Raw genomic sequence first — 72,089 nt, 5'->3', positions numbered from 1 at the left:
CATTAAATGAATCCACCATGCTTTAAAACATGCCATTTGGTTTGTCCCATCAGTCTTTTCATGAGAGTAGATTTCTCTTTGGAGATATGGTGTGTATCTATTATTAATAAGATAACCCTCAAGCCTCCAACCAATCATGTTGTTACAAGCTGCCCCAGATCTCTCTGGAACTATCACAATTACATTTATTTTTCATTTTTGATTTTAGTAATCTATATGACACATTTTAATGCAATAGCTTTAAAGTATTGTTACCATTCTTTAGCTACTAAGTGTTTTCCTATAGGCTACTGACCTGTAGGGTTATACATTACCACCTAAAACAGATCTACAAGCTCAAACACTATTTGGATAAAAGTGTGGTTGACTTTCTATAAATCCCGACAGACAAACATCCTTTGAATTAACCAGCTAGCCTGCTAGTTGCCATAGTGATGGATAAGGTGTGACGTATGATTTCAAACCACAACCATTTGTGGTTTGAAGAGACGATTAGGCGGAAGACAAAAGAGAAATGATAGCAATGAAAGCTTTAGTTTCACTGCTAAAGAGAAAAACTGTTCTTCCCCACCAGGTGAAGAGGGGGCGACAGAGGACGGCAAGGAGGGTAAATCAACCAAGGCCAAGCGCACCCACTTTAACCGAGCAGTCTCCCTGAAGAACTTCATCCTACGTAAGGGCAAGTCCACCAGCGTTGACATGGGGGAGGGAGCCAAGGAGGATGAGGAGGGCGAGGGGGGGGCAGAGGGGGGAGCCGATGGTGAAGCTCCTGCCGCCGCCGCCACCACCGCCGCCACCACCACCGCCGCCACCACCGCCGCCACCACCGCTGCCACCGCTGCCACCGCTGCCACCGAAAACGAGGTGGCGGAAAACAAGGAGGCGCCAAACCAAGAGGCGCCCGTGACCAATGAGACACCGGCTGAGGCGGCGAAAGAAGCGACGAAAGCGCCTTCAGAAGCCCCGCCCCCCGCTGACGCCCCGGTGACCAACGGCGAGAACGGCTGCTCCAACGGCACGGCAGAGGAGAGCGCCGACACACACAATCACCAGGACGAGGAGAAGGAGGAGGAGGAGGAGAAGGAGAAGGGGGAGAAGAAGAAGGAGAAGAAGGAGAAGAAGAAGAAGTCGTCGGGTAGCAGCCCCTTGAAGAAGGGAAGCAAGGAGGCAGGAGGAGGGAAAGAGGAGGCGAACGCTAAGATCATCAACGCTGTGAACAGCGGTGAGTTAGCCGACGGCGCTGAACTGATGGACCCTGACCAGCCACAAAACAACATCATCAGCAAAGAAGGAGACACTAACACGAGACTAATCACAGCCAATAGCAGTAACCCCACTAAAAATAACTGTCAAGACACACTCGTGTCTGCTAGCTTAACAGAGTTAGCGCTAGACGCAAATAGAGAGGGGGGAAATGTGCAGGGGGAGGAGGAGGAGGAGAATGGGAGGTCTCCACAAAATGGAGGATGTTGCGATGGTTTTGGCAATGCAGAGTTAAGAGATCAGGGAGAGAGGGAAGAGGAGGAGAGGCGGAAGGCAGACCTGAGAGAGGCCGCGGCGGCCATTGTTCAGGACGTAATGTCAGCAGCCGCTGACCAATTAGAGAGGGAGCTGTGTGTGGCTGACATCAATAATTGTTTGAATGGGTGTTCTGGTAGCTAGCATAGAGATCTTGATGTTAGATACTGAAACACACACACACACACACACACACACACACACACACACACACACACACACACACACACACACACACAACACACAAAAAGACAGCCAAATACACTGAGACAGAGCATTTGTAAAGCTGCTAACACATACGTCATACGCATATCCACAAACACACAGGCTGAGTGTTTAAGATTTACACATTAACACGTATTATGCCCATGCAATCCCTGGTGCTAAATGTGTAGTCACACATACTGTATACACAGACCCTAGAGATGATATGCGGGAAACACATGGCAACACAGACATTTCAAGGGCATCTGGTTATGATAAAGGGTGATTCATAGCAATAGCATGATCATTTTAACACAGTATCGATTGATTGAACCCTAACCCTTAAATCCCTGTAAGACAATTATTTGTGTGTGTGTGTGTGTGTGTGTGTGTGTGTGTGTGTGTGTGTGTGTGTGTGTGTGTGTGTGTGTGTGTGTGTGTGTGTGTGTGTGTGTGTGTGTGTGTGTGTGTGTGTGGGGGGGGGGGGGGGTGTTCAACTGTAAATAGCCACAGATGGAGAGAGAGAGAGAGAGAGAGAGAGAGAGAGAAGGAGAGAGGGAGATGGGGGGATGGGGAGGATAGAGCGACAGAGAGACATCAATCTTCCAATGCCTATACAAAATAGCCACTCAATTTGGGGCCCACACTAAGACAAAAACAAAAACGTTAGACCCTGCCCTTTAGCAGTCCTTTTTCCCAGGGGTACATCTTTACTTTCAAGCTTTTAGCATTTAGTGTAGTGTCTAATTATTATATATTAGACTCTAATAGATCATATGAGTAATGAGACAATGTTCTTGATGCGGTGCTCAATAGTCAAGCTCTCAAAGAATACCCATGAGGGAGCCTCAATCATATACAGTGGTGACCAATTCATATGCACTACTGACTAAAATGTTTACACACATAAGCATGAGCATAGGACACATGCTTGTTAAGTTGTTACCACAAGTTAGTAGAGCAACCAATTAGCACAGCCTGTTGTGTTTGATGTGAATTAAGCCCACAACGGCCCATCAGACTGATCACTGAAATGATCCTTTTGTATAACTTGTATATAATGTGTAGCCTACTCACTTTTAGCTCGAACAAACAGTAAGCACCCGACACTGAAACATTCATCAATGCTACAGTGACAACAGATTCCCAAATGAGCTAATGTGGGTGGTTGAACTTTGGAGAGATGCAGATAGAAAAATAAAAATGTTAAGTGAAAAACCAATTTAATTGCTCTCTGGCACGGTCTGTCACTGTGAAAGCCAAAATGCAGTCCACGCGCCAAGTTCTCCCGTCCCATAAAATGTTTAATGCACTCCAATGGGACCCGGACTGATAAGATATTCTACATTAACTTAATTTTCATGCAAATTTAGTATTTTCTTTTCGTCTGTGGCCTTGTAACCGTGCTACATTTTGTGGCCCGTGACTGTGTGTCTTCGTTCTGCACACAGCACTTAAATGATGAGGGAGCAGGGATTCTGAGATAATGAACATTTACTGTCGAATGTTTAATCTGCATTCACCCGGGGGAAGGTTAGCTGACCATGCATGCTGTTTTCGAGCACTGCCCTGCTTCACAGCGATAGCGTCACGCCTGGGAGCTTTCCAGAGCAACACAGTCTTCCACTGTTGGCCACTGAACAGCTCCATTGGAGTGTTTAGTGGTAAAAGTTCCTGAGATTCCATTGTCTGCCTTTCCCAGCATCCATCGTTCATTTAAGTGCTCCACAGAGGTTTCTCCTGAAATGTTTGGCGACCCGCTTGAGGGTTCCAGTGGTGATGAACAGACACCTTTTCTATGGCCTCTTTCTCTCTGAGGATGCAGTGAAAATGGCTTATATTAGAAAAGCAGAATATTATATTGGAAGAGGGATAGAGGCCCCATCAGGCATATCAAATATGCCATTGTATTCCTCTGAATTCCTGATAAACACAAAATGTGTCTTGGGGTAATTGACACCGCTACGTTTTTTGTCTGAAACGTTCTAAATGCTTAATTAATGCTCTGTCGTACGACAGTGTTGCGCGCTATAAGATCAACATTACGGATGTGACGCATTGTGAGCTTGTAGATTTGCTATTTTTGGCATGAGACACCACAAATCTGGTATGACATAGCGTTTAGTGTGAAAGCTGTTAATTTGTTTTCTTAAAAGTACCCTACTCTATCAGCAATAGCCTACTACCTATAACTAGCTATAGAATGCATAGCCTAATTAGCTCTCCATGTGGCTAATTAGCTCTCCGCACTATCAGAAGTAAGCTAGTGACTATAACTAGCTATTGCTTTGGCAATTGGCTCTACTGTATATGTGCAATTGTGCATTAATGGTAAGCTATCAACTATAACTAGCTGTAGCTCAGATAGTTAGCTCGGTCCTCTGCAGAGAAAAGCTGGTTTAACAGACATCAATAGAGTTGAGGCCATCAGCGGATTAGTGGCCATATCAAAGTGTCACAGAGCCTTTTCAAAAAGCCAGATTAAGCAGCCTCTCTCCATCTCTCTCTATTTCCCTCTCCATCCCTCTCCCTGGGGAGGATACAACGTTAGACAGACAAATAGGTAGATGGCCTTCTCTTCAGGTAAAACCTCATCTTGTGAGAACAAAGGGCACATCTGCAATGAGCACAAAGGAAGCCATGATTGGAATAACAAGACAAGTGAGATGTGAGAGACAGGTAGAAGACGGGTGATTAAATAGACATGTAAATAGGTATTTTAGGTCAGTTGTTTAGTTGTTTCTGAGCCTCTCGAGGACATGTTGTTGTTCGTTATGTGATGACGATCTTCCATTTTTCATATTATGTAATAAGGATTGGTAATTGATCATGTATTTATACAGTGTAGACATGTTGTGTTGTTGGCTTTATATATGTGTCCATAAAAACACTAATACTGCACACACTAATGTAACGATAGATCATTCAAATGGTAGGCACATGTCTCCTGCTACTAAAACACTAATCACACATTACACACACACACACTATAACCCCCTTTTATATATGAATGTTTTATTCTTATCAATTTTATCATTTCTGATTCTTAATACTTTTTTCCCCCAAAGGACACATTTTGTTAATATATTTTTTCAATCTCTTCTGTTATTGTCCACCAGACAAAAAGGCGGGAAACGTGTGAGCCCACACAAAGAGGATTAGCACGGCCCTGGATTCGCTGAGCAAGGAGCTCTTGGCCCCACCCCCCCTAGCTCCTCCTCCTCCACCACCACCCCTCCCCCTCTTCCTCCTTCACCTCCTCCCCCCCTCCATCCCTCCTCCCGAATATACGGAGTAATCACGTGTTAACACCACGATTCACCACGGTGAGAGAGCGATGCAATCCCCATAGACGACAGAAGAAAAAGAACAAAAAAGAAAAAAAGATGATTAAGTGAATAATAGTTACTCAAAAAGCAATAAGTCAGTCATCTTTTATCGTTCTGTCTACGACGGGTTCGTCGCCTGTCCGCCGACAACATTCCAGCCATTACCCCCTCCCCGATCCACCCCCCATACCTCCCCCTCGTTCATGCATACATGTACATCCATGTTTTTATTTTTATTTTTGTTTTGCTTGTCTTTGTGAGATTTTATATTGTCTAAGAAATGATGTAAAAAAAAGGTCAAAAAAAAGAAGAAAAAAACAAAAACAGCGGGGGGGAAAATGAGAACCCCGGAGAAAACAAGACATTCCACCCCCCCCTCCCCCCCACCCCCTTCTCTCTCTCTCTCTCTCTCTGTCTCTCTCTCTCTCTCTCTTTTATGTCAAACGTTGCTCTACTTAACTCCGCTCTCTGTCTCTACCCATGATGGATTTAAAGTAAAGAGGATGATGAAAAAAAAGACTGTTAGTTTTCTATCGACCACATTTACGTTTGTTAGTTACCCCAGCCCCTCCAGTAGATATATATGACATGAACCAGTGCCCTATGGACTGCCTACCCCCCCCCCCCCACCCCCCCCCCCACTGACCAGTGTTCTCCGCTCTCTGTGTGTTCAATGTTTTTAGACTGTTATATTGTGCACATGAACAATATACCATAAAATATTAAAGTCCAATTTTTCCCTCCCTTTTTTTCCTCTTGTTTTTTTTTTCTTTTTCTAAAAACATCTTCTCACTGTATCGCAGTCTGATGATCTGCTGTAATTAAAATTAAATAAAAATGTTTTGTTTTTGTTGGTCAAAGTTTTCACATGTTCGCTAGCAAATTGTCAAAAAAACAAAATAGTACAATAAAGACTAAAATCTAACAACTAAACTGCAAGTCATTGTGGGGGTCTATTTTTATCATGTTGATTGGAGTAAGAAAAAACAACAACAGATTTGTGTACCAGCACACGCAGAACCCTGAAACGCCATTGGTGCGCATTAATCTGTGTATCGATAATCTCATCCCTTTACGTAACGGACGGAATATACCAGATTTCTTTGCATTAAACTAGATCTCCTTGTATTATCTTCAGGGGTATATTGACATAACCTCGGCGCTATTGACATTTTCACATAGGGTTAAGCCTGGTTTGTATACATCGACGTACGACGGGAGTCGCTCGCCGGAAATAGCCGATCTACGAGGCGGCTATTTCCGGCGAGCGACAAGCCCTGGGGATCTACAATACAAGCCCACTGGGCTTGTGCGACAGACAGTGGTGGAAAAAGTACTCTTTTACTTGTACATCTTTTACTTAACCCATTGAGACCTGAAGCCGATTCTACATGTCTCCTAAATCCCAACATTATTCTGAAAAACGTATGTTTCTATATCAGTGGTGCTCAATCTTTTTCATGTCAAGGACCCCCAAAATCATATGTATTTGGCCGCGGACCCCCATCAAAATATTTAGTTCCAGGGACCCCCCAGAAGCAAAGATTTGAGTTAAAAATGTTCGCTTTAAAAAAATATATATTCAAAGATTTGCACACATTTTCACGATTTTTCAAAAATAGCAGATCTACAAGCTCGTAGCGCGGCACTCGGTGCCGCGCTATGAGCTTGTATATCTGCTATTTTTGAATAGCCCAAAGTGTAAAATAATGCTTTTTAGCTCAAAACAAAAAATGACACAGTTCCAGGTCTTAATGGGTTAAGTATCAATACTGCAGTGTAGAAACACTGTTACAAGTAAAAGTCCGGTAATCAAAATTTACTTGAGTAAAAGTACAAAAGTATTGACATAAAAATGTACTTAAAGTACCAAAAGTAAAAGTACTCATTATGCAGAATGCCCCATTTCACAAGTCTTCAAATGTATACAAGTCTTTTTGAAAATAGCAGATCTACAAGCTCAGAACGTGTCGCATCGTGACGCATTGTGAGCTTGTTGATCGGCTATTTTCAAACAGCCGGAATATGGACAGGGCTGAAGTGGTTAATGTATGTTTTATAATAAGTGAGAGTAGTAAAAGTAAAATATTTGCCTCTGAGATGTAATGGAATAGAAGTAAAAGTGTTGAAAATTGGAAATACTCAAGTAAAGAAAAAAAAATACCTCACATTTGTGCTTAAGTACAGTACTTGAGTAAATGTACTTACTTACTTAGTTACTTTCCACCACTGCCACTGGGCTTGTGCGACCCTTCCATATGCCACCATGGCCCTTATACTCTCTTATCTCCCTTTCACCCAACTGACCCACATCTAGAAGACATGTTATCACTGGCACGCTTAATCAGAGTGACTTAACGAGCACAACTGTCGGATAAGCCTCAGTTCCTGGACCACCAACATTTACACACAACCAAGAATCAACCAGTGGTGGAAGAAGTAATCAGATTTCCTTTTTTTTGGACTTAAGTAAAAGTAGCAATGCCTCAATGTAGAAATACTCTGTTACAAGTAAAGGTGCTCATTATGCAGTATGTCCCATTTCACACACGTTTTGTGTATAGAAATTGGTATAGTATAGAAATTGGGTTTTAGTGGTTGATGTATGTTTTGTAATAATAATTGCAATCTGCAAAAAAAAATTGCAATCTGCAAAGTAACTGGTGAGTGTACTTAGTTACACTGGAATCAGCCAAAACGAGAATCATTCTCAGAGTGAGGTATTGTGATGGGTGCAGGGGCATTTAAAGCATGTGTATGAGTCTCAGGGTGTGTGTGTGTGTGTGTGTGTGTGTGTGTGTGTGTGTGTGTGTGTGTGTGTGTGTGTGTGTGTGTGTGTGTGTGTGTGTGTGTGTGTGTGTGTGTGTGTGTGCGGGGAGGACATTGTTGACCTTCACAGAGGACATCCGGAATGAACAAGGTTTGATAGGATGACATAGAAATTATCCTTCGCCACCTCTGGGATTGTGACAGATTACACAATGTTTGCATATTAATCCCCGGCACACGTTTACTGTGCGACACAACATGTGTCAGAAACATGACTGAAAGTGAAAATGTTATCTTTCACCCCACATCTTACCTTTTTTTTAAATTATGAAGATAAATATTTAGTTTTAACGATGGCCAGGGAGAATGGACACGTTATTGATCTGACTGTGATACTGATGATACTGACATGATTTAATATCATGCGGCCTCATCCTTTGTCAATACTGTTACCTGAAGTGGCCAGCACCTCATCAACACAGGTGTGCGCTCCCTCCTCTGTGTTTGACTGACATGATACTGACATGATACTGACCATGATACTGACATGATACTGACATGATACTGACCATGATACTGACATGATACTGACCATGATACTGACATGATACTGACAATGATACTGACCATGATACTGACAATGATACTGACAATGATACTGACCATGATACTGACATGATACTGACCATGATACTGACATGATACTGACATGATACTGACCATGATACTGACATGATACTGACCATGATACTGACCATGATACTGACATGATACTGACCATGATACTGACCATGATACTGACAATGATACTGACAATGATACTGACCATGATATTGACATGATACTGACCATGATACTGACCATGATACTGACATGTTACTGACCATGATACTGACCATGATACTGAAATGATACTGACCATGATATTGACATGATACTGACCATGATACTGACCATGATACTGACATGTTACTGACCATGATACTGACATGATACTGACCATGATACTGACCATGATACTGACCATGATACTGACATGATACTGACATGATACTGAAATGATACTGACCATGATATTGTCATGATACTGACATGATACTGACCATGATACTGACATGATACTGACCATGATACTGACATGATACTGACCATGATACTGTACTGACCATGATACTGACATGATACTGACCATGATACTGACATGATACTGACCATGATACTGAAATGATACTGACCATGATACTGACCATGATACTGACATGTTACTGACCATGATACTGACCATGATACTGAAATGATACTGACCATGATATTGACATGATACTGACCATGATACTGACCATGATACTGACCATGATACTGACATGTTACTGACCATGATACCGACATGATACTGACCATGATACTGACCATGATACTGACATGATACTGACCATGATACTGAAATGATACTGACCATGATATTGACATGATACTGACATGATACTGACCATGATACTGACATGATACTGACCATGATACTGTACTGACCATGATACTGACATGATACTGACCATGATACTGACATGATACTGACCATGATACTGAACATGATACTGACCATGATACTGACCATGATACTGACATGTTACTGACCATGATACTGACCATGATACTGAAATGATACTGACCATGATATTGACATGATACTGACCATGATACTGACCATGATACTGACCATGATACTGACATGTTACTGACCATGATACCGACATGATACTGACCATGATACTGAAATGATACTGACCATGATACTGACATGATACTGACCATGATACTGAAATGATACTGACCATGATATTGACATGATACTGACATGATACTGACCATGATACTGACATGATACTGACCATGATACTGTACTGACCATGATACTGACATGATACTGACCATGATACTGACATGATACTGACCATGATACTGAACATGATACTGACCATGATACTGAAATGATACTGACCATGATACTGACATGATACTGACCATGATACTGAAATGATACTGACCATGATATTGACATGATACTGACATGATACTGACCATGATACTGACATGATACTGACCATGATACTGTACTGACCATGATACTGACATGATACTGACCATGATACTGACATGATACTGACCATGATACTGAACATGATACTGCCCCTGATACTGACCATGATACTGAACATGATACTGAACATGATACTGACCATGATACTGACATGATACTGACCATGATACTGTACTGACCATGATACTGACATGATACTGACCATGATACTGACATGATACTGACCATGATACTGAACATGATACTGCCCCTGATACTGACCATGATACTGAACATGATACTGAACATGATACTGACCATGATACTGACATGATACTGACCATGATACTGACCATGATACTGCCCCTGATACTGACCATGATACTGAACATGATACTGAACATGATACTGACATCATACTGACCATGATACTGACATGATACTGACATGATACTGACCATGATACTGACCATGATACTGCCCCTGATACTGACCATGATACTGACCATGATACTGAAATGATACTGACCATGATATTGACATGATACTGACCATGATACTAACATGATACTGTACTGACCATGATACTGACATGATACTGACCATGATACTGACATGATACTGAACATGATACTGCCCCTGATACTGACCATGATACTGACATGATACTGACATGATACTGACCATGATACTGCCCCTGATACTGACCATGATACTGAACATGATACTGAACATGATACTGACATCATACTGACCATGATACTGACCATGATACTGAAATGATACTGACCATGATATTGACATGATACTGACCATGATACTGACATGATACTGTACTGACCATGATACTGACATGATACTGACCATGATACTGACATGATACTGAACATGATACTGCCCCTGATACTGACCATGATACTGAACATGATACTGAACATGATACTGACATCATACTGACCATGATACTGACATGATACTGACATGATACTGACCATGATACTGACATGATACTGACCATGATACTGACCATGATTTTGACATGATACTGACATGATACTGACATGATACAGATATGATAATGTAGTGAACAGTACATGGATTGGGAACAATGGGTAGCGAACCCGGCCTCACAGAGATCTGCGCTGTGAGGAGTGCACTTTCTAGTTTATATTTATTTCAGCATAGTGGAGGCTGCTATCTTTAATGGTCCATTTTGATGCATTAGCAGCCATTTTTTTAGCTGGACAGCACAGAACCCCTTTAATACACCTAAAAACATGCATGTCATAAATTAACATGATTTGCTTTCAGCGTTTTAAATGCACAGTTTCTGAAATTTTGCCTAGACTATATATTATGTTCCCCCCATATTCTGGGAATAGACTGGATGCTAGGGATAAAGTGGTCAAGCACAACCACTGAGCTTCACTGTAAATGGAAGAGCTAGCCGCAGCTGTGTTGATGCTAAGCTTGACCTATTGAGCCTCACAGACCACACTTTGGTACTTAAAATGGGTGATTGGATTGGATCGATATCTCCCCTAAGCTTTGACTCAATAATGGCTGGTGGTTTCAAATACAAATCAACTACATTGATCCCTGAGACCTATATATACTGTAATGTGGACATTGGATCAATAGCAAGGACACAGTCAGTTATGTATACATTGGTGTTGTTGGTGTTTTCTTTCAGTGAAAGCTGTTGCATTGTCCATAGTGATAAACATGATGGATCATATTTGGCAGATGTTCTGTAGATAACATTGAGTTGCACAGGACAACAGAGTATTTCGTTACTGTTGGGCAGAAAATGAATTTGGTAAATGAATGCCTTACTTGATCATACTACAGCGTCACACAAAAGTGTCAAAAGCTACTTTTGATACTTTTGAATTTGGATCCTGAAAAGTAACCGTTTTGGTTTCCACCCGACAGAGACGATCACATCATCAGGGATGATTATGAGATTGATCTGTTTCATAAATGTTTTACTTTTACTTATACATTCATTGAAATTGAATACTTATTTCATAGGTGTATTTTCTGTAATGCATAGTTTATTCAACATTTGTTTAACACCGTTTATTATCTTAAATGGGTCTTTTAGATATTATAAAGGAAATAGTAAGAAATGCACAACAACGGTACAGATTACTTGAAAGGACATACTGTATCTGAGTTTGAGTCACACGATGGAGCAATGGCTCAAATATTTACGTAACAAAAACATCAGGTTCCTGTGTAGCCTATATTGTTTAACACGCTCACATATACAGTGACCATATTCAGTGACATATACAACCTGAACAGGGACATATGCCAGAAACTTGTAGAAACGTGAAATATTACATTTCAACAGCGGTGCATGTTTACCTCCACACAAGTTTTGAAACACGTCTTTGTTTGCTTCTAAATGTACGTATGCCACATTGATCTAGGAGAACTTGAGTTATAATACTTCAAGGGATATTTCACTTTTAAAAAACAATTGTGTCATGTTATCGTCTACTCAGGTTTTTGGGAGCACCCCCGGACAGTTTTTAAGTTGCTTGATTCAGTATTTAGATATTTGATTTTCATTTTATCAGACACGCCCCCCCTCCTATACAAACCCATTGTAACTTCAAACTCCATTTTAAACATGTTAGATTCATCGGAAACACCTGTCCTTGGTTCTGGTGACTGATATTGTACTGAGAGGGCCGTGTTTTTTCAATTACTTTTTTCACAAAAATATTTAAAATAAATGAAAAAATTAATTGAAAAAACACGGCCCTCTCACGTATTAGAAGGGCAGGATGAGTCACCAGAACCAAGGATGGGTGTTTTTGATTCATCTAACATGTTAAAAATTGAGTTTGAAGTTATAATGGGTTTGTATAGGAAGGGGGCGTGTCTGATAAAATAAATATCAAATATCTTAATACTGAATCAAGCAACTTAAAAACTGTCTGGGGGGCTCACAAAATCCTGAGTAGACGATAAAATGACCAAAACATATTTTGAAAGTGAAATATCCATTTAATCCTTTGGATGCATTTGAATCAGAAACAATAGCAGAAAGAGTGTCCAGATTTCCTTAATCTGTCATCCAACAATGACTTTGAAGACAAATCCACTACACTGAGTAGCAATAGTAAATTATAAATAATAAAAAACGTAGTAATAATAACAACAACAAAAACACATCAAAGAATCATTATGAACTAGAAAAAGTGCTCCTCGGAGCACAGGTCTCCGCCAGGTCAGGTACGTTATTGTGGCCTCCTGGTGGTGCTATAACAGGCCAATGTGAAAAGGTTGCCATTTATTCTTAGGTTGTTCACGGCAATCGGACACTGCATTCATGATTTGAGGCATTTTGTTCCAAAAATGTGTTTTGCTAAATTAGACCTGCTGCTGGCGCTATAACAGGCCAATGTGAAAAAGGGTGGCATTTCTTCCTTGGCCTAGTGGGAATGTGTTTGTGAAATTTCACGGAAATCGCAAGCTGCGTTCATGATTTGAGGCATTTTGTTCAAAACGGACCAATCCTCCAAATTTTGGAAGCGAACCTTAGCCAATGAGGATGGAATATGGAAAATCGGACAGATCTGTGTTGATCACATGGCTATAGAGATACTGTGTACCGATTTGCATGACGTTTGGATAAAATCTGTAGGAGTAATGTAAAAAAATGGGTTTTGCACAAATCGGCCTCCAGGTGATGCTATAACAGGCCCATGTGAAAAATTTGAGGCAGAGGTTCTGAATTGGCATCCAGGGAGTGTGTGTGCACAGTTTCGCAGCGACCGGGCCAACGGTGCCAGAGATTGGCTGCTAACACACGGACAGGACACACGGACACACACACGGACACACACACGGACGGACGGAGGGTAAAACATACTCTCTCGCCATGCCTTTCGGCCTGGCGGAGACAACAATACTATCATGTCACTACTTACAATAGTGTAGGCTACATTGTCTCTGTCGGGTGAAAACCTCATATGTCCAAAACTATTACTTTTCAGGATTCAAATTCAAAGGTATCAAAAGTAGCAGATCGACAAGCTCAAAACGTGTCGCTTCGCAGATCTGCTACTTTTGTGTGATGCTGTTGTATGATCAAGTAGGGCGTTAATTTACAAAAAACGCAAAATTTTTAATATGGAGATAAGAGGTTTCTGCCCCACAGCAACGATAATAATATAATTGAATGGCTGTGAGATGTTGACTGGACATACAGTAAAGGGTAACGCCAGCAGTGTCCACACTAATCTGCTCTGATAAAGATGGAATTTCTCATTTCTACATGGAATTATGGAAGGATGTTGTCATGGAAACCAATACTGTTTCAAGCGGTGGGCAACCACAAGAGCATGAGACATGAGAGTTAACCAATCAGGAGCTGGGTTCTAAATTCTGATGAAACATGATCATTTGGAGAAAAGTGACAACATTTGTACTGCTATTACACAATGACATGTTTTGTTACAGTTGTAGAGCTTGTTTTAATAGCATAGTTAGCTAGCAACTTTATTTCTTACGATTGTTACTGATGAGATGACACCCCCAGTGTCCTACAAATACAGATTCCAGGTATTAAATGCACTTAATACTGAACATAATTCACTGCCACTGTTCATCTATATGATTGACAGGATAACTCATGACGTGGTTAAAATGATCATTTCCAGAACATCAACCCCAGCCCCTCAGCTTTCATACACTGTCTCCCTCTCAGTATTTCTACTGCCTGTCTCTCCTACACTGTGCCTGTCTCTCCTACACTGTCTACCCTCCTGTCCTTGAGCTTTCCTACAGCCCGTCTCTCCTACACTGTCTCCCTCTCATAATTTCTACTGCACTGTCTCCCCTCTCATAATTTCTACTGCCTGTCTCTCCTACACTGTCTCCCTCTCATAATTTCTACTGCCTGTCTCCCCTACACTGTCTCCCTCTCATAATTTCTACTGCCTGTCTCTCTTACACTGTCTCCCCTCTCATAATTTCTACTGCCTGTCTCTCCTATAATGTCTCCCTCTCATAATTTCTACTGCCTGTCTCCCCTACACTGTCTCCCCTCTCATAATTTCTACTGCCGGTCTGCCCTGCACTGTCTCCCCTCTCAGCTTTCCTACTGTCTGTGTCTCCTACACTGTCTCCCTCTCTGCTTTCCTACCGCCTATCTCAATAAGGCAATTTCTGTCTTGTTGTTTTGGACACGTTTGTCTAAAAGAAAAGATGTTGTACATTTTTCTTTACTTGTTCAGTTATGAACTAAGCCTGACATGAAAGCTCTTTGAACCTTAACTGCATCATCTTGTATGAATTGTTCAGTGCACTTAAGGTGTAAATGCACTTGAACTGCACTTACGCCTTATGCAATCCAAAATTCAATGCACTTACGCCTTGGGTGCTCTATAGCCTACTCAATTCATGGTTTTCAGCCATTATTTAAAAAATATATTATTTTCAAAATATCTGATAGAGCTCATAGAAATGATATATAAAAGTATTATTCGCCAAAGAATTCACATACGCCCTTGGCGCTCCAAGCCCTGTACATTATAATAATAATAATACATTAAAATACTACATTACTACAAATACTACATTAAAATACAAATCGATCATAATTTGTTCAAATCGATCAGTCTTTTGTACTACAACGGTTTTCAAAACTTAAAAAATATCTGAAATAGCTATTCACTATTCGTAGATGTGGCTGCAGTGGTTAAGTTCCCATGTTCAGTCCCTGCCATGTCAATGTGTCCTTGAGACTAAACCTGCTAAGTTGTAGCCTGCTTCCTAGGTTACTGTGGATGGCCGCTAACTTTGAACCCCATTGTGTCAATCCAACACGCATATGTACTGTTAACTATTATCTCCTGTCAGTCTTTATAATCCCGGCAAAACCCCCACCCCCCCTTAACTCCGTTGCAGCCATTTGTCTTTCGATGACCCCATATGTTTCAATCTTCAAATGCACTTAGCAGCTCCTGCCTGTCTGTCTCGTCTACACTGTGATAATCCACATTATGTCTTACAGTAAATCAGCCATTTGTATAATCTGAGGCTATGACAATCGTATGGATTTACTATGTAGTGTCATGCCTCGATACAGTAGAGTAATCCACACCGTTCAATCTGTCTGCTCTGAGTATTTATATATCGTTGCAGTCCAAAACTGTACATTTTCAGGATTCAAATTAAAAAATAGCAGAAATAGCAGATGTCCAAGCTCAAGACGCGACGTATTTTGAGCTTGTAGATCAGCTATTTTTGCTACTTTTGTATGACATTGTAGTATGACAAAGTAGGACATTAATTTACGAAAAAACATAACATTTTTAAATATAGAGATAAAAGGTTTCTGCCCGACAGCAACACTATGTTTAAGACCATGTACCGTGTTCAATACAGGTTTCAGTGTCTGAGTTCAATATGCTTACTGTCTATTTTATTACTATATTATATATATATATATATATATATATATATATATATATATATATATATATATATATATTACATATATATATTATAAAGTTAGTTTTGTAAACCACACAGCATCTGTGTAGCTGGGTTTGTACTGCTTGTGTTTTGGGCTTTCTATCCCATACATATTAAATATTATCCACCTGCTTAGTATGGTATCGCTGTGTTTTAAAATGCAAAGCCTCCATATTGTGTGTGTGTGTGCGTGTGCGTGTGCGTGTGCGTGTGCGTGCGTGTGTGTGTGTGCGCGTGCGTGCGTGCGTGCGTGCGTGCGTGCGTGCGTGCGTGCGTGCGTGCGTGCGTGCGTGCGTGCGTGCGTGCGTGCGTGCGTGCGTGTGCGTGCGTGCGTGCTTGCTGCGTGCGTGCGTGCGTGCGTGTGTGTGTGTGTGTGTGCGTGTGTGTTGTACAGTTATATCTGTATGCTGGCATTACTGCAGTAATAACATAATCCCAGAGATTTGGCCCTGGCAGGGAGATGTCAGTATGCTGCCCATTTCAAACCGACAGTAGGGAATTATCTTCAGACGGCACACCATGTGTTGCCGTCCCTGTGTGCTTCTCAAACTGAAGGGCAGCCACTCAGGGTGTCTTGGGGCAGTGGTGTAATGTAACTAAGTACTTTTACTCAAGTACTTAAGCACAATGTTGAAGTATTTTAACTTTACTGAAGTATTTCCAATTTTCTGTACTTTTACTTCTACTCCACTAAAAGTATAATATTTGCCACGAGGCAAATATTATACTTTTACTCCACTAAAATTATTTGAAAGCTTTAGTTACTAGTTACTTTTGATTTGATTGATTGATTATTATTAAAATCATACAGTAAGCAGAGTGAGCTTGTAGATCGGCTATTTTCAAAAGATTAAAATAAGTACTTTTACTTTTGGTACTTTTGATGCCGATACTTTTGTACTTTTACTCAAGTAAATTTTGAATACGGGACTTCTACTTGTAACAGAGTATATCTACACTGGAGTATTGATACTTTTACTTAAGTAAAACATGTGAGTACTTCTTCCATCACTTTCCAAAAACATAAGAAGAATACAACGTTTTTTACGACTGTGTCTTTCTACTGTCTGTCTCTTTACTAAGACAAGCAGTAGACAAAATGAGAGGGAGACAGGAGAGAAAGACAGCTGAGCCCAGACCAGGAGGTATTGTATATTATGTGGTCCTGGTCCCAGTCTCTACATGGTCAAAAAGGCAAGTTGCAGAATTCATTATTAACAGAATGGCAAGGAAGAAAAAATACAGCAGAAGATGTCAGTTTCATGGTCAGTATCATATCAATATCATGGTCAGTATCATGGTCAGTATCATATCAATATCATGGTCAGTATCATGGTCAGTATCATGCCAGTATCATGGTCAGTATCAAGCCAGTATCATGTCAGTATCATGCCAGTATCATGGCATATCAAGTATTTTTCAGCTGGGATGAAAAACAAGTGGCATCATGGTTTGCAGTGGTGGAAGTACTCACATTTTTTATGTAGCCTAAGTAAAAGTATCAATAATGCAATATAGTAATACTCAAGTACAAGTAGAAGTCTAGTATTAAAAATGTACTTGAGTAAAAGTACAAAAGTATTGGCATCAACTCATACTTATAAAGTACCAAAAGTAAAAGTACTCATTATGCAGAATGTTTCACAAGGTATCATATTATTAAAATCCTTTGAAAATAGCCGACCTACAAGCTCACAACGCGTCACGATGTTGTGAGCTTGTAGATCGGCTATTTTCAAATAGCCAAAGTTTCAATAGGGCTGAAGTGGTTAATGTATATTTTGTAATAATAATCCAAATCTACTAAGTAAATATTAACTAAAGTTTTCAAATTGTAGTGGAGTACAATATTTGCCTCAGAGATGTAGTGGAGTAGAAGTAAAAGTATTGAAATTTGGAAATACTTAAAACTACCTAAACTTAAGTGAGTTGCGGTACAGTACTTGAGTAAATGTAATTCGTTGCGTTCCACCACTGTTGTTCACACCCTAACAATCATGACAACATCAAGACAGACATCAATGTCCAAGATAGTATTTATATGTTTTATTATCAACTGTTCATTTCTGTACAAACCAAATGACACACAATAATTTACGTCATTACAGCCTTTGTGACAAATGACAAACCAAAACGCAGTGACGTGAAGCTGTGAATTCCAGTGGCATCTTCAAGCCACAGTCGATGAGTTTTGGTTGTTTTGACAGACTTTAAATATCGCTAAAGGCTGATTGAAACAAAACAAAAGATGCAATAAACAGATATATGGATATGAAGAGTTTGGTTCCAAATAGAGATATTCACCCGTTGGGGAAAAAAACATTACACGTTCCCCTTCACAAACCAATATTTGTCACAAAACGTGATACTAATGACGAATGATGTTTTGTCCCTTAAAATGTAAACTTCAGGTGAACAGTTCTTGGACATTATTATACAAATTGCGTATCTTGTTGCATTTTGGAATCAAACTGTTCACATCACAAAAATACAAAATGCATTAAAACAAAACAAAAAACAGAGCAATATGCTATTAAAATGCTTTCTCAGAGAATACAGCCCATAGCCTGAATATTGTGAAACTTAGGCCTGATTTATAAAATAGAAGATCTACAAAATAGCAGCTCTACAGGCTCACAAAAATAGCAGATCTACAAGCTCACAACGGGTTGTGAGCTTGTAGATCTGCTATTTTTGGTGTGCAACACTGCACCCAACCATGTATAAATCAGGGGTGAGTTGGGGTGAGCCCTTTTTTGGGGTCTGTAATCGATCAGGCTTCTCCACTGGGCAGTGTGTTAAAACAGTGATTCTCAACCTCCTGGCCGGGGCCCGCTGGTGGGTGCAAGGGTATTGCAAGTGGGGCCCCGAATAATTGGCGAAACAATAATATACTTATCTAATATTGAAACAAATAATGTAGATTAGAACATTAGAACCTTGAAAATTTTAGTTTTCAATGTGATACCAATAAATAGCAACTTCAATTATACTATGTTGGTTACACCGGAACAAAACCAATTCATTATGAACCCATTAAGACCCGAGGCCGATTCTACAACTGCCTTCTAAATCAGTAGTTCTCACAATTTCAAGACAATTCTTTCAAGAAACGCGCTGTGAACTTGTACATCTGCTATATTTGACCAGCCAACGCAAAAATCTAAAATGACACAGATGCTTTCCTGGTTTTAATGAGTTAAAATAAACTCTGAAAATGCACGGCTGCATAGTGTCGAGTGGTCAGATGGGTGGGCCACCAACGCTTTAAAAAAAAAACATTTTCAAGTGTGGACCCTGATCCAAGAAGAGGTCGAGAATCAACTGTGTTAAACCTTGCCCATAAAATGACAAAACAAAGCAGAAAAAGACCTATTTGCTCTACCGGCCCAGCAGTAATGGTGTTTTATTGTGTCTGGTCTGTGGAGGCCCAGCCACAGTCATGGAGTTGGACAGCATGGTGTCTGTAGCCTGTTGCTTCCGGCTGATTGGCTGTAAGACTATTTGGGATGATGTATGGGACACTTAGCGCCGTTGGACAAGCCTTGAAGCCACTGTCAACACTTAAAACAGGCTAGTTGTGCTGCCGGCTACACACTCTCACACACACACACACACACTTACAAAAAGGTACACTGATAAACATGCTTGAAAAGAAACAAACACTGTCACATACACACATATACAAAAAAAGCTCTCTCGCACACAAGCCTGCAATTAAGTACACAAAAGGTGACACAGATATATATAACCAAACAAACAAGTACAGTCACACAACCAGCCATGTAAGCATCCTCTCAAACACACACACACACACACACACACACACAGCTGGCTTTGGGCTACACGCGGCAGTCAGACAGAGCTAATGGGCGCTTTCATAGAAAACACAATAACAATGTGCTGCGGACAGAGGTAATGTTTATGTGCGAGTGTGTAGGGAGCTGAGTGGACATATACTGTATACTGTATGTGTGTGCGTGCGCTCAAGCGTATAAGGGCCAGGGGAATCGAGTGAGTAAGCAAACGTGAAATTGGATGTACAGTGCATGTACAGCATGTCTGGGTGGACAGCATGCCATGTTGGAAGAGAACACACAGTGTATAGACATGGAATGTTTGCACTGCATCTACTTATGTGCTTATCTGTCTTTAGCGCACATTTCCTGTGTGTGTGTGTGATTCTCAGAAACCGTGTGATTGTGCTCGACTCCTAAAGGCACGCAGTTTGGATGTGTCGCACATATTACTGTTTTTTATAGTTTTGTGAACTCAAATCACGCCTGCGGTGACACTTAAGCTTGGGAGTACACCTCGGTTTTTAAAGTTTCCAAGAGTTCAACAATAATAATTATATAAGCGCTAGGGCTGGACGATATGGGCAAAATCACACATCACAATATTTTTGACCAAATACCTCCAATATTGTACAAAGGCACTGGAGCAACTCGGACAAATTTAAGCCTTTTATTAAAAATAAAAACTCTTGCATGCCTATTCTGAGGGGAACATTCACCAAAAATAGCCGATCTACAAGTTCACAATGCATCGTGCCATGTTGTTAGCTTGTATATCGGCTATTTTTGGTGAAGAGATTTGGTGTAGATGGAAAAAAGCGGTTCCAAGGACAGTTGTACAGTAACTCAGGTTTGTTTTGACCAAGAATAGAGGGCTTAAGTGGTTTGGTGCAAGTACGATGTCAGAGGTACATCTTCTTCAGGTCATTGGCCATGACCTGATGAAGATGTACCACTGACACCCAAACGTTATCATTCTATCTACTTGCGCCTTAATAAAAGGCTTAAATCTGTCCGAGTTGCTCCAGTGCCTTCATTCTTTACTGCTGCCACCCTGTTCCTGTGATGCACTGGACCTGCTTTAGCCTGGTTTTGAAGCTTTCTACCTCCAATATTGTACTGTATTGTGACTATACAGTAATATCAATATATGTTTAATTTTTCAAATGTAGCAAAAATATAGCCGCAGAGTCAAATTTTGACAATTTACAAAAGTATAAAACTAGGCTTAAGGAAAAGACAACACTTACACCATATCACAATATCCAAAATCCCAGACTATATCAAGTCTCATATCAAAGATATTGATATCAATTCAATATCTTGCCCAGCCCTAATAAGGACCCAGTCGGTTGGTTGCATCCCCAGGTTATCGGGGCCACACTGTAAAACCCTACGGGTCCATTTGGTTCCATGTGCAGAGTTCAACGTCTCCAGAGTTATATTAACACTCAGGATTTTATCCTCATGACCCAGTATATTAAAACGGCACGAAATTGATCCGACACATAGTTCTGCACTGGGAGGCGGGGACTTTGACTAAACGACATGAAGTCAATAAAACGGAGACAAATAAAAATGGCTCATTATCTCCTTTGGCTCTTTTTCCACTACAAAAAACTAAGCCAGTGGTTCTCAACCTGTGGGCAAAACACTAAAGATTGTATTGATAATAACAATATTCAAAAAAAGTTCTCATTGTGATAACAATGAATAATAATTTAAAGTAATACTATGTCAGTTCCACTGATCTAAGCCAGAACATTTATTGATTGATTGATCATCAAAACAAACATCCTCTGAAAATGCACGCGGTCCACCCACCCCTCTGACCCCTTAACAGGGCAGCTGAAAGAGGGCCGCAACCCCTGGGGCCGCAAATGCTTTCAAGACGTTTAAGTGGGCCCTGATCCACAAAAGGTTGAGAACCACAGAACTAGGCAAACCATTTCACGGGTTGTGTAATTGTTTCCAGGTTTCAGATAAGGTTCTCGGTACTTGATTCGGGCCTTGCTCAGGAGGTGGTACTATAACCCCGCAAATGTTTTCACCCCTTTTTCCCCGTTGCTGTCGGGCAGAAACTTCTTATCTGCATATTTTAACTTTTTGTGTTTTTTCGAAAATGAATACCTTATTTGATCATACTACAGCGTCACACAAAAGCATCACAAGTAGAAGATCTACAAGCTCAAAACGCGGTGCGAAAGCGATGCGTTCCGAGCTTGTAGATCTGCTACTTTTGATGCTTTTGAATTTGAATCCAGAAAAGCAACAGTTTTGGACATGAGGTTCTCACCCCGACAAGTGACGAATCCTAAAAAAGTAGATCTGCAACTACTTCAGGGGTGGTTCTGATTATAAAGGAAACGTCAACAAAACAAAACAAAACTTCACAGAACTTCACAGGTTCTGGAAGGTTCTGGGTTAACCCTTTGTAGTCAAAAAGAGCCCTTTAATGTCAAATATCAACTCTGGTAAACAAAACAAAATCTCTAAACTGCAGGTACACGGTAGCTTCACGATCCAGACTGTTGCCTCCCACAATTTACAAATGCTTCCGCCATACAGTCTGGAGCAGGGCCGGATTAACCCTTGGTGGTGCCCGCCTCCTCCCTGCTTCCGTTTTTCCGTCGATTTCTTTCCCTACCATAAATCAAAAATAATCAAAACCTATATAGCTTGGTGCTTCAGAAATGGAAATATATAATATGTTTTCGTGAACGGAAATGACAAATGGCTTCCGGGAGGTGTAGTTCCAGACTCTAGCATAGCATTCGGAGATTGTGGAATATAATAGTTGTCTGGCTGCTACGCGAGACTAGGTACAAGGTGGTTGTTTGTTTAACCAACAGCAGTAGGAATGGCTGTCCTCTAGTAATACAGGTATAAAATGTCCCACGCAGAGTCGTATTCAAATCGCATCTTTTAACGTGTTTGAAACCAGCCAACAGGCAGAGAACACATTTATGGACGAAAGACCGGATCTGTCAAAAATACTGTGTTAACGGGCATGGATTACGAAGCGCATAAGGCTAGGGCAGCGATTCTCAACCTGTGGGCCGGGGCCCACTGGTGGGCCGTGAGGATATTCTAAGTGGGCCCCCAAATAATTGGCAAAACACTCCGATTTGAATGATAATATAACATTAGTATTTAAAAAAAGTACAATTATAATCTTTTCTTTAAAACCGTGAGGAAAAAAAATCTTTGGGATACAGATAAATTGGAACTTAGTACATTAGTTCCATTGATCCAAGCCGGAACACAATCGATTGATTGATCATTAAAATTAACATGCTCTGAAAATGCACATGGCACCCACCCATCTGACCACTTAAAAGGACGACGTCACCCATTTTCAACTTCATATAATTGGTCCTAAGTTCTTCTAACTAATTCTCATTATAATATGGTAAAATAAAATCTACCTGGTCTGTGTCTCAGAGGGCGGCTGTGGACACTTCAGAAACCTGCCTACCAGTGACTTCATCATCATTACGCAGTTTTTTTTTTTACAACAATATTTCTCATTTAGATTTTTGAATAACGCAAGAACAATAATGGCTTCCATTATAGCACGCCAACTTTACAGGAATAGAAACAGCCAACAATTAGCTTGGATTCCCCATCGATGATGTCACTGGTAGGCAGATTTCTGAACTGTCCACAGCCCTCCTCTGAGAGTGAATAGACAAAAATGGTACCTTATTATAATGAGCTTTAATGAGGACCGATTATATGAAGATAGGTTGAAAATGGGTAAAGTGTTCCTTTAACTGGTCAGACGCAAACGCTTTCGAGATTTTCAAGTGGGCCCTGATCCAGAAAAGATTGGGAACCGCTGGGTTAGGGACAAAAAACGATTATTATTCTTTTTCTTTCCAAAGACACTGACATTGTCATCTTGTAAAACAAACACTCTTTTCCTGCATCGCCCTCGTCTGTCCGTCCATCCATCAACCGTCCATCTGAGGAACCATCCATCAGTCTCTTCAGCTGCCACTGGCTCCACCTATTCATCCGCCCCTTTATCCACACGTCTCTCCGGCCAACATCCATCCATTTATTGGCTGATTCTTTTATTCCATCCACCCATCCACCCATCCATCCAGTAATCCTTTGCCATTCTTCCCTTTCATTTTGTCCATCTCTGTCCATCATTTTGTTTGTGTAAAACATACATTCTCTCTCAGTCTCCTGGTCTCTCCGTCTCTCTACTCCATCTTGGACATCTCAAACTTGGTTGTCATGGTTTCCTGTGAACAGAGGCAACAACGTGCAGGTTAAAAGCCCTTTCCATCTTTCTCTCCCTCTCTAAAAAGAAAAAAGAAAAAGGTAGATATCGGCAGGCCGCCTTCCACATTGACAATGAGACGTTAAGACACATCCATGTCATTCTATAGTTAACACATCGGGTGCCAAACACGGTCTGAACCGTGTTTGCGCAGAGTAGCGGTCCGGTGCCGAACACGGTCCAGACCGTGAAATATGTCTTTTTGTTTTTTTCGTTTTTCTCCACACGGGCGGGGCTAGAGCAGCTCTGGGAGTACCCATTGTGATCTTGAGAAGGATAGGCCATATAGATCACCGGAAACAAAAACATGGCTCCCATCCACTTCCTGTCTATTTCCTTCTTTAAAACACCTATATCTCCGAATCTGTTTCCGGTGGGGAAAACCGGTCATGCGCGATGCGCGATCCCCCCCCATTGTAACTCGCGAGTGAAATGTTATCGTTCCAGGCTGTAGCCAGGGTCATCGCGCAACATGAATGGATGTTTTTTTTTACATGGATTTGCTCCTCATGGAGTCTAGAGCTTTACACAGCAAAGCGCAGTCAATGGGGAGAATGCTGGCACCCAACGTAAGTTGTTATGAAAAAATGCTGGCACCTGATGTGTTAAAAAAAAGAATATTGTCTCTATCGGGTGGAAACCTCATATGTCTAAGACATGTCAAAAACAGCAATAGCAGCAGATAGACAGGCTCAAAACGCGTTTCAAGCTTGCAGATCTGCTGCTTTCAATGCTTTTGTGTGATGCTGTAGTATGATCAAGTAGGGCGTTAATTTACAAAAAAAACTAAAAAAGCTAGAATATGGAGATAAGAGGTTTCTGCCCGACAGTAACGATATATAATAATCCCAAATAGATGTTCAGAACAGCATGACATCAGATATTCACAGTGAAGCCACGCCGTTATCATGCTTCGTTCACACTGGCAGCGACAAAAGATACAAAACTTACAAAGCAACCCAGCAAAGCTGTCGCCCACCCACCCACCCATTACAGATAGGAATCGTGTGGAGAAGGAAGGTGAGTGGAAATGGTGAAACAACACTTTTTGTAGCTTTGAAGACACAAAAAGTTGAAGTCAGCTTAACTTTATTCCGTAGCTTTGTAGCCAGCATCAAAAGCTAAGTGTCAGCCGTCTGTTTGTGTATTCATGCCGCTGGCTTCCATTGAAAATGGTAGCCTGCAGCTTTGTAGCTGCCAGTGTGTAGGCATCATAAGACATCTTGTCTTCTTATGAAAAAGGACATTTTAGAATCCTTTGAATGAAACTCAATACGTTTGTCTGAGTGCCTGTTCACCAGAGCACATCGATGCATACTGGCACATTTTTACCTCCCACAAAAAGGAGTACTCCACTCGCCTTTGTATTGATTCTGTATGTGCACTAGACGGTAATACCAATTCAAATGTGTGGGGAATAAACAGTCTCTCACTATGACTAGATCAATGCTATTCATTTACTTATTATGACCCTGTATCATGTATTTCATATTTTATAGCATACCTTAAATAGGAATAATGATCTCTTACATGCTTTTAGATTTTCTCATGTTATACATTTGCTATTGTATAATATCGGTTGATATAGAAGTATAATATTTGCCCTAGGGCTGCAACTATAAATTTTCTAAGCAATTATTGTATTCTTTACTTTTACAATAAATCAAATAATAATTAATCCTTTAAATTTTTTAAATATTATTCTTTTAAAAATCAACATACTGATTAACCACTTAGGCATTACTTTATTTTTGTCTCTGCGGTGTCATGCAAAAACAGTTAAAATAGCCGATTTACAAGCTCACATATGGTAGATCGGCTGTTTTAACTATTTGGGATTTTTCTTCTCTTTTTTTATAAGCTTTTCGCCCCATACTGACAAAACAAGGATCAATTATTACATTAAAGTATTGATTATCGGTATTATAAATCGATTAGTTCGACTAACTGTTGCAGCCCTAATATACTCCATTTGCCTGCATATTTTCTGGAGTGCATTCAGTTGCATTGTGGCCGCAAGGAGAAATTCATAAATGGCTGATGTGACTTTAAGATTTGTGTCTGTATCGAAGCCAAAACAAAATGCCTTCCTCGCACACGCACGCACACACACACACTTCTCATTGTTCTGCCCGCCATGACAACAAGGGGGATAAACAACAGTGTGATGTAACCATGGTAACATTACGCTTAGAGACGACTGTCTGGCGCCCTCGGCAGTTCTGAGGAGGAATCGCACCAGGTTTTGAACTCAATAAAAAATTTAAACATTTTGCCATCCTGGTGAACTAGTCCATCTGTTGAGTATGAATAGTTCATATTATTTTCACACATCATACAGATACATTGCAGATGCACTGCAATGTATGGTCTAATATCTGATTGAATGTTGTTCCATAATGTCCAATTGCATTATATGTGATTTGTGTATACTCATGTACTTTACTGGTACTGTACTACTGTTGGTATTCTGATGTCCCATGACAACATTTGCACTGGATGCCCATTGTTTATTAAACAGTGAAATCCATAAAACATGGAATGTCTGAGGGCCCCTGGAAGCGTCCTACAATTCTATTTGTTGCTCCTACGGGGGCATAACCTCGGTTGCATGACTGGTACATCACAGATGTACAATTCTGAGCATATGGCCAAGTAGAAATTCTGGAATCATTATTTCAAAAGATTTTCAAACAATTTACAAAGAAAGAAATAGAATAAAAAAAATAGAAACATTTCTAAAAAGAAAGTCTTTCAAAAAATATATATATATATGAATAAAAAATCATTCTATTAGGTATGGTTGGGACGATATTGGTAGCTCACGATACGACTGCTGCGATATTTGGCCCATGATAACGATAATATCACGTTACACGATATCTGCGATACTCGATATATTGCAAGAAATGCAATCAACCATATATCAATTAAAATAAAAAGAATACCCATAAAGGGAAAAATCTGGAATTATGCATTTATTACGAAATTGTATTAGATTTTTGTGCATAACCAACTGGCCTAGTACAATGTACAAAAATGTGCATGCATAGTGCCGGCCAGGCGGCATGAAGTACCGCACTGTGGCAACCGGGGGAATCCATAGAGCACAGTGTAATGGTTTGGTTTCAAAATAAACTTTTAACTGATGCAATGTAACTATTGTTCATGTATGTGATGCTATATATAATACTGCAAGACAACTGACAATACAAAAATAATGTGCTTTTTTCTCTTGCTTTGTTGATGAATTGAATACACAGGACCACAATGGAAACAAGTCTCCAGGACTTTGTGTTATCCTTTTAGCCTTAATGTCTGACTGTACCACATGCTGTTTACATTTCTGACTAATAAAGTATTCAATCAATCAAGAAAAAAAAAACATCTAGTTGATAGCATTCACCTGCTGTCCCTGTTTAGACAACTAGAATGAAAGCTAGTCATAGAAATAAATGTATGGATGGACATTTCCATTCATAGAGACACTGTGCTTCTGTGTCGAACACGGAAAAGGAATTAATCAATCCATGAAGAGTATATTTAAAATGCGTTGCTTATATAGTTTCCATAGAAATGAGTGTCTAAAGGTCCACCAGCAAAGCATGTAGCTGTAAATATGAAAGTGGGGCCCTAAGGACCCATTTATCCTATATTATTATTAGAAAGCCAGGTGTAATCTGGGCCCCCAAGACCCAAGTTAATAACCACAGTTCTAGAACCCGGTGGAGTTGTAAAGGTAGCAGTAAAGGCATCCTTACCTCATCAGAGTCCAGTAACGGAGGCAAGGCGCTGTGGAAGAGAGGACAACACACTGTTAACATCTGGATAACAACATTACACTCGGTGGCCATTTTATTAGGTACACACCTACTGGAGTATCAGACGGGTACCACGACCACGTCACCTGTTCCTTCTGATGTTGGTGGAACTGGACCTCTTGGCCCTTTCTGCATACAATATTTTAATCAAATATTGTATGCAGAAAGGGCCAAGAATAGGGCCAAGAATATCGTCTCTGTCGGGTGGAAACCTCATACATCCAAAACTGTTACTTTTCAGGATTCAAATAAAAAAAATAGCAGATCTACAAGCTCAAAGCGCGTCGCTTCGTGCCGCATTTCGAGCTTGTACTGTATATCTGCTACTTTTGATGCTTTTGTGTGACGCTGTAGTATGATTAAGTAGGGCATTAATTTACTAAATAAATATGGAGACAAGAGGTTTCTGCCCGACAGCAACGATATAAAGTTTCTATACTGAGCCACATCGCTCTCTGTTTGGAGGAGTAGGTTGTTTGCATTAACCCATTCAATCCGGGAACGCATTTGTGTCATTTTAGATTTTAGCTATAGCCATTATTTATACTTTGGCTATTCAAAAATGGCAGTTATATAAGCTCATAGCGCGGTACAGAGTGCTATGAGCTTGTAGATCTGCTATTTTTTTTTAAATCATCAAAGCTCCATTCTGATGCTGAGCAACAATCCGGTTGCGAATGTCTTGAGACCTCTTTGCTTTTATCCATCATGAAAAGTTTTTTGTGTGACTGCTTGGTAACAAAACAACCTTTTTATAGCCCATCAATTTGCACTAACCCAGCTAATGTTTTTTTTTTGCACAGACAGGAGGTAGAAATACTAATTACTTAAAAGAAATTAGATGGTGCTTTGCCTTTCCTTGCCTAAGTACAGTATACTGCTTTTTCGTGGTGTGTTCAATAATTCTTTCCTGTGCTATTCCACTTTATACCACATACAATTATTTGTGGACTTGTAATGTTTTTACATGTGTGGATTTCTTGAGTTAATACCAATGTCTGGTAAAAAAAAATCATGTGAATAGCGTTATTGGAAATATATTTACTGGGAAAAAGGTTGATGCGTTTACCCATTGTATATGACATTCAGTATACTTCATCACATACAGGTTACAGATTCTGTACCATCAAGCTGTGTAGCCAATCTTTCCATCGCCGAAAAAGGTCGATCTACAAGCTCACGACGCATCACAATGCGACGTGTTGTGAGCTTGAGATCAGCCATTTTCTGCGTTAAGACGCAGAAAATGGACGCTATACATTTGGCTAATGGAATAGCCAAATGTATAGCTGATGAAAATTTCTACCCGCTTTTTATCAGGCAAAATGTTTTGTAGCCTTTTTCTGTTGCGTATCATACTGTATTATATACATTTAATATGCATTACAACGCATTATAGTGGGGAATAAAAAACAGTGGTCAGAGCATATTGTAATTAAAGGGAGGGTCCAAATTATAAAAGAGAATAACCACCAAATAGAGTTGAAACAAAAGCATCACATTTGTTCTGCGGGTCTGTGAAAAAGGACATCCCAGGAAACAAAGAGTTACAATGGAGATTGTACGTGTTACTATGTCGAAAAGTGATAGTGCATCGTGCAGATATTGCACATGCGATGGATTATGGAACATTCAAACACTAAAAGGTCAATTTTAAACAACATCATACATTCTGAGTTTTGAGCATTCAAACTGTCTACAACTTACTTGCACAAAATGTAAACAAGTGAGTGAATGTAGTCTTTCTTGCGCATCTATGTGGGAAAGGAGCTTACTGTACATCGTCTTCCCAACAATCACAGTACGTGACATTTTATGAGCGTCTGTTAACATTAATTTTTCCACAGGCACGTGGCAGCGTCTGCAAAGGTCCTCCGCCACTTTAATCATCAATGCGTCTGTCAACACTTTAAAATGTCATGACAAACACAATGTATGCTTTGCGTAGCGCAAAGCATACATTGACCATAAGACATTACAGTGAGAAGATTAGCTTTAACATGCAAGTTAATTCACTTGTGCTCTTTATGAGCCACCCAGGTTGATATTTTAATGCACAAATGTCACCTGTGCTAACTGTATGAGCCACCAATACAGATATTTTGGTAAGCACTGAACCATCAATGCGGATAGTTAGTTGCAAAACAAGACACCCACCAAGAGTGGATTACTGCTTAGAGCTCGTCTTGTTATGAGGTTATGAGCAGTCAGTGTATCAAATGCAGTCAGTGTATCAAATACACCGACATCAAATAACAACGAGGACCGTGTTATTCAAACTAGGAGCAATACAAACACAACTTCAATTACAAATGAACGATACAACAAACCTGCCGGTGCACGACTCCCAAGAAATTCAAATTGATAGATGGCAGCACTCACATGCTGTGCTTCAGGTACTTCTTTATGTTAAAGTTAGACGGGTTAGCGTAATCCTGCTTGCTGTCTTACTAAGTCTAACGTGAGTGCTAGCATCATTCTCTTTATTATGGACCGTGTTATTCAACGAGATCAGCTGCTAGAAAGTCGAGTCATGCAGAGCAAGCATACGAGTCGAGTCAGGGTGTTGACTTACACATCTGCCATGGATGAAGGGATGTTCTCCTCGACCCATTTTAAATCCTCATCCTGCAGAACAAAAAGACACATATTTGAGTGTTCCTGCTGGTGTATTGTCATTGTTTGTTTGTTTTTGGTTGTAATATTAGCCAGTATAGTCTCCAAACAAACCGGTCTACCTCAGGCAAACCATTAATGATTAATTACTGTGATTAAAACTAGTCATCATACTGTAGCCTTACCTTGAAAACACTTAATACCAAATCATCCCAATTTGCCTCTATTTATTTTATTTCAAGGACCCCCATAACTCCCCCATGTGTGTACACTCTTAAGAGTTACAGACCTGTAAGGGTCCATTTGCTCTATAGGAATATTATTTTATTATTTTGGTCCAATCATTTCATCATTTAGTTATTTTTCAAATACCTTCACAACAACTATTTGATAGTGACATTGATAGATCAAGATCATTTTATTATCCGTTTGTAATATTATTACTAGTCCTGGTTCCTACAGATTTTTTTTTTTTTACAGGAAAACTATTACTATACATTTTATGTACTGCACAACAGTAGCTCTAGTCATACTGGTTTGTTATCCTTAAAAAAGCTGCATTACAGCTGTTTTTTATATATCCCTGATTAGAGCGTGAGAGAGACTGTAGGATGACAAGGACAGTTTCCTGTTACAAACCCTACAGAACAAGGGAACCCCGAGGACTGGGGTGGAAGAAAACTTAATTAATACTCTGTAGAACAGGTGTTCTCAAACCTTTTTATACCAGATACCCCATATTTTCTGGGATTATTTTTTTGCCGACCCCATCGCCACTTTGCTAGCTTGTACATAAGTTATTTTACGCGAGTTAGTATTTTACTATTTTATTTTACTTGTCAAGAGTATAAATTAAGCTTCTTGAATTCTTGATTGTTGTGGGAATTTTCCTATTCTTAACCCGTTCTTCCACTTTGGTCTTGATTGGTAATAATTTCTCTAATTAATCTCCCATGTCAAGCGTAATGCATTGCCAATGTAGGGCAGCAACTATAGATTATTTTATTGTGAGACATGTTTAAAACTGTCGCAGAACAATCATGTCGTTGCGAAAATAGTGAAACTGGCAGATCTACAACCTCACAAGCTGGTAGTTCTGCTATTGTCAATATATGTTGAACGTTTTTAACATTTCTTTACTTTATTTATACCTACAATGACTATAGAATAGGGATCCATTATTAATCAATGATTTGATTGAATTATAGATTAAAAAATATATAATTGATTACATCGATTAGTTCGATTAACTGTTGCTCCCCTATGTCAATGCAGGCGGAAACAACCCTGGCTGATGTGCGTCGCTCGTCACCGCGTTTGCTCAAGAAGCCCGCTCTGCTCAATTTTTCAGATTACATTTTTTTCATTTTATTTATTATATCGTCTCTGTCGGGTGGAAACCTCATATGTCCAAAGCTGTTACTTTTCAGGATTCAAATTCAAAAACAGCAAAAGTAGCAGATCTACAAGCTCAAAACGCGGCGTGATGCGTTTTGAACTTTGATACTTTCGTGTTGATTTATGAAAAAACACAAAAAGTTAGAATATGGAGATAAGAGGTTTCTGCCCGACAGCAACGATACGTGGCCGTACCCTAATGTTGGCAGGTAGAGATAAGACAGACCATTGATTCCACCAGGGAAATTTTGTTGCCATGGCACTTACAGCAGTCATACAGAAGACAAAAAGAACAGATAATAACAAGAACACAGCCGCTATGAAAGATAAAAAGACACAATGGACAGATGGTTGTTTTCCTCACCACTTTGTTAGGCTTGGCAGTTCCATTGGTCTCATTCTTCGTCCCCCCCCTCATCTTCATCCCCTCTGGAGAGAGACACACACACACACACACACACACACACACACACACACACACACACACACACACACACACACACACACACACACACACACACACACACACACACACACACACACACACACACACACACACACACACACACACACACACACACACACACACACACACACACACACACACGCATTGTAACCACTGTGTGTCAGTGATTGAGTAGGTACAGTCAAATCCACGAGCAACGGTTCTCAAACTTTAATTTCAAGGACCCCCATAACTCTGTTACAGTCCTGTAAAGGGGGCTAAAATGCTACCATCCGACGTCCGAACTTTGTTCTTACGAAAGTAGGTTATCCTCCTATATTATAATTGGCTACTGGGAGGGACAGCGGACCCTCCCAGTAGCCACTGACAAAGCTCTCCGACACTATGACTCAGATATATCGGTCGGCTCGGCGGCTAGTCAATACAAAATGATGTCAAGAACTTTTTATGGGCGTCTCAGAACTGGTGGTCGTGATATTTAATTTTATTTCTGCATTCAGAGCAGGCTATTCTGTCAGCAGCAGAAAAGGCTAAGGTTTTTACAAACACCTCTGCCCCCCTCTAGTGACCATGCATGCATACAAACTGTCAAGAAACAACAACACATCCATACCTCCGTGACAAAGGTCCGATATCCAGGTATTAGAATAATTGCGCTAGATGTCCAAAATTGCAAGCAAGTTACACAGCTGTGATTAATTCCATCAGATTACTGAGCGGGGGAGGGGGAGGGGTATCACCTTAGTTCGGTTGGCAGTATGGAGTATGAAAGGTGTCTTATCAATAAGATTTTTTTCCGGATGGGTCATAAGAAGAAAATTCAGACGTCAGATGGTAAATGGTTGATGCAATAGACCCTTAAGGGTCCATTTCAACCCCCCTCAAGGAACCCAGATGGTCCGTGGACCCCACTTTGAGAACCACTGTCTTACGAGTATGGACCCATACTAATCAATTTTACTACTCAGGTCCTTAATTATTAAATACCATCACACTATTAGTAGTTAGTGTACAATTCTATGAAATATTCACCTCTATGCGAAACAAAAAACATTAAATTGCAAGAGTGTTAATTAAGTAATCCACTGGTCAATTTTTACACAGTCATTATACTATACTGTAACTCATTGGCTATAAAGTGGTGATCTAACCGAAGGCTTCATTCATCATGGGCTCCTGCTCCTCTTCTTCACTCTCTTCATCCACCAAGGGGCTGAATGCATACCTGCCATGATCAATCAATCAATCAATAAATATATCAATCATTAGTTGTAAAACGTAGGGCTGGGTAATTAACCGATATTGAGAACCAATAAGCGACTTAATCATGACTTGGCTCATGTAGGTTAATGGAATGATCCAAACGTGATGGTAGAAAGGTCAAGTCCTGCAGAGCTCCGCCCCCTGACCTCCTCTCACCTCTGGTTACTGGCTGACGGTCGCCATAGGAACATGATGACCAACAGGATGGTGGAGAAGAGGAAGCGCCAGAAGGCATCGTCTATCCAGAGTTCCCTCCAGTCCTGAGAGAGAGACAGAGAGACAGGAAGACAGAGAGAGAGACAGACACAGAGAGAGACAGAGAGAGAGACAGAGACAGAGACAGAGAGAGAGAGAGAGAGCGATAGACACAGGGAGAGACACACAGAGAGAGAGAGAGAGAGAGAGAGAGACAGACAGACAGACAGAAATCGAAAGATAAGAGAGAGACAAAGTGAAGGAGAGAGAGATGGCAAAAAGAGACAGAGACAGAAAGAGAGGTGGGGCTTAGTCATTGTGTGAGCCAGACAGCCATCCATCCATCAAGCTGGTCAGGCAGCCCATCCATCCATCCACAACAGCTATGTACCTACTGTACCTAGTACGTACCTATCCATTACATCCATCCATGCATCCATCCATCCATCTATCCATCCATCTACGATGATGCTGGTGTGAATTTTGACAAACAGCTGACAGGACTGACCAGCAGAACATGGACATACATGTACGCTGACTCATGTTACACACTCAAACGCTCACACTTACACAGCAACACACAAACATAAACAAAGAAATACAATCTTGTGTGCGTGCACGCACGCACGCACGCGCATGCACACACGCGCACACGCACAAACATACACACACACACACACACACACACAGATGAGAAAGGATGGCAAGGTCAGATGAATGGAGAGAGACAGAGGGATTGAAGACTAAATGACAGAATACTTACCGACTGGCATTTAGACATCTTGAAGGTCTTTGTAGTCCAGATAATAAAGATGACCGATGCTGGAGAAACACAAACACAAGTTCTTGCAAATACAAATACTGCATATCGTCTCTGTCGGGTGGAAACCTCCTACGTCCACACCTGTTACTTTTCAGGATTAAAATTCAAAAACAGCAAAGGAAGCAGATCATCAAGCTCAAAACACGTCGCCTCGCGCCACGTTTCGAGCTTGCAGATCTGCTACTTTTGTTACTTTTGTTTGACGCTGTAGTATGATCAGGTAGGGTGCTAATTTACGGGAAAAAAACAATAGCTCGAATTTGGAGAGGTTTATGCCCCGACAGCAACGATATGTTATGTCGTCGCACAACGGTGATGCTTGCCGCCAAGAAGCGATCTTCAAGCAGACCGTGTGTCATGTGGTTGGCTTGAAAATAATCTCTTCTAGGCAAGCGACACCGTCCTACTATGGAGTATAAATGAAGCACGGCTCGACAAGGGTTGCAACTATTGATTATTTTCTTAGCGATTATTATATTGATTACTTTTTCGATGAATCGAATAATCGAGAAGTTGATATCTTACTGTATCACCAATTTGATTAACCACTTAAAAAAGTAGGGCAAGTGATTTTTGGTTAAATTAAGGGTTAAATAGCTCTATATTCTGATAGTACTCATTGATATAGAGTGTTTGTTCAGTAACAGAAGTCTCCATGTCTCTACTAATCTGAGTTCCCAGAAGTATTTCGCCTCGCATACAAACGGGAGCGGCGAGGAACTTCTGGGCCAAAGCCCTGGTATTTGTGGGCGGGATGTAACTTACGCTCAGAATCTGAGCGGACACGCCTCTTACCGGTCTACTCGTCTAAAAAGTCCGACGAGAGGCAAACAGCAGTACACAACAATGGCGGCCGCAATTTCTCAAGGGGAAATTGCTTCCCGTCGCTCCTATTTACATGTAAGACCCACTGCATGTGGATCCCGCCCCCTTTTCTTCATTGGCTGTTGATTTGAATCAGAAATCAGTGGCCGCGCCCCTGCTGTCCAGGCTTTGAGCCGAAGCCTCCCAGACTATGTCTCTACAGCTCTTTATTAAACGGAAAATGCATTTTCAGATCGGGATACCAATTGTATCCAATCAGGATAAGAGAAATTAAGAGAATTATTATCAGAATATAGTGCTTTAACCTTTCGACAAAAAAACTTTTGTTTTAACCAAATAATTACACTTATCCTACCTTGTTTTATAGTGTTGTTTATACTACTATCAGTGTGTCATGCAAAACGAGTGAAAATAGCCGCTACAATCTAACAACGCGTCACATCTTGACGCGTTATGAGACATTTTGCTTTTAAACCTTTTGCCTGTAATGACATGCCCAAAATAGGGATAACTTTTTAAAGTATTGATCATTTTTAATAATCGATTCAAACGATTAGTTTGAATAATTGTCCTTACCTATGACAGCGAAGATGAGTGTGTTGGTGAAGTGTCGGTACAGAGACAGTTTGACCACGTTGCGTCTGAGACGGAGCAGCTTCATGGTCTGAGCCAGACTCACGAAGATGTGGACACACACAGTTAAGGAACTACACAGATTCACACACAAATGCTCACATAGTGTCAGGTCTTAAGCCCATTAAGACCTGAGGCCGATTCTACAAATAGTTCTCAAACTTCTTCGTGTCAAGGAGCCCCAAAATGATATGCATTTGGCCGCAGACCCCGCATCTGAAAATGTTTTGTGCTAGGGACCCCCCAGAAGCGAAGATTTGTGTTAAAACATGCTAAATTATTCAAACATTTTTGTTTTCAGCCAAGCCGGATATTGAAGGATGGCTCAACCAGCCGCATAACCTTGGGACTATGGTGGGTTCAATTCCCGCCTCAGGACCAGCTATGACACAGCTATAACCAATAAGACATCACCTTTCTGTCTCAACAAAGCACAAATGCCTAAAAACAAATGTGTAAAAACAAGCTGTTCCGCAATCCTCCTTAATCCTGTTTACAGTCTAATTCCAAAACACTGTCTGTCACCACCAGGCCCCCAGAGCCGCAGTAGAACATTGAAGCGGCCGTCGCCTGGTGGTCAATTTGAGAATGCAACACTACCGCATTGAAAAAAATATTTTCGTTTGTGCGCCTGCTCAGAACTCTATGGACACGCCTTTTCGACTCAATATTCAGTACTTCCGGCAGACAGACCCAATCAGAGTGTAGACCACTTTAAACTTCCGGCAGTCTTCCGGGTGCTTCAAACGCCACTGAGGAACTTTCATAGAAATGAATAGCTGGGGGCGGGGCATCTCAGCTAACTCCAGCTGAGATGCATGCTGTGGTGGTGTAGTGCTTAAATCACTCGCATACAGAAGCATAGTGACCCCTGCTGGTCTACGATTGAATACATCTCAACTTTTTATCTCAGCTATCTCCTAAAAAGTTTATAAATATATATGTATGGTTCCCTGGAGCAGGAGAACTGAGTGTGCGTTAATACTAAAAATGTCAGTAAATCTCAGAGGTTTGTGACAGTTAATGTGTCTGGTGTCCCACAGAACATCTGTTCTGACACCACGGACCTGAGAGAGAGAGAGAGAGAGAGAGAGAGAGAGAGAGAGAGAGAGAGAAAAAGAGAGAAAGAGAGAGAGAGCGAGAGAGAGAGAAACGAGTGAAAGAGAGAAGGCAGAGAGACAGAGAGAGGGAGGAACGTAGAAGTGAAGAGGAGACAGAAAGACGAGGGAAGGAAGGCAAGAGGGAGGAAAAACAAAGAGAGGCAGAGAGAGAGAAAAGGGGGGCGGAAGATAGAGGCGAGATAAGAGGGAGGCAAGGAATGGATGAGAGAAAGGGGATCGAGGGAGGATGAGGGGAAGACGATGGAGGGAGACAGGAGACAGAGAAGAGGGGGGGACTCCCCCCCACACACAGGTTATTGAGTAGCGGATATCCACCAGCAGAGGGTAGAGTCGAGCACAGCCAGAGGAATAGCAGCCAGCATCACTACATCATCTTCTGCCTAGAGAGAGATGGACACGGAGCATAACAGAGGGCATGGGAGAGAGAGAGAGCGAGAGAGAGATAACACAGAGAGACGGACAAAAGAGAGAGACAGAAGTGGGAAAGAGATAACGGTAGAGAGAAAGGAAAGAAGAGCTTGCAAGATGGAGAGAACAAGGGTGGGTTGTACATACAGAGTAGGGAGAGAATAGGGAGAGAGAGAGAGGAGGGATGTTGCAATAGGAAAGAGAAGAGGGGAGCGGTAGAGGGAGGAGGACAAGCAGAGCGCGAAGACAAATGGATGGAGAAAGAGAGAAGAAGAGAGGTATAAGAGCAGGGAGGACAGAAATATCACACCTAGCACCAGCACCATTTTAGTCAAAGAGCTGCAAGTAATAGTCAGCATTTGATTTAATCTCCAATAAGTACCAGAGGGGTGGTGTTCACAGTATCAGCTTTACTACCATCTGTCTAGCCTAAATTCTTTCCCTCTCAGCTTTTCTTACTGTCTGTCTGTCTCTCCTATCCAGTCTCCATCTCAGCTTTCTTTACCATGTATTTTTGGTCCAGACATGCTATTTTCAAAGGCAGACAATTAATGTCAACGAGGTCGCGATGACCTCGTTGACATTTGTGAAACCACACAGTGCAACCCTCAGTGATGAGCAACCATCAGGGGATCGATCGTACTGGAGATAAATATTCTGTGACTACTTGAAAAATTAAGAAAATCTCAAAATCTCTGGCAGTGGGTGAGTGCCAGAGTGTATACACTCTGGCAGTTAATGAGTTAATAACACTAGCAGGAAGTAGCATCTGTAGCAGGTTACTTTTCATTTCACAAAAATGCCCACTTAATATTTTTCTACATACATTTTCACTAGATTTTTCTTTTTTTTGTGTTTGTGTGATAGGATTCCTATTCTTAACACGCAACTGAAAGCTGTAACAAAGACTACTGTTGCATTATGGTACAAAGGGGAGTTGGAGTGCCAACTAAAACAAAAACAAGGCAAACCAGTGTTCTCCTTCTAGCAGGTTAAAACAAACAAACTGTTTGAGACATGTCTACAAGGCACATCATGCAGCTATCAAGTAATCTTCTGACAAACCGACAGAAGGCAGGCATTATGAGAATGAGTAAGGTGTTTTTTTAGCCATCTAATATTTTTGCACTCTAAATACTCAGCAAGATAGGTCGCACTTAAAGCACGTAATGAACTGCCCTCAAGTCTGTTCTCGTGAAGAACAACCTTAAAGTTGATGACAAAAGTGGAAATCAGAAAACGCTCCTTCACAAACACATTGGTACTTCTGAGAAGATCCTATATCATTTAAAAAAGCAAACCTGCAACATAGGATGGAATTTAGGCCAATTTTATGGTCTCCCATAAGTGATTATGGGACACATCCAGTATGCCCATATTTTCCATTCGTTGCACCAGCCATTTACAAAATTACATATCCATCATTATGGGTTCTGATTGAGGAAGATCTTTGTACATTTGAATACTTTTATTTATATAACTTATTTGTTTCCTTTTACTGTATCATATTTAGTTTTTCAACTAAACAGATGTTCACCTACTATGACGTGTCCAGAATAGGGACTCTATTAAACAAACGCTAACGAGTATTTTTTATATTAATCCTTATGTGTATTTGTATTGTATTGTTTTGCTTACCCCCGGCACACACAAAGACAATTTCCAATCAATGTTTCATTGAAATGGTAATAAATTATTGAATCTTGGTAGTCGGCCAACAGGCCATAGATCTTTTGTGATTGTTTGCTAGCCGTCAGGCACTGATAAAACGAGACCTTGTAAAGTATCCTTTCCTATCTGGCTGTTAATTGTTTACCCACCCATCTCTGTCATTTGTCATCGCTCTAGAGACAAGCCAACATTTGTTACTTGCGCTGTGGCTTTGAAAATACTTCTATTGGTCGTGAGTAATTAACCCATTAACTCATACACTGCCAGAGTTTTTCAGAACAGTCTGCAGCCAGTGCCAGCGTAATTGAGCATTTTTACTAACCTTTCAAGAGTCACAATATTTCGCTCCAGGACGATCGACACACAGAGTGTCGCAAAAGACGGAGGAGTGTCTCTGCTTCCATCGGGGTAAAAAAGCGTGTCACCGCGACCCTCCGTTCTTTAGTTATTGGCTATTGAATATAGCTTGTTCTCGCCAAAAACACAGAAAAAAACTAGAAAGCAGAGACATTTTTATTTTTCTAAATCCTTTAACATTAGATCAGACGGGGCTGGGTTTGTTGTGACCACGTTATTTCCGGGTATACTCTTCTCGGGAAGTCATAGGATCACTCGTAGGTTGGCAAAGAGCGCCATCTAGCGCAATCACATGAAAACACTGTTTTGACGTTAAAAATGTACGTGTTACATTGGCACTGAATGAGTTAAAACCGGGAAAGCATCTGTGTCATTTTAGATTTATTTGGCTATTCTAAAATAGCAGATCTGACGCTTCTGCTATTTTAGAAAAATCTTCAAAATTTGTGCAAATCTTTGAATATATATATATATTTAAAGTTTTTTGCGTCTGGAGGTCCCTGGAACAAAATATTTTGAGATGGGGGTCCGCAGCCAAATGCATATAATTTTGGGGGTCCTTGAAATGAAAAAGTTCGAGCACCACTGACATAGCAACATACGTTTTTCAGAAAAGGATTAGGATTTAGAAGACATTTTTTTTAATCGGTCTCAGGTCAATGGGTTAAGTAAAATCTAGTAATTAAGTCGTCTTGTATGTGTGTGTGTGTGTGTGCGTGCGTGTGTTAAAGGATATCCACCAAACAACACAGGAATCAGTGAAGGCCAGCACAAGGTCACACAGCAGTCTATTGCTATTGTTATCTCCACGATCCTACAGAGATACACACAGGTTAGACACATGGCACGCTCGCAGGCCCTGCGAGGCACACGTGTGCCAGATCACACACAGACCTTGATACACAGACACACATAACCAAAACAACTTCACACTGTATAGGCTGTATAATATAAATAATATGCTTAACTTACTATCAAATGGGGTTGGGGAGGAGAAATGTCATATTAATTTCAAAACATGTCATACTGTACATTGTGCAGTCCTACATCACATCTAGAAACGCGTGCACACACGACTTACGGCGTTGACTCTGAGGATTCCCTCCACGATGGAGAAAACGAGGTACAGAAGTCCCACTCCGACCACTCTGTGCAGCAACGCACCCAGTCTGGGCCTGAGAGAGACAGTGAGAGAGTGAGTGAGTGAGTGGAGTGAGTGGGTGAGTGAGTGGAGTGAGAGGAGAGAGAAAGGAGAGAGAGAGATGAATTAACATAACCTGATGAATCACTCACTGTGGGTCTGTATTTGTACATGTCTGTGCACGTGTGTTTGTTTGTGCGCACGTGCATGTGTGTGTGTGTGTGTGTGTTTGTTTGTGCGCACGTGCATGTGTGTGTGTGTGTGTGTGTGTGTGTGTGTGTGTGTGTGTGTGTGTGTGTGTGTGTGTGTGTGTGTGCGTGTTGACTCACTTGACAATGCCGTATCCCAAACTAGCAATGATCACCAACACCCTGGCCAGAGTTCTCTTCACCGCTGACAGTACTTCTGCAAACACTACTGCCCCCTGGACTGGAGCAGGACACATTGCAACTCAATTAACAGCCACCACACATGACATCAACAAACAACACAATTCGTATTCTAAAATGTATTCTATTGACAGACTCTTTGCTTGTGTTTACCTTGCCTCCCAATTTCACCCCCTTCGCTGCCAAGAGACCTCTCCATCTTTTAAAAGTGTGTGTCCTTGTTTGGTTTGGTTTCTTTTCATGTCATTGCATAGAAACGATGGGGCTGGGCGCTCGGATGGCACAGGGGTAAAGTTCCTGCCCGCCACTGCGGAGACTAGGGGTTTGAATCCGCCACCTGGCTATGCTAAAGGCATAGCCAGATGTCATCCATAGGAGCACAAATTAGCCGTGTTCGTGAAGGGAAAGTCAAGTGGGGAGGGTGATCACTCTGTCACTGCACCAGTGACCAATGTAGATCGCTATTTTTGCTGAATGTTCACCAATAATGATATGCACAGACTAGTGACGCTATGCTTCATGTGGTTATGTGCAGATATTTCATGGATTTATGAAGTCAATATAGTAGTCCACACCAGCCTTCTCAAGAAGATGAGCCTCACTGTGTCTCCCCTCTTATGGCTGTATCTATCTCTCCTTGTATGTCTTCCATCCCTGACAGAGATCAAAGGCAAACAAGAAGACTGTAGCTCCCATGAAGTGACTTTGTATTAATCCATTAAGACCAGGAAAGCATCCGTGTCATTTTAGATTTCTTTGGCAATTCAAAAATAGCAGATCTACAAGCTCACAGCGCGGCACAGAGTATAAAATATAAAATACATATATATTTCACGATTTAGCAAAAATAGCAGATCTACAAGGTTTGAGCTTGTAGATCTGCAATTTTTTGAATAGCCAAAGACATCGAAAATGACACAGATGCTTTCCCGATTTTAACCCATTGATACCTGGAACGCATCTGTGTCACTTTAGATGTCTTTGGCTATTCAAAAATAGCAGATATACAAGCTCATAGCGCGGCACCGAGTGCCGCGCTACGAGCTTGTATATCTGCTATTTTTGAAAAATCGTGATTTTTTTTTTTTTAATTTTTTTTCCGAAAAACTGTTTAAATGTTTAGAAGCGGCCTCAGGTCTTAATGGGTTAATGGGTTAAAGTACTTGTATGGATGGAATGGATAGTTCCTGTTTGCCTTTGATCTCTCTTCGTTCTGGGACCAGCACCTGCCTTCAAAAGTCTTTTGTTTTTTTGGGATGCGAGTGACTTCTTTTGATCCTGTTCCATACCTGACAGTCCGTCGTATCTTATACTCTGGAACTCGGCGTAGTAGACGGCCTTCTCCAACATGCCCAGGAAGATGACCCCGCCGATCCAGAACTGAATCCTGAGCAGGTCCCTCCAGTAACACGCAGACAGCACCAACCAGAACACAGCCAGCAACACGTACCATATGCACATCACCATGTAGAACTAGAGAGAGTGACAGACAGAGAGAGACAGACAGAGAGACAGAGAGAGACAGACAGACAGACAGACAGAGAGAGAGAGACAGAGAGAGAGAGAACAAGTGGAACAGAGAAGGAGGGCATCAGGTCACAAGGAAGCAGGAGAGGAACAGAAGGAGAGAAAGACAGAGGGGACGGAGAGGCGAAGTCTTCATTAACCAAAACGCGTAATAATTTAGCAGTCTTCTAATGAAATCGTACTCTGTGTGTGTGTGTGTGTGTGTGTGTGTGTGTGTGCGTGTGCGTGTGTGCGCTCACCATCATGAGGGGCCATTCTGAAGCAGATATATAGTCATGGGGTCCTTGCATACTGATCTGCACTGGAGACACAGAAAAACACCATATTGGACATGAAGTTATTTGATCATGGGTCATACAGTATACTGTAAATAACTTGTCAAGGACCTCCAAATTGATGTATTTGGAGCCGCACCCCATCTGAAAACATGTTGTGCCAGAGACCGCCATACAAGTTGTGTGTTGTTAAAATATTTTGAAAAGCTGGTGACCCCCTGGAACTTTCTCAAGGACCCCAGGGTGTCCCTAGACCCCACATTGAGAACCACTGCTGTAAATGTGCGTGTGTTGTGGTATGGTGTGGTGTGGGTGCGCGTGTGTGTGCTTACACTGGATGCTCCAAGGAATGGGCGTGGGGCCTGGATCGGGGGCTCTGCTCTTGTCTTTAACCTCTACGATACGGAGAATAAACATGTATGGACCGTCCTCCCAGCTCTTTGCTACCTGGTCAAAATGAGGTTGCCAAGAGACATCTCCATCTTTTAAAAGTGTGTCTCCTTGTTTGGTTTGGTTTCTTTTCATGTCATTGCATAGAAACGATGGGGCTGGGCGCTCGGATGGCACAGGGGTAAAGTTCCTGCCCGCCACTGCGGAGACTAGGGGTTTGAATCCGCCACCTGGCTATGCTAAAGGCATAGCCAGATGTCATCCATAGGAGCACAAATTAGCCGTGTTCGTGAAGGGAAAGTCAAGTGGGGAGGGTGATCACTCTGTCACTGCACCAGTGACCAATGTAGATCGCTATTTTTGCTGAATGTTCACCAATAATGATATGCACAGACTAGTGACGCTATGCTTCATGTGGTTATGTGCAGATATTTCAAGGTTATTTTATGAAGTCAATATAGTAGTCCACACCAGCCTTCTCAAGAAGATGAGCCTCACTGTGTCTCCCCTCTTATGGCTGTATCTATCTCTCCTTGTATGTCTTCCATCCCTGACAGAGATCAAAGGCAAACAAGAAGACTGTAGCTCCCATGAAGTGACTTTGTATTAATCCATTAAGACCAGGAAAGCATCCGTGTCATTTTAGATTTCTTTGGCAATTCAAAAATAGCAGATCTACAAGCTCACAGCGCGGCACAGAGTATAAAATATAAAATACATATATATTTGCTAAGCTGGTGACCCCCTGGAACTTTCTCAAGGACCCCAGGGTGTCCCTAGACCCCACATTGAGAACCACTGCTGTAAATGTGCGTGTGTTGTGGTATGGTGTGGTGTGGGTGCGCGTGTGTGTGCTTACACTGGATGCTCCAAGGAATGGGCGTGGGGCCTGGATCGGGGGCTCTGCTCTTGTCTTTAACCTCTACGATACGGAGAATAAACATGTATGGACCGTCCTCCCAGCTCTTTGCTACCTGGTCAAAATGAGGGTGTTCCCCTGCCAGCTAGAATACACACACACAACAGCGAGAATAAACAAGAGGCAGAACACACAGCTGCATTGGCGAGGTGCAAGCAAACAGGACATTGAACAGGAAGAAGTCGTCTCACAATAATAGCTTTGATGAGAGAAAATGTTTGATATCAATTGGCTCTTTTTGACTACAAAAGGGTTAACCCAGAACCTTCCATAACCTGAAACTTTACAGAACCCGTGAAGTTCTGTGATAGTTTTTAGTTGACATGATAACAAGAACCATCCATGAAAGGTGAGGTACACAGTATGTCGTAAAAACTGCAGACATTTTCTACACTCTACACTGTTCAGTATATTCATTCAAAGTGTGACGTTCAATGGAATGCATTGAAATCAGTGAGAGCCGGCAAGACAACAAGCTTATGAATAAACACTATTTTTTAATGATTGCAACCTTTGTTAAATAAAAGACGACGCATCACACATTGTTGTCTCTTGTTTTTCGATGTGAACACTATGACATTTTATTGAGGTATCTAAAGACCACCGCAGAGAAAAGGTCCTGACTGGGCTAGCCTGGAAACCTGACAAATCTGCCAGAGTGATTACTGACCACTCTAAAACGTACTCTATATGCCCTTTAGATACCTCAGTAAAATTACATAGTGTGCACATGAGAAAACAAGAGATCAGAAAACATGTCTTCTTTTTTGTTCCTGAACCGATTATCTGACAAGAGGTCGCAATCATCAAAAAATATATTGTTCGTTCATAAGCTGGTCCAGTCAGCTCTCATTCTATTCAATGCATTCCGTTGAACTTCAGTTCCAATTTGCCTCCTAGTGCCTCTATGGCGCCTGTTATGGGGTAGCAATGTCTGAACCCGTCTTCTTAACATATACTTGGGTTTTATGAGGTTGTATGACAGTGAAGCTGTATGACATAGCTGTCCAAACCTTGGGCTTTTGAGGCTGCGGCACCACATCTCTCCTTTTCCTGCTTGCAGTCTTCCCTGTGACAGGCTGACAGACACAGAGACAGAAAGAAACAGTTAGGATAGGAAGACATACAGTACTAGTGGGGCGGTCATATTAGCACTAAAACTACACAGACATCTGTTGTGTTCGCAACTAATCGGTTGAATGCCATCATGCAGGTTTCAGCGATCAACGAACACATGGATGTTAGTCAACAGGAACACAAGGAGTAAGTATGTAGGCTACTATACTGTGTACAAACAACAGTATATATACACCAAGCAGTCAGTTGGGAGGGAGGAATAGATGGTAAAAGCATTGATACATATTTGGCGCTTCGGTTGTTCAACATCTTGCTGCTGCTAGTGTTGTTCACTAAAGACTAATAATTCATACTTAATTGCACACCGGTGTCACGCACCTAAAACAACCCCATCCTCACCTGTTCCGGTTGTGTGTCTGTCAGCATGGTGGGAGGGTCAAAGTCTTTCACGCTGAGCTGAGGGAAAAAAACAACTGTATTACACTATAAGTATAAGACATATAATAACGTGTGTATGTCTACGTATATCCATTTGAATGTATAATTGACATTTTTGAGTACTCATTGGCATGGTTTGTACAGTATGTGCTTGTGTGTGTGTTACCATATCTGGTTTAATGATGTTGGTGGTACAGTTGATCAGGGGGTACTGGTGGAAGACGAAGAAGCCGCTTCCTCCTTCCTTGATGACCTCTGTTGACCTGAAGTAACTTCCTACACTCTGTGGCTGCAGGGAGGAAACCGGACCAAACCACAAACCATGACTTAACAGCAAACTAGTGTTATTTCTGTCGACTAAAACTATGACGAAAAATGTTCGTCGACTACCTTTTTTTCACTGACGAAAACAAAAATAAAAACGAAATAAAAAGGAAGCTATGATGACTAAAACTATCACTAAATATACAGAAGATTTTGTCAACAAATAAAAACTAGACTAAAATGTTAGGGAGGGACTAGTGGAGAAGAGGTCCAGTAGAACTAAGACAAGACATTTTATGCTTGGTTGTGTGTAAGGTTATCCAAAATATATGGTGACGTGGATCCCCTCTGTGACAGGTGTCGTTCGGCCCCTGCCACTTACATACATATGTTTTGGTCATGTCCTTCCTTGTGTAGATATTGGACTGAGAACTCAGAGAGTATCGGGATCCCAATTGAACCAACTGTAATGACGGCTATTTTTGGAATTTCTAAACTCTTATCACTACCAAAATACAAAGCTCACTTGGTGGCCTTTACCACTCTCTTAGCTAGGCGTTTAATTTTGAGAGGCTCGGTATCTCCGTTTGGGAAAACCTGGGGTCCCTTCCTTGCATTGGTAAACAACTTGCAGTTCCATGCTGTTCCAGACTGAGTTATAGGCCCGAATTTGAGTATATATATGATCTCTGACGCAGCTGGGTTGTTCTAGTTAGTATGTCTATTATGGGGAACTATGTGTGGGTGTATTGTTATGTTCATTATATGTTTTGCTCTGTGGGGTGATCAAGCCATGTTTTGTTGTTTTGTTGTGTTGTGTGTCATGTGGTATAATACTGTTTCTTTTACTTATTTATTTTATATCTGCATATTTGTCGACGTGTTTGTCTTTGTTTGTTTTGTTAAAAAACTTGATTCAGGGTATGCGATTCATAATAGTCTCCTCCTTGTTGGAGTAGGATTGTATAATTCTCTTATTTTTCTTATTTTTGATACTATTTGACTCTGCATTTTCTGTATTTGTGTACTCTTCTGGATCCTGAAATAAACAAAACTGTGAGAAAAAAAAAAGAAGCTTGGTTGTGTGGGGGTGTCACTCTCCGAAATGTGTAGATTTACAAGCTCATAACGTGTCGCGCTACGACACTTTGTGAGCTTGTAGATAAAAATTAAAAAAAACTATTTTCAGCACTTGGCCAAGTATTAATCAGGCATCACGACGCCAACACGGCCTGCTAAGAGACATTTTAGTCGACTAAATCAACTGTAGATTTAGTCGACAAAAATCTTATGATATTTAGTCAACTAAAACGAGACTAACGCTAAAACCTTTCAGGTGACTAAAATGTGACTACATCTAAATGGAATTGTATTCAAAAGGCTGTGAATGAAACTACTGTACATCAAAAACTGCGGTCAAAACGAACACCAAAGCAAACACTAATAAAGAGAGACTGATAATACTGATAATTAAGACAGTAAAATATTCTAGTAAAGACACTACATTCTAATAGATTACACATTACAGTACACATACTAAATTTATATTTCACAAAAAATATTCTACAAAATAACAGAAATAATTATTATAATTCAATGAATGTGGATTTAAAACAAATAAAGAACGTTCTGTTTGCCGCTGCCTTTTATGCATCCTAATGTCATTTTATAATTGTGTTTCCTTTGCTTGATGTTCTGTATAAAGCACATTGAATTGCCTTGTTGAAATGTGCTATAAAAATAAAACTGCCTTGCCTTGCCTTTTTTTAACCCAATTAAACCCTATATATTGACTGGAGTCCCCCCCATCGGTCTATACTTTCAAACCATTGATAAAATAGCTGAAGTATACATTCCTTGCCCTGATTATAGTGTATAATGTTCTCAGAATGTGATAGGGCTGCGTTCTGCAATGAGGTCGAGTTTCAGTGCTTTAAAAGACTTCAGTCTTCAGTCTGAAGAGAACAAGGTCAAACAGTCTAGCATTTCCTCTGTTTTCATTCAGCAGTGGGGTGCTGGAATTTCCCTGCCAGCAATTCTGCTACCTGCTGCATCTTTTTGCAAGTGATAAAGGAATGTCCTTGAACGTTAAGGTCATTACCTTAAGGTACAGCATGTCCTCTGTCTAGTGTCTAGCCATGAAAGCATGTTACCATGATAGTCTACAGCACCAACATTAAAGCTGCAATAAGCAATTTCTGACCCATTAGGCTGTATTCTCCAATGGTATATGTATTTGAAGGTATGCCCGTAATCCAAAATGATGTCTGTAATACAGACCACGTAAAACAAAGGTTTAAATTCAATATTTTGACAGCCTGTGCACACTTCAAACATGGCTGTCTCTACCACCAGGTGGCAGCACTAGCGTGGAACCATACTTGAATGATGGATGGCTGTCGAAACAGTGGATTTAAAACGTTTGTGTCATTCAAATAAACATTTTACCATTCCATCTGTACTCCAGATATCCATGTGGATCAGGGGCGTAACTTCAAAGCTGTGATAAGCCGTTGGAAAGTTAATAGCTTTTTGAATTATTCCCTCAAGCCGGGAATGGCAATGCTATGAGAGTTGAGTATTTTCTCCCCAATTTGTCGTTATTCCAATTGATTCCTCCCCACACACATTTCTGTGTTGTCACTGCTGTCGTATCCTACTGACTCACCTACCAGTGAGGAGCCCTCACCGGGAGAACGTAGAGCCTTCGTCCTACTCCTCCTGTCCAACACTCCTTGCCGACAGGTGCTGCCCCAGCCCGTAGGATTACATGCAGTGACAATTATCCCTCTCCCTGCCCAGCTTCCCTTCCCCGAACACGGGCCACTTGTGTTCATGTAGAGACGTATTAACAGAAGTTAAGGGAACATTGGTGTTAGTCGACTAGTGTGGTGACGGTGTATCTCAGTCTATCTACTTACTTGAGTACAAAGGACCACAATGGAAACAAACCCCCTGGGGATTTTTGCGTTATCCTTTTAGCATAAACCTTGACCGTACTACCTGTGCTGTTAATAAGCATGTTAATAAAGTATTCAATCAATCAATCAATCTATAAATCCAGGGAGCGTGTGATTCCCCCGCATATCTCGAGAACCGTCAGGCTGAGCGACCTCCAACTCGGTGTGCGTATCACAGAGTGATGTGCCGAGTGCATGGATTAAAGCCAAATTAAATCTCACGGCGTAAAATGTCCCAATGTGCGATTTGTGAAACTGTGAAAGGATCCCCCACACACACACACACTAGCGCCGATTCCTAAACAACGAACACAACTTGGAAAATTAGTTCTATTTATTATTAGACTTGATCCCCTTTTTCATGCTCCATTGAGGTTCATTACCAGCTCCACCTACAGGACACACCATTGATTTCTGTACTCCTTAGTAGGGTGGTCCTCCTTAGCATCTCGCAGGTTGCTACATTGGTACACTTTTATCTATAAAGCCATTCTTGGTAATTCCCCTTCTTATTTGTTCAAAATTTGAACTAGTCCAAAATTCGCTTAACCTTGGATGCGCTACGTCGTACCCAATACCAAATCTGAGGCAGGGAAAAAAAAACGTTTTTGGGGTCCTGGTCGTGGAATGATCTACAGACCAGATTAAAACTGGCTTCTTTGATCCCCCTAGTGACTTTTAAGAGGATTGCCATGGGCACACTCTGCAGCCATTGCTCCTGCTTTGACGAGTAGCAAATGCTGTGATCTTAGTTTTATATTAGCTTAGTAGTTTCATGATGTATTGTTCTTATTAGGCTTTTAATAGTCTGTATTTGGTGCTATTTAGACTCTCTCTGAGCCTCCCTTGGTAGTAGGTTTTTGGTATTACGGATGTCATATGTTTGTCTTTGTCATGTATTGTTGTTACTGGCAGAGCTGTGTAACATTTATTTGCCTCTTCTCTTGGCCAGTGCACACTCGTAAAAGAGACTATGGTCTCAATGTGATTTTACTGGTTAAAGGTAGGCTAAGTGATATTCTTGGGTTAAAACAAAAAGTATTTTGTTAAAAGGTTAAAGCACTATATTCTGATAGTAATCATTGCTATAGAGTGTTTGTTCAGTAACAGGAGTCTCCCCGTCTCTCCAGCTCTTTAATAAACAGAAAACACATTTTCCGGTAGGTGTCAAAATCTCAGCCAACCAGGAGAAAGTACCCATTTTTAGGTTTCATTCTTATAGTGTTCCAGTTCCAATTTTGCTTGCTCATTTCTTAGTGTCATCACTTCCAATTTCACTTGTTTAATCTATATCCTGATTGAGTTCTCTATCCTGATTGGATAAAATTGGAAATGAAACTGAAACGAAAATGCATTTTCTGTTTTATAAAGAGCTGCAGAGACAAGGAGACTCCTTTTACTGAACAAACACTCTATAGCAATGAGTACTATCAGAATATAGAGCTATTTAACACTTATTTACCAACCAAAGAAAATCACTTACCCTACCTTTAAATTAAGGTTAAATAAAAATAAATACAAATTATGAATTACTACATACTGCCGACCATGTGAAGAAATCACAGATTCAGGCTTTAACCTTTGCTTTTATATGAAATATCCGAGACGGACGATTAAGATATTATGGAAGATGCTTCTGAACATAATTGCTAGTTTGACCACTTCAAATGCTCTAATCTTAAAATAACCGAAAATAGCCTTTCTACAAGCTCTCAATGCGTCGCAGACACATTGAGAGCTTGTAGATCGTCTATTTTTGTGCGCAACATGCTTCCATTGAAGACATGCTGGCTTCCATGGAATCCAAATGACTGAAATCAGTCTTGGCGACTGAGAACTTTAATCCATGCGAGTGGGAAGTCGGTCAGATCGGCTGTTGTTCACAACCGACGTTCGTCAATGGATCTCCATGGAGATCACCCCCTTCGGACAATGTTTCCCATATACTGGAGATCTCTGTGTCTGTTTGCCTGTGTGTCTGTCTGTCTACGTTCATTTTATGCCCATAAATGGAGCTCCCTGATATGGCATAGTATTGACGTCATAGACAGGCCTGCAGGCCTGCAGTACTATGATAATAGAACTGCATTAGGTACTCTGACAACAGGTACAACAGGTATAGCGGGTACTCCCTAATAACCATAGTGGCATTAAACCCCAAAGACCCCATATTCATGGGGTGTTTATAAAACCCCATATTCATGTTGGAGCTGTGTAGGAACTATGCACAAAGCTTTGAAATAGAAGGGATCCATCCATAAAACGATCCACTTTCTTCCTCTATCATGGATAGCATTACCCCTCCTAGAGTACATTTACCCTGTTTGTTAACACAACCCTGGGTAGCTAGGAGGCACAACAGAACAATTCAGCACGAGGACCTCGGTTAAACGTATTAAACATATTATTAGCGCGTTGCCCATTTGCTATAAATAACACCAGCTGTGTGTAGACTAGAGCAGAACCCAGAACAAAACAGAGGAGAATAGGTCTTACATCAAGTCCATCCAGTTGAAAGACTTCATCAGAACAATGGGAGTTCCTCAGATACCAGGAGACATTCAGCTGAACAGGAGAACTGCCACACGTCTCTGACATCCCTGGAACACACACACACACACACTTACACAAAACGAAGTAATACCAATTTCACCGTTATTAATATAATAATATTAGAACGCTAGATCGTTAGGGCTGTCACAACTACAAATTTAAGTTGACGATTAATTGTCACTTAAATAATTGCGATTAACGATTTAATTGTGTTTTTGTCATTGAAATTTAATGGAACGTTATGAATAAATATTACATTTCTGTTTGGCTTTTAGCCACAAAAGTTGCACGGGGCACATATGACAAATAACACATATTTAAATACCTTATCCTTCAAAATAAACATTAATAGTGGAAATAGCCGATCTACAAGATCAAAACGCGTCGCACCACGACGCGTTTTGGGCTTATAGATCTGCTATTTCCACTATTTTTGACATTTCTGGACAATATATTACATGTTTTTTCAATTCAATTGATTATGACGATTATGCAAAAATAATTTCAATTATATAAAATAATTGCGATTAGACGATTATATAATAATTGTGACAGGCCTATAGATCCTAGATATACATTGTGACACAGTGGACCACTAGCTTCAGTATAGGGCCGTAGGGAAAAGACTGGGTTATTAGTAGTGTCAACACCTTAACACAAAGCCTGGTGGAGTCGGGGATGGGACCGGAGACCTCCCAACTCCCAGACTAACGATTTAGCTTAGCCACTGCGGCCCCAGAGGGGTTGGATTTATCATCAGTAATCTTGTGATATACACACTTGCATAGGGCTGGGCAATATGACTTCAAATCAATATCACAATTATTTCAAACTTTTGCCTCAATTATGATGAATGAATGATATAAAAATAGCAGAAGACACAAGTTCAACACATTGTGATGTAACACGCTGTGAGCTTGTAGATCGTCTATTTTTGCATGCCACCATTGTACAACAAATGGTTGACCAGACCAATCAATTTAGTCGATCATGAAAAAAATCGATTACAATATTTTCATGTTGATTCATTGATATAAGAAAAAATTAATTGCTTCTCAATTATTCGATTAACCTACATGAGCTAGATTAAGTCGGATAATGATTAAAAATTTCGGTTTTGATACATTTTCAGTCAAGTGCCCAACCCTAGGCCTACACACAGAAATATACAGACAATCACATACATGCACACATACCAGACAGTAGCCTGGGCACCATTCCTTTTCGGGTATATGTTCCGGTCGGGAGCTCTACGTCATCCGCGTCATCAGCGACCGGATCGCGACAAACCGGAAACACGTCTCACCCCAAAATAGGTCCGTCCTATAAAATCCTTGATGCGGCGTAGTTTAGCTTATTTTTTAATTATAAATGTGAGTGTACTTTCCGGAGACTATTTAGCGTCTGTATTATCCGTATTATCCCACGGGGAAATTCTATTCCATTTAAATAGGGATTGGGGAACCAAAACAAAGCGGCACCGCAAAACCGGATCGCGACAATCCGGAAACAGGATTCTTTTTTCTTTTTTCTTTTTCAGTAGGCGTGGCCTAGACCGGATCATATGGGTCTTTAGTAACAGACACCAGGCTTTCCTCCGAGGTGGAAAGACTGGTGATGCGAGGTTAACCAGACAGACAGACAGACAGACAAGGCTGAAAATAGCCCTCCGGCAGCTGACCAATCAGAAGCAACTCACTACGTCCAACATGGACAAAACGTGGCCGTCAACCATGTTCTCGTGTAATTGTTTTCTCAGCGCATATACAGTATTTCCATACCATTCTCATACTTACCTTCAGTGGTGGAAAGTAATTAAGTACATTTACTCAAGTACTGTACAATTTTGAGGTATTTTTCTCCACTATATCTCAAAGGTACTTTTTAATCCACTACAATTATTTGAAAACTTGAGTTACTTACTAGTTACTTTGTAGATTTTGATTATTATTACAAAACAACTTCAGACCTATGTATATACTTTGGGAAGTTGAAAATAGCCGATCTACAAGCTCACAACACGCCACAAAGCGATGCGTTGTGAGCTTGTATATCTGCTATTTTCAAAGGATTTTTATACATTGTATACAGTTGAAAACTTGGGAAATGGGACCTTCTGCATAATGAGTATACTTTTGGTACTTAAAGTATATTTTGATGCCAATACTTTTGTACTTTTACTCAATACATTTGAATACCGAACTTGTACTTGTAACAGAGTATTTTATACCATAGGGTACTTAAGTAAAAAACGTGAGCACTTCTTCCATCACTGCTTACCTTTGAGTTTTATGTAGGTGTTGTTGAAGAGCGTCTTAGTAACCAGGAACAGAGACTTGTGTGACTTCAGTGTCTCCTAAAACACAAGCGACACAGAGAGAGGCTGAATCATTGCACTACATTTAAGCCTTTAGCTGCTGTTCTAGAGTAGTGACATTTTGGGGGATTAACCAGAGCAATCCAGTGACCATGTAGGGGACAAATGAACTAGAAAATTATCATCACATGTAGCCAGTGACAAACCAATAAATTCGGCCATTAGGCCAACACTCGTATAATCGAGAGCTAATTTAAAAAGCTAATAAAGTGGAGGATAACAATGAAACACAGTGGAGAGCGCACAGAAGCAAGTACACAATTTGTTAATCTTTATCCTGGAAAGCAGTTTCATTTAAGTTACGTTTACTCAGTTTCATTTTATTAAGTATGGAATATGAGTTTTGTGTTATTCTGTGCTTATTGCTTATGTTATATTTCCATTCTAAGTGATATGATTTTATATTTAATTGACAAGGAAGCCGATCTACAAGCTATATTCTACATTTTAAGGACAGATCTCCTTAATGTTGGTTACATTTTATAATAGCTAACTGACAAAGTTAGCTATTGATTTGTGACGCAGAAGAAGCAGAAGGAAACGGGTGTGCTTCAGAAATTGTGAAATTTCACATCACACCCAGAAGAGAGAACTTTCTAGATTACGTTGATAGGATTTTCAATATATCGTTCAACATCCTAAGGGCACGGTCACACCGCACTTTTATTTTACCTTTGTACTTTGTATAAGAGTTTTGAAGAGAACCTTGCGGTTTTCACCTGGGGAAAAAATGCTTTGGTGGACACGTGACACGGCCTAAGGGCACGGTTATTTTACCTATGGGGCGGAATCTGCCAATGCTTTGTCAATGCAAATGCGTGGATTCTTGGAAAAAATGTGCAAGACCATGAATCGACGCATTTGCATTGACAAAGCATTGGCAGATTCCGCCCCATAGGTAAAATAACCGTGCCCTTAGGCCGTGTCACGTGTCCACCAAAGCATTTTTTTCCCCAGCTGAAAACCGCAAGGTTCTCTTCAAAACTCTTATACAAAGTACAAACGCTTAAAGTTGGAAAATAATGCAACTCTCTGCGACCAGATAAAACATTTTCTTTAAAAAGGTGTGTGTAAATGTGGTGCAACCAGGTATGAATCTGTCATAATAAGGGCTGCATAGCCTCTGAAAGGTGACTGGGTTGTTTGTTTCATGACATGTGAGGCTTATTGTTTATAAGAGGAAGAGGTAGATGGACAAAACTGAATTTGTATTGGGGAATTATAGTTCTTACTAATCTGAGTTCCCAACGCGTTAAGACCTGAGGCCGATTCTACAAATGCCTTCTAAAATCAGTAGTTCTCACACTTTCAAGATTTTTCAAAAACGTTCAAAAATGGCAGATGTACAAGTACACAGCGCGGCACTGCGTGCCCCGCTGCGAGCTTATATATCTGCTATTTTTGAACAGCCAATGCAAAAATCTAAAATGACACAGATGCTTTCCCGGTTTTAATGGGTTAAGTTATTTCGAACTATAAGTTATTTCGAACTATAAGTTATGCGTCATCTTCTGCTGCTATGTTTTCTTACGGAAAATGAAACAAGTGTAATTTAACAATTCAACATTATGACAAATGATGGGTCAGAAATAACACATTATATTGTGATTGGTATTAATGTGTATATTATACTGGTGACTGGTATTAGAATAATATACTGATCGGTAGGTGTATAATTATCATACTGTGATTGTATTGCCAATACCAATTACAGTATAGTATTGTATACCTATCACAGCATAACGTTCTAATTAGTGATTGTATTGTAATGTTATACTGTGATTGGTACCATATTATACTGTGATGTGATTGGAGCGGCTGTTAACAACCAACCAACAAAGACAGTCATTCACACAGGGACTGTTAAAAATTCAAACCATTCAATCTTTATGTCAAATGTGAACAAACCGGCTTCTATCAAACCCTGAGACATAATCCCTCTAGCTTAGCTCACTTTGTTTAAACTTTACATGCAGTGGTGTAAAGTAACTAAGTACATTTACTCAAGTGCCTCCCCTTTCTGAACCCTTTATACCTTTTCATCCAGGATATCCTGGATACCGCCTTCCCAAATACAAAAAAGGTATAGGGTTCCGAAACTATCAAGTACTGTAGGCTATTTCGTACAATTCTGAGGTATTTTCACTTTACTGGAGTATTTTCATAGCATACTTTTACTCCACTACAATTATTTGAAGTTGAGGTTTGAGGTTGACTAGTAGTAATTTTCATTATTTCTACATTTAAGTATTGATACTTTTACTTCAGTAAAACATGCGAGTACTTTTTCCACCACTGTTTACATGTGAGTGACTCTGAGTGAGTAACGCGTTAATAGGTGGTACAGTGGAGTCTTTGTACAAGTAGGAAACACAATACAAGAAGTTAAATGTTTATATACTGAATGATAATAGCTGCTATAAAGCTAACAACAACAACACTGTGATGCTGGATGCTATGGACATTGGACGGCAACGACACACAACGCAGACAGTCACACACAGTGGCCGCCAGCATCATGCCTGCATCATGCCCAGAACACACACACACACACACACTGTCACCACCGCCACGACGACACTCACGCTATTGACGTCCAGGACCCACTTGCCCGGTTCCGAGACGGCCTTTGACGTCCCGAGAACGTCCATTAGAAGCAGCAGCAGCAGCAGCAGCTTGGCCCACTGCACGGAGCTCGCCATTTCTACGAGGAAACAGCCAGGTCGTCGGTCCCGGAACACATCCGATCCAACTCACAACAAGCGAGACGCTTCCCGCCCCGCCCACTTCTGCTGTGTGTGCTGGACTACGTCACTGAGAGAGTCACGCAGAGGGCGGGGCGTTGACATCGTCTTGGGTGCAAGCAGAGCCTTGTTTTAGAATGGCTCTGCCGGTAGTGGGGTGCCAGGACACATAGATACAAGTCATTTCAAATTCATGTTAAAGTAACATTTTCACTTCTAATTTGTAGATAATGGTCTATAGAACATATTTGGCTCGAAGATAAATAAACCAGATTGGAAATAAATACTTTTTTTGGTCCATTTCCAAAATGGCCAAAATCGGATTTTTTTTTTTGTTGTTGAAAAATGTCTTAATTTTCCCACAATAGACCGCCGAAGTCTGACGTCATTTACACATCCTTTGTTTGTCTACCTGGTTCGCAGTTTTCCACCCCCGTTCTGAATCCCATAGACGTATTTAATATCGCGTCAAATAAGAACTGTGTTCCAAAAATAAACAAATGACCCCGGCGTGTTGACTCTTATGGATATGAAGCATCAACTGACGGTGAGAAAACGCTAATGTTACTTCCGCCGAATTAGTTACATTTTCGCCAGAAACAGACTGTATCAAATATAAGTGACTGACTATCATAAACGATACAGAACCCCCTCCCTGACAATAACGCCGACACGCGGTGTTTATTTTTGGACCACAATTCTTATGTGAGACGATTCTAAGATGACCCAATGTTATTCTCCATAGAGAAATTACTTCCGCAAACCTGGGGATGAACGAGTCACGTCAGGACTTCGGTGCTCTATTGCTGTGTAATATATTTGTTTATTGCCAAGACCAGTTGAACCAGTTTCAGAAAGTCCTGAAGTTTGTGCCATTTGTGTGGATCTCTACACGTTCAGGTGTTGCATTTCAATGCATTGTGAGCTTGTAGATATTTGCCATTGTTGTCATGAATACAGGCGTGCCTTGAGATTTTGTTTCAGGCACAAAAAGTTTGAAAACCACACATACATATTAGAGAGAAAGATGTAAATTAAATATGTGGCCTATGCATGTTTGTGCAATCCATGTAGGCCTACTGTATGCATCAATGTGTCACATGCACATGAATAAATTAATAAAGCAGACATCAAATGTTTTCTTTGATCATTTATTAAACGCACATGTACACAAAATGACAAGATGTCTTTCATGTCTTACATTTAAGTACACTTTTTTAAAAAGTGTTAGGGATACAGTTTCTAATGGAGTTGTTTTCTCCCTATGACCCACATAAAGTACCATATACTTGTATAACGAGGCAATAAGGAAAAACCAGACTCAGAAGACAGGCAGCCATGGATGTAATGAAATATCTTTGTATTCAGATCAGAGAGAAATAGAAGGATACAGTATCACAGGTATAGGCATCATCGGTCGTCCGTCTCTCTGTCGTGTAACAGAGAAAGCACTAGCCTTTAACAGTGTCCAGTAACATAAACATATGACATCATAGGATGTGACATAGACGAGGTTCCGGGCGAAGGTGGACTTCTCGGATTGGATGAGTGATGATTACGTCGTCGTCTGATGAGGATGATGATGGTAGATGATGAAGATTATGATGATGGTGTGACAGTTTATCTCTGGACAACAGCGTCCCCATGTCTGGGTCAACACATTGAGATCTGCTCTGACCTGTCACTGGTCAGGGATGATTTGGGTGACACTAAAGGAAGACAGCTGTAGAAAAGAGCATTCTAGATACAGTGTTCTCAAAACATAGATAGCCACAGAGAAAGCCTGCAGCATGGGTTTGACCTTGGCTGGCATAGACAGAGAGACTGGGAATAAGAAGTACATTTAACATGACTGTATTACAGGCCCATATAACACCATTATTAATAGGACATTTTAACCAGGTTAATGGACCCTAGACACATTATGATAATTAAGATAAGAGATTAACTCTATCAAGCCTACATCTTATCATGATTTGGATAGGGTCAAAGGGCAAGCTGATTATACCTTGTGACATTTATTCAAACCAAGACACAGACAGGCAAAGATTTAAATGACTTAAGGGCAAAAATAAATGGTTAGTTAGATAACATACACATTTATACTTCTTCAAAAGGACTGTATAATTTAGACACTCCACACAACAAAGTTTTCCCTTTACATCTTTGCAAATAACTTTATTATAATTCAAAAAAAAATCTCAGCTAACGTCTCCGTCCCAAGCAAACCTTTTCAACATGTTTTGTTTAACCAATTTTAGCACAGTTAATGACCCATAGCAGCGGAGAGATAGAGCGAGAGGGAACTGACCAGTCTGCAAGTTTTCATATTGAAATCTGACAAGAAACCTACGTCTCCGGTCAAAGTTGATTCTGTACACGTTCAGAAATAGAAAAGTTACCTTCCTCGTTGAGCTGCGATCCTGTGCTTTATCAAGTATAAGTATTTAAAATGGAACGGGACACTTCTGAACCCTATGTAAATTTGTACATCACTTTACACTTTATTTTGGGAAAAAACGTACGTGATATCGTCTTAAAACTCAAGAAATACTTCCTGATTGCATGTAGGCATGGGGCATCAAACATCTGTCTATCCAAGACATAAGTTGAAATCTGTAAGACAGATGGAAATCAAATTTACTGTTCGGCATGGCAGTAGCCTACAGTTGACTGTAGTATGAAATGGTTTAAAACAATTTGGAACCAAATATAAAATTAAAGTTTAGCCCTGTATGTACAATTGTATGTGCAATTAGCAGGTATTGTGACCTTATTGTTGTCCAGGAATTGGATTAATGGGGTGGCTTACATTCTCGTTCTAACTAGACACATTATGATAATTAAGATAAGAGATTAACTCTATCAGTTTCCATATGGTCTTTCATGTCTTACATTTAAGTACACTTTTTTTTTAATTGTAAGGGATACAGTTTCCATAGGTCCACTCTAGACCTTTGAATCCACCCAGCAACACCACCATTATCAAATTAACCATAACTATTTGGGGCAAATAGCAGTTTTTCAAAATCTAAAAATACAAAAGAAAAAAGAAGGGGGAAAAAACTGTGAAAATGGCATATCTACAAGATCACAACACACCGTGATGCAACAGGTTGAGCTTGTAGATCAGCTATTTTTGCTAAGATGTAGGGCACACCATTACAACTTCTTCAAAATGAGTGAGGGACACAGATTCAGTTACTTTTCCTCATGCGTCGACACGGGCTATGTCCTCAGGTACTTCAATGTCCACAAACACATCAGAAACGAGCACTATCTCTCTGCAGATAATATAACCAATATCAAATATATTCTGACATTGGCCAACAACAGCGTCAATCAATTCCAAACTAAAACCAGGGTGTTTAACAGTTTTTCATAGACAGGAATAGGCACTGCTGCAATATGTTGGCTATAAATGGCCTGGCTCAATGCATCCCTATTTTTTATACTTAATACATTATTTAAGCATTAATTCATCATGAATTCCTTGTAATTCATCATTACTTAATCATTAGTAAAGCAAAATGACTTAATAAATGAATTACAAGGAATTCATGATGAATGAATGCTTAATTAACACTTAAATAATGTATTAAGTAATCATAAATGAAGCGTTAATTACGGGTACCTTATGAGCAAGTGTGTTACCGAGAGAGAAGTTCCGTCACCCGAGAGAGACTCGGAGTAGAGCCGCTGCTCCTTCACTTAGGAGCCAGCTTAGGTAGTTCGGGCATCTAATACGGATGCTTCCCGAGCGTCTCCCTAGGGAGATCCTCGCTGCATGTCCCACTGGGAAGAGACCAAGGACCAGATGGGGGGATTACATCTCCACAGTCCACACTGGCCTGGGAACGCCTCGGGATGCCCCAGGAGGAAGTGGCTAATGTTGCTCAGGAGAGGGAAGGCTGGAGCTCTCTGCTGGAACTGTTGCCCCCGCGACCCGACTCCGTGTAAGCGGTTGGAGATGGGTGGATGGATGAATTGTCACACACATAACATAACACACAAAGGACAATAACAATAACTTGTACAAAGTAAACAAACAAGAAGACACATACCACTTGTGCTTTCTGGCCAGAATATTAAGGAGTTGTTACATTTACTTTATCTTATTTTGTATTTTGTAGAGACTCTTTTTGACATGAGGTCCTTTCACCTTTGAAAACTCGGTTTGTTCTGATTACGTGCACCTTAGCTCAAACAGGTGTCACGTGATCTGCCTATACAGCAGGCCATAATGCAAAGATCTGAACAGCAGATGTCACTATTTTACACCAAACAAATACAATATCTCACCCAAAATAAAAATATATCCACAATTTACACATTTCAAGAAAAATAAGCAATACAATAAAATACCACAAAACCCATATCTAGGACTGCTACAGACTGTTTAACAATGTCCTGCTACAGTAATAAAACGAAACAAAACAACTATGCCAGTGTTATGTCACTCAAAAGAGTAAAAATGCTATTTTTTTGCACTCGTAGTAGTTAAATGAATCATGCAGACGGTCACATATGTTCCAGGCAGCGCCTATATTCGCTCTGTACTATTCATACTGGGTGTGGTTACAGACAGTAGTGTTGTACACTAGTGGGCTGGGTTCAATGATGATGCATTGAAAAGGAACTTGAGCTCATGAGCTGTTTGTAAAGCTGGTTTTTCATGCATTCTGTTCTGTGGGAGGAGGGAGTGACCTTCTACCAGACACAGACACACTGACTGAACAGCAGCCCCGTCTCTCTCTCTCTGTCTGTCTTTCTCTCTCTCCTCTATACTGTCACTGTCTCTCTTCCCTTGTTCTTCACAGAGGAAAACAACTCCGTAAGTATTGCAATCGTTAAAAAAATTATTTATTTTTTGATAATCATAGTTGTGGTTAGATGGTCCTTTTTCACCCGAAAGGTGTGTAAACTGGGAGATTGTGCGGTGTCGACACTTACGGGAAAGACTTTTGACTGTCTGTGAGTATATAAGTCCTGGAAGAACTATTAGTGTAAAGGTCCTTGCACACTGGTGCGTCTTTTCGTTGCGTTTTATTTTTTTTCATTGTTTTTTCAATTTTTTTCATTGTTGTAAAAAAAACGCAACGAAAAGACGCACCAGTGTGCAAGGACCTTTAAACCCTTTTTTTTTACGGTAGGTCTGCGTGGTTTATGTATATTCTATCTATATTTCCATGTTTGTTCCATCGCCCCGACGGGGCTGCCTCCAGTCCTGATAAACTAGCCTACTGTTGAAGAGTTTGGAGGCGTTGCTGGGTTGGAGTTTTCCATAGTGTTCCCCTGCATGAAGTAGGCTACTGTAGTTGTAGTTGCACACACAGACTGCAGGTCTTTCTCAAATGTGTTTTTATAGATAAAGGTTGTTATTGATGCAGTATTATGATACACTATTTCTATTGTGTGTAAACCATGGGGCTGCTGTGCTGAGAAACAGAATTGAGAAACAGCAAGTACATACTGTAGATAAATAAATAACTTTATTTAGTCTATCAAAACCATTGTTTAAAAGTGCTTCACAAATTAATTAAATGAAGAGCAAAGTACCCTACAGTAATGATGAAAGCCAATAAAAATTAACAGATCAGAGGTATAAAACAGTAATATACCAATATTGTACCACCTGTGGCAAAGACATCTGTTCTGGTATGTCACTGTATTTCTTAACCCAGTGTGGGCTATACTATAGTATAGTATACTAGCACTCTGATCACAGGTTAACATTTCTACATTTCTAATGATATAGTTTGGGTTTGACTTTTTCCAGAGATATTGTTACAGAGTGTAGTACATCATTAATATATTGATCAAACACTGCCTTCCAGGTAAACTCACCTGTTGCCTTTTTATTGTGCAAGTTACACCTGCTTGGTGAGTTTACAATTAAGCACCCAAGTGTCTGTACCTGATAGCCTTGTTTTATCTGTTGGTTGATAGGTGTGGCATTTTGAAAGGCAGTGACTTGACATGGCAAAGAAGTGACATAGTGTTAGATTACTGTGCCTAATGTAGAGAAGTGTGTTTTGCAAAACAGTGTGTGTACAGTGTTTAGCAAATTGTGTGAAGCTGAGCATGTGCTTATAGTTGTGCACATCTGGGCTGAGCTTTTGCTCCTTAAGTGCTAGTGTTCACTAACTGTCTGTCTGTCTGTCTGTCTGTCTGTCTGTCTGTCTGTCTGTCTGTCTGTCTGTCTGTCTGTCTGTCTGTCTGTCTGTCTGTCTGTCTGTCTGTCTGTCTGTCTGTCTGTCTGTCTGTCTGTCTGTCTGTCTGTCTGTCTCTTTTTCAGATTGAAATCAGGATGTTTGGTCTTGCAAAGAAACTCATAGGGGGCATTGTGGACATTGTGAGGTGAGTGCTCTCTGTCTCTCTCTCTCTCTCTCTCTCTCTCTCTCTCTCTCTCTCTCTCACTCTCTCTCTTTCTCACACACACACACACACGCGCACGCACGCACGCACGCACGCACGCACGCACGCACGCAAACAAACACACACACACACACACACACACACACACACACACACACACACACACACACACACACACACACACACACACACACACACAGCACACACACACACACACACACACTATCACTTGCTCTCTGTTTCATAGTGATTTTAATACTACATACTACTATGGGGTCAGTTTGTCTTTCAGTCATTCAATCAGTCTCATCAGTTCTATCAAGTCACTGAGCCATTCAGACAAACAGCCTGTCAGTCATTCTGTCAGAACACAGTTAATAAATGTGTTTTTCTCCTCTACAGCGACATCGATCCTAGTCAGTTTGTGCCTTCAGATCCAGTGAGTAAACTACCTTCAATTCTATTCCTTCTTTAATCTCAACAGTCTTTCATATGAACTCTGTGTTCAGCTATATTCCATAATAATTTTATGAACTCAAACATTATGCGTTTACACATTATTAATGTGTGTCTGTGTTAGTCAGTGTTAGAAGCAGATCACTGAACAGGGTGAAGTTTGGATTAATGCCATTTTAAGGTCCCAGGCTCACAGGGGACCTCAGAGATGCTATAATTTATGATACATTTGAATTATTAATACATAGTGGGGGTACAGTGGCTTCTTGGTCATTGTTTTAGAAGTTGTTTTACATACTGATATCACTGTGATCACTATGAACTGATGATATCACTGCAGTGAAGAGGGCATTATGTACTCCACAGATAAACCAGGCCAAATATTTTTGATTGATTGATTGAATACTCTAACAGTTTGCACAAAGTACAGAGGTACAGTTATAAAAGAATAACATGAAAAGGCCTGTTCCATTGTGGTCCTATGTACTCAATTCATCAAGACATATAAGGCATACAATATATACAAGAAATCATCAATACTAGGAGCAGTAAAAGCATATTTACAGAATATAGGGAGGGGGGTAATTTCTTTTGGCAAGCTAGAAGACTTGTCTAGGTCCAGTTGCAAATTGCAGACATGTGCTCTTTCATCATGGCGGTTTTGAAGGAGGGTAGGGAGTCACACTTTTTGATGGGTGATGGTAGGGCATTCAACATTTTGGTGGCATAATAGTTGAATTAATTTAGTCCAATGTCACAATATTGTAGTCAGACAGACATGGATTTAAGTGTCGTATGAAAATGAACTCTTTAGGATGTAGAGTCACAGTTGATAACTGAAGCTTTGATATTCCTGAGTGGAAGTTTTCTTGTGAAAACATCCTAAATGCAATTACTGTGAGGAATGTGTGTGTCAGCGTTCTGTAGGCTCTAACAGTAGCGGCTGTGTGTGTGTGTATGTGTGTGTGTGTGTGTGTGTGTGTGTGTGTGTGTGTGTGTGTGTGTGTGTGTGTGTGTGTGTACGTGCAGCCCCCTGCCCGCAGACCCCTAGTCTACGCTGAAAGCCACGAGAGCGATGAGGAGAAACAGTTCAGACAGGTTTTCCGCCAGCTGGCTGGAGAGGTGAGGACAAAATGTTTCATATATGTGCTGCCAAATGTCACAAATGTCACTTTTAAAACATTATGCAATTGTACGAAATTGATGCACACGTACATGTACAGTAATATGTATAACGTTAACGTACATGTTCTTTGGGGTGCAGCAGAGGTCAAAATAGTGAGAATTGTGAGAATCAAGACGTGCGACTCCACTTTTATCGTGCCAAACAACAGCTTTATTATTGCGATGTTCCATGTGGAACCAGAGGGGATTGCCACACGCACAAAGCTATTCATGTCAGTAAGCCTTGAGTCTTATCACGTGGTCAGAGAGGCTTCAAAATAAGTTCAAATTAGAACCGTCTGAATGGCTTCACAACTCTTTCTTTTCTACTCAGGCACACATAAAACTCGTAGACACATAGACTTGTGCACACATAAACAGAGATGCAAAAATAGATTTGCATAAATGTATACACACACGTCTCACACATGTCTCACACATGTCTCTCACACACACACACACACGCACATACACACACTGCTTTCTAGTTATCTTCCACAGTTTTTGTGTAATGAGTTGTTCCATCAGAGTGAGGGGTTTGTCTAAAATGCTGTACAGTTCTTGGTATTGACTTGGAATCGTCAGGCAGCCAGTCACATGGCTGGGTGGTACTGCTTGAATGGATTGTTATTTGAGGAGGTCTATGGTAACTGGTTATTTTGCCATCTAGGCATGGCCGGTATTTCCTCCTGTGGTCTACTGTATATTTGGCAACTGCAGACCTTAAAGGTACAACAATGTAAGTTACTATAGAGTTGTACAGATTCATAGAAAAATAAGCCCTCTGGTGCATTACTGTAAGTGTGTAACAGTGTCTGTATCTTAAAATTCATATTGTGTCCATAAATATTGTGTCCATAAATCCACCAAATATTAGTGTCGTTGAGCTGGGGAGGAGCTTTACAATGTTTGTTGGGTTTACAAACTGCAGCCGACAAATCCTTGTGATTATGCCTTTAAACAGCTTCAGTTTGATAGGTCTGTTAGATCTTCTTGTTGTGGTCTGCACATTGGGATTCATTGTCTGCTTGCTTGGTACAGAAGCTTGTAGTTGCCTGTGATACAGTGATACAAGTGTTACACTTGTTTCTCAGTTTGTCAGTCTGTCTGTCACTCTAACTGCCTCTCCGCCCTCTATCTTGACTGTCCATCTGTCCATCTTGCTTGTGTGCATTCCACACCCCTCCCTCGTTCCCTCCACCCTCTTTCACTTCTTCCCTCGTTCCTCTCTCCCTCATCAGTGTCTAGTCTTGTTTACAGTGTGGAATTCCTCCAGTCTGTCAAAGTAGGCAGGTCCTACCAGTTGTTTTAATCCCACATGCAGTTTGAAGTTGTTTCTCAACTTAAATACCAGGGAACCAGAGTACAGCTGGTCTGAATTCCAGTTGACTAACCAAGGTCTAATTTCAGCATAATTTATCACTTGCGATCGAAATGGTTACCTGGCCATTATCCGCCGTTATCCCTAAGACCATCGGGTTAGGGTTAGACCACCCTGAAGCATACAGAACAAGTGGAATGCTTGAGAGCCAACAGTAGAGAGCAGAGTAGCTCACGTAGCCAGAGACTCACTGCTGGACTGACATTAGCCTATTTCCTCCAGGAAGTATTTGGATGATATCTATCTTGACCTGTGGTATTATTTCATTACAGTCTTATCAGAGAGGATGGGTGGGAGCTGAGAGCATGAGAGCATTAGACTGATGGCTCCCTCGGTGCAGTGCTTCTGTACTAGGTCTCAGTGCTACCTGAGAGTTTAATTTACCATGAGCTCAGGACACAAAATATTAAATAACACAACTTTCCTCTAATTGCTCTATTGTACCTCCTGACTCCCACCGTTTCAGTCAAACTGCCTAAGGGGTCACATTCAGCAGCATTCAAATTCAGCTGGTCTTCTTTGAGCAGAGCATATCACGGATTCCACAGTACAATACATACTGTACCTCACAGCAGATTGACTGGCATAAACCACAGTTTGAGACATGCTTCAGATCAGGGTGGAAGCTAGCTGACCTGTAAATGAAAGCTTAAATGTAAACTGGCACTGGTTTGCTGCGCTGGTTAACTGGCATAGACGGACTGCTTTTACTGTATGGTGAGGATGTTTTGTTGTTGATGCCAATATAAACTTTAATCACTGACGCAGATTTTTTATTTATTTATAGCGATACAGTCCCTGGAGGTACAGTAGCGCCAGTGTAATATTTTTGTTTTTGGCGAAGTGAGTTAGAAGTAGTAGTAGTAAGTTACAAGGTGTGTCTGTCTTTCTGTCTCTAGCTGTCTCGTTGTTTAAATTCCTACCATTGTGTTGGGGCAAGGCCCTCCGGTCTGAGTGTTGTTTTATGTACTGTGGTGAGGGTGCGTGTGTGCACATGAGTGTTTGAGCCATGATGAGGGGTGTGTCTGCCAGTTGGACCACATTTCAGCCTGCAGGGTGGGACCACGCTAAATGGGTCCCCACGGTCATGAAATTCCTGGAAATATTTTGAAATAGAAAAAATAATAATCCAGTACTGGAAAAGTTTGGGAATTGATCAAAGGTCCTGGAATTTATCAAGGGTCCTGGAAAAATATTTGGCTATGCATTGTTTTTGGCTATTGATTTTGTTAATACAAAACATTTTCATAAACATGTATAACATTACACGAAATATGTAACATAAGTAGTTTTTCGCCGAACGGGCTGTGTGATGGCATATATTATTTAAATAAAATAAGTCATACGGATGCCATAATGAGTCTTCCAGTGAGCTATGCCCTAATTTTGCACGAAATTTTGAATGAAATTGTACTATTCTATATTCTATGCTTTATTTTTGCTACACTGCCTATCTTTGGGCATTCTACATAGGAGTAAGAGACACATTATTGCGCTGAATGATTGTTATATAGGCCTGGAAATTGGGCTAAATATTCTGGAAAAGTTTTGGAAATTCATTGCTAAAAATGTGTGGGGACCCTGTAAATAGTGATGATGAAGATGAAATTAGTATTATAATAGGCCTCAGCAGGGCTTGGCTGCTTGCCCGCAACCAGGGGCCCTGGTTGTAGACCATAGGCCACTGGGACAGGAACCTTCTCCGGTTTCCGTAGCATGGGGACACCTTGATGTACAATTACACCCCCTGGACATGACGCTAGTGTGTCACAGGGAATTACCCCCAATCCAAACCCTTGATGCTGAATGCAAGTAGTGAGGCGTTGGGTACCATTTTTATAGTCTCTGGTATGACTTGGCTGGGGGATTGAACCTCGATCTCGCAATCTCAGGGCAGACACTCTAAACACAAGTCCACTGAGCTGGTGTGAAGAGTCAGTTAAAAGTGTAGCCTTTCCTTTTCATAACTGACTCCGTTTACTGTGTGGGTAAATTCATTTTTGGCATGTTAAAAGTATGCTATCTATGTTACATTTTTTTCATATTGTCAACATAGCCTATGAAAAGTCAATTTCTCCTACTTACTGTACATAATTTACATACTAACAAGTCCAAGACTTTGGTCAGCAAAATGCATCATTGCAATGAACCCAGGCATTGTATTTTTCCCATAAGAACTTTATAATTGGACTGCGAATGCTTCGTCTAGGAATAAGATTCCCGAAAGATATTAATAATCATGTAATCGGTTTGGTGGTGTGTCTCACCAATGAATTATGTAAATACTTGTCTTTCTTCCATATTATAAAATGAAAGGTTTTTGATCGCTGGGTAAATGTATTAAGGAATTTATGTTAATCATTAACGATAATTTTGTATTTTATTACCTTATTTTACCATCTTGTTATGGTCTAAATGTATTGCATAGAATAGAACAGATTACTCTATTGTGAAGATAATCATTAGCTGCTGCCCTTGGCAGAAGCATGAATGGAAAATTATTAGAATCACAAGGCAGTTGTTTTCATTTTTTTCATTTTAGATATGAGTCATAAGCTTGAATATAGACCAAAGGAAAATGTGCTTCCATCATACTTACTGTGTGAGTCACGCTTTGATCCCTTGAGTCAGTTTAGTTTAGACTGTCCCTTCCTCTCCCTCCTCCCATTCCTTTACAGAAACAATGTTGATCTCACCCTGTGTGTGTGTGTGTGTGTGTGTGTGTGTGTGTGTGTGTGTGTGTGTGTGTGTGTGTGTGTGTGTGTGTGCGTGTGCGTGTGCGTGTGCGTGTGTGTGTGTGTGTGTGTGCGTGTGTGTGTGTGTCCACAGGACATGGAAGTGAGCCCCAATGAACTAATGAACATCCTCAACAGGATTATCTCCAAACGTGAGTTTGCAGCATCGATGTTGTGGCATCAACATTAATACATGTGCTCCCTGCGGTAGCACATGTATTGAGATTGAGATTCTCAACAGTTTTAATTAATAATAAAGGACCCGAGGTTTGATATGCATTAGGCCATGGACCCCCATTTGATCAAAACAATTATCTGTGGGGCCCAAATCTATACAGAAATCCTCAGTGTTAATTGAACTCTGAGAGTATACAAATAACCAAATGGCTATACGGGTTTCAGAGTTACAGACCTGTAATGGTCCATTTGGTTCCTAACTATCAATCATTTAGCTGGGGACTCCCTGGAAGCCCCTGCTCAAGGACCCCCGGAGATCCCCGGACCACATGTTCAGAACCGGTGCTCTGTTCTATTCATTACATTCACATCGGCTCTACTATGCAGTTGGTGGACTCTGGTTGGGAATGCTGCTATGGTTGTGTAAACAAACCAATGGGTGTGTGTGTTCTGTGCTGTTTCAGGCGGGGACTTGAAGACTGATGGCTTCAGCATTGAGTCCTGCAGGAGTATGGTGGCTGTCATGGATGTATCCTGATCTAGTAGAAACAGTCAAGGTGCACAGTGACATCTTTAGTGTTCATTCAACTCAGAGTCCACACTCTCTGAGTTAAATTCAAACCAGCCTTGCAATAGACAAAATAGATCACATGCACAAAATGATTGCTCAGGACCTGATTTAGAGCATCTTTCTTCCCTATGTAGGCTATACAGAAATATGAAGAAACTGAAAATATCATTGACACAATATCTTTATTGCAATTATATCTTCTGAGAGAGATAAACCTCCTTGTGAATGAGTGAGATCTCAAATTTGTGATTAACATTAGAGAACAATGTTCTCTGAATGGATATTTAATTAATTAATTTACGTTCGGGAAGGATATTGTTTGTCACCGGTTCGTTATCGTTGTTCATGTATGCTTTGGCAATATCTTACCATGCCCTTAGAATTAAATTGAATTGAGAGAGAGAGAGAGAGAGTAACACACACACACACACACACACACACACACACACACACACACACACACACACACACACACACACACACACACACACACACACACACACACACACACACACACACACGTCACACATGTCAGCCTGTTCTGTCTGTGACCTGTCATGGAGCCTTGACCCTGCTGCTTCAGAGTGACAGCACCGGAAAACTAGGCTTCCACGAGTTCAAATACCTCTGGAACAACATCAAGAAATGGCAGGTCAGTTCTTTTGTCCTTTAGTTTTCATCTGTTCAATCTGCATGAGCTCTGAAGATGTGCCGTCCTCAAGCTTGAAACAACCAATCCTCAACGATGCGTTTAGAATCCACAACAAAAACACACCAAAAATGTTTTTGAATAGATGTATGGTGTTGGGCATAATTACTCCAACCGGTTCTCATCAGGGTAACCGGAAGACTCGCCCCAAAACACACTCGCCCCTATTTTTTTCGTGGACCACTCTCCCCCAGCGGTTCTTGTAGTCTTGTATTTGTTTTACTGAGGTTAAGGTTAGGAATAAGGTTAAGGTTAGGCATAGTTTTACTGAGGTTAAGATTAGGAATAAGGTTAGGTTTAAGCTTAGTTTTACTGAGGGTACGTTTAGGAATAAGGTTAGATTTAGGCATAGTTTTACTAACGTTACGTTTAGGAATAGGGTTAGGTTTAGGCATAGTTTTACTCAGGTTACGTTTAGGAATACCTGGTGACGAGTCTGACGACCGTTCCGAGGTCGCCGTATCCCCTAAAAACCCCTCCAGGACCCTTGGGGACAAACGTTTTTTTTTGTGACTGGAAGATTATGGGTTCCAATCCCTGCACCACTTCATAATCTTGATAACAGGCCCAACTTTTTCTGAGCATTATAAGTCATTACAACCACATTTGCGTGGTTTAATCCTATTTTCTTCACAATTTGCTGTAAATAATTGCTCAGTGGCAGTATTGTATGAATAAACATTTTGGTTATGTGTGTGTGTGTGTGTGTGTGTGTGTGTGTGTGTGTGTGTGTGTGTGTGTGTGTGTGTGTGTGTGTGTGTGTGTGTGTGTGTGTGTGTGTGTGTGTGTGTGTGTGTGTGTTTTCAGGGTACCTATACGACCTTTGATGCTGATAAGTCTGGTATGATCTGCTCCAAAGAGGTTCCTAAAGCCTTCAAGGCTGCTGGTAAGAAACACACACGGGTGTGTGTATACAATGTGTGTGTATATGTGTGTTACAAATTTTCATTATGAAAGAATGTTTATTAAGTTAATTGTTCTTATCTAACTGTGTGTGTGTGTGTGTGTGTGTGTGTGTGTGTGTGTGTGTGTGTGTGTGTGTGTGTGTGTGTGTGTGTGTGTGTGTGTGTGTGTGTGTGTGTGTGTGTGTGTGTGTGTGTGTGTGTGTGTCCATCCAGGTTTCCCCCTGAATGACCAGCTCTTCCAGTTGATTATCCGTCGTTATAGCGACGAGCACGGCAACATGGACTTTGATAATTTCATTGGCTGCATGGTGCGCCTGGACGCTATGTGCCGTAAGTCTTGATTATCTCTCTTCTTTCACTCTCACGTCTCTCCTTTCTCTTCTCTTCTCTTCTCTTCTCTTCTCTTCTCTTCTCTTCTCTTCTCTTCTCTTCTCTTCTCTTCTCTTCTCTTCTCTTCTCTTCTCTTCTCTTCTCTT

At 40.7% G+C, this 72,089-nt stretch overlaps 3 protein-coding genes across 3 annotated transcripts in view; 2 read left to right on the top strand and 1 right to left on the bottom strand.

Annotated features, from left to right (window-relative positions):
- LOC308085910 (uncharacterized protein) overlaps positions 1 to 5,866 on the top strand; it is a gene marked incomplete at its 5' end in the record, with an annotated part of 10,142 nt that extends 4,276 nt beyond the window's left edge. Inside the window, 2 exon segments of the mRNA XM_080429226.1 lie at positions 575 to 1,222; positions 4,842 to 5,866. Of these exon segments, the coding sequence (XP_080285352.1) occupies positions 575 to 1,222; positions 4,842 to 4,864 (671 nt within the window). The 3' untranslated portion in view covers positions 4,865 to 5,866.
- Positions 5,867 to 18,419: 12,553 nt separating this feature from the next.
- LOC308085909 (transmembrane protein 87A) lies at positions 18,420 to 57,144 on the bottom strand. Its single transcript, XM_080429225.1, has 21 exons — positions 56,979 to 57,144; positions 54,297 to 54,372; positions 51,960 to 52,063; positions 46,406 to 46,528; positions 46,201 to 46,257; positions 45,738 to 45,803; positions 44,665 to 44,809; positions 43,748 to 43,897; positions 43,380 to 43,441; positions 42,903 to 43,086; positions 41,554 to 41,653; positions 41,165 to 41,258; positions 40,820 to 40,897; positions 36,470 to 36,578; positions 35,009 to 35,067; positions 34,207 to 34,310; positions 33,939 to 34,012; positions 32,686 to 32,750; positions 30,883 to 30,935; positions 28,248 to 28,278; positions 18,420 to 24,448 (listed from the first exon to the last, which is right to left on the bottom strand). Exons 1-21 carry the CDS (start codon positions 57,093 to 57,095, stop codon positions 24,407 to 24,409), a joined length of 1,893 nt encoding a protein of 630 aa, XP_080285351.1. The 5' UTR covers positions 57,096 to 57,144; the 3' UTR covers positions 18,420 to 24,406.
- A 4,662-nt stretch (positions 57,145 to 61,806) lies between these two features.
- capns1b (calpain, small subunit 1 b) overlaps positions 61,807 to 72,089 on the top strand; it is an 11,907-nt gene continuing 1,624 nt past the window's right edge. The window contains exons 1-9 of the mRNA XM_080428690.1: positions 61,807 to 61,971; positions 63,436 to 63,497; positions 63,918 to 63,954; positions 65,001 to 65,093; positions 69,346 to 69,403; positions 69,893 to 69,957; positions 70,583 to 70,651; positions 71,516 to 71,594; positions 71,827 to 71,943. Of these exons, the coding sequence (XP_080284816.1) occupies positions 63,448 to 63,497; positions 63,918 to 63,954; positions 65,001 to 65,093; positions 69,346 to 69,403; positions 69,893 to 69,957; positions 70,583 to 70,651; positions 71,516 to 71,594; positions 71,827 to 71,943 (568 nt within the window). The 5' untranslated portion in view covers positions 61,807 to 61,971; positions 63,436 to 63,447. The remainder of the gene's footprint in view (positions 61,972 to 63,435; positions 63,498 to 63,917; positions 63,955 to 65,000; positions 65,094 to 69,345; positions 69,404 to 69,892; positions 69,958 to 70,582; positions 70,652 to 71,515; positions 71,595 to 71,826; positions 71,944 to 72,089) is intronic.

Source organism: Gymnoscopelus braueri (assembly GCF_963280865.1).
Source record: "Gymnoscopelus braueri genome assembly, chromosome: 5".
Classification (NCBI taxonomy): Eukaryota; Metazoa; Chordata; class Actinopteri; order Myctophiformes; family Myctophidae; genus Gymnoscopelus; species Gymnoscopelus braueri.
The sequence above is the reverse complement of the archived record's forward strand: the minus strand, read 5'-3'. Positions and strand labels throughout refer to the sequence as shown.

Bases quoted from the DNA above. Each gene is read 5' to 3' on its own strand.
- LOC308085909 (XM_080429225.1), bottom strand. From the start codon at position 57,095: ATGGCGAGCTCCGTGCAGTGGGCCAAGCTGCTGCTGCTGCTGCTGCTT. The intron at 46,258-46,405 runs GTAACACACACA...TTTTTCCCTCAG, and splicing joins ACATCATTAAACCAGATATG to CTCAGCGTGAAAGACTTTGA. The intron at 28,279-30,882 runs GTAAGTCAACAC...TCTCTTCCACAG, and splicing joins CCTTCATCCATGGCAGATGT to CGCCTTGCCTCCGTTACTGG.